At 41.6% G+C, this 60948-nt stretch overlaps 3 protein-coding genes across 8 annotated transcripts in view; 1 reads left to right on the top strand and 2 right to left on the bottom strand.

The window, feature by feature from the left end:
- Positions 1-1275: 1275 nt before the first annotated feature.
- Positions 1276-12378, bottom strand: ctns (cystinosin, lysosomal cystine transporter). The gene is made up of 12 exons (XM_023843568.2): positions 11017-12378; positions 10378-10500; positions 9937-10048; positions 9710-9788; positions 8017-8104; positions 7535-7629; positions 5829-5966; positions 5601-5700; positions 5076-5195; positions 4762-4932; positions 4061-4178; positions 1276-2653 (listed from the first exon to the last, which is right to left on the bottom strand). Exons 3-12 carry the CDS (start codon positions 9995-9997, stop codon positions 2523-2525), a joined length of 1101 nt encoding a protein of 366 aa, XP_023699336.2. The 5' UTR covers positions 9998-10048; positions 10378-10500; positions 11017-12378; the 3' UTR covers positions 1276-2522.
- A 143-nt stretch (positions 12379-12521) lies between these two features.
- LOC111860154 (ran-binding protein 3-like) lies at positions 12522-32768 on the top strand. Of its 5 annotated transcripts, XR_011982667.1 has the most exons (18): positions 12687-12762; positions 18863-18918; positions 19081-19117; positions 20660-20740; positions 20956-21027; positions 21430-21495; positions 22412-22504; positions 23105-23223; positions 24568-24674; positions 24754-24829; positions 24953-25052; positions 25214-25338; positions 25484-25604; positions 26169-26311; positions 26411-26597; positions 26973-27056; positions 29174-30259; positions 30480-32768. XR_011982667.1 is itself a non-coding variant. In XM_072699720.1 (17 exons), the coding sequence occupies exons 1-17, from the start codon at positions 12659-12661 to the stop codon at positions 29224-29226; spliced, it is 1542 nt and encodes a 513-aa protein (XP_072555821.1). In that variant the 5' UTR covers positions 12522-12658; the 3' UTR covers positions 29227-32768. The 5 variants fall into 5 exon arrangements, 4 of the variants coding, with proteins under 4 accessions (XP_072555821.1, XP_072555820.1, XP_072555819.1 ...); XM_072699720.1 differs by lacking the exon at positions 12687-12762 and adding an exon at positions 12522-12680 and having other exon boundaries at positions 29174-32768; XM_072699719.1 differs by having other exon boundaries at positions 23108-23223; positions 29174-32768.
- A 20063-nt stretch (positions 32769-52831) lies between these two features.
- LOC111860179 (neurturin-like) overlaps positions 52832-60948 on the bottom strand; it is a 15048-nt gene continuing 6931 nt past the window's right edge. For both annotated transcript variants that reach the window (XM_023843619.2, XM_023843620.2), the window contains exons 3-4: positions 57411-57672; positions 52832-54391 (exon numbers count right to left, since the gene is read on the bottom strand). In XM_023843619.2, coding sequence (XP_023699387.1) covers positions 53955-54391; positions 57411-57645 — 672 coding nt within the window. In that variant the 5' untranslated portion in view covers positions 57646-57672 and the 3' untranslated portion in view covers positions 52832-53954. The remainder of the gene's footprint in view (positions 54392-57410; positions 57673-60948) is intronic.

Below are 60948 nucleotides of genomic sequence, written 5' to 3'. Positions count from 1 at the left end.
AGGGCATCTCTTGTCAACTTTGTAAGAAAAGACTTCCGTCTTGCGAGCCGACCCCATAGTGCAGACATATAGAGAATGCAGGAGACTGCTGTCACATGTTGAACACACCAAGCACTTGCCAGAAATCCCTGCAGCTCCTGTGATGTTGCTGCAGGCCTCTCAGCAGCCTCCCTGAGCAGTTTTCATCAATTTTGGAGGGACGTCCAATTCTTGGTAACGTCACTGTTGTCCCATATTTTCTCCACTTCTTGATGACTGTCTCCAGTGTTCCATGGTGTATCTAATGCCGTGGAAAACTTGTATACTCTTCTCCTGACTGACACCTTTCTACAATGAGATTCACAATGCTTTGTAAGCTCTCCCACACAGAACCGTGCAGGTTAAAGGTCACATTGAAGGTAGGAAAAGTTTTGAAATGATTTATCTTAGTCACATTTTTTTTTTACTTCACAAGAACCTGGCATTTTTAGGGGGGTGGGGGTCCATACACTGTTTATATCCTCTGTACAGCCCGCATGGAACTGTGTGTGTATATATGACTGAGTTGCTGGTCATGTATATATTATATGTGTGTATATATTATATTGTAGGGACCAAATGTCCCTACAGTGTGATGTTGTGGCAATCACTTTTTCCCCACATTATAAAAATCAGTGACTGCAACCAAAAAAATAAAAATGCCAAAAATCTCGTATTTTGTTTGGTTACTTATGGTTAAGGTCAGTGCTGGGTAGGGATTAAGGTTGTTATTGTTGGGATTAGGATTTTCCCATAGAAATGAATGAATGGTCTACCTGAATGGTCTAGCAGACTTTGCTGGATGCCATGAGCCACATTCAGGCCAACCACAGCAATACCTTCTTCTACTTCAGGCTGATGGAAGAGTTGTAGGACCAGCAAGGCTGACACGCTCCCTGGCCTTGCAGCAAGCTCACCTTCAGGGCTAATGAAGGAGCACAGGCATCCCCAATGACTGTGATGAACACCACCTGCACAGCTTCCTCCCTGCATCTGTGCTTCCTAACCCCCAGCTATTAGCGTAGAAGCTGGAGGTAGTCTAAACACAATTTAACACTGACAGAAGATTAAACTTTGCAATAGGATTTGCATACATGCTGCTCGTGTTTTTATAACAGAAAATACACAATCTCATGTTAGGCCTACTTGTTCTCGTGTATTTCTTGGATAAACTTCAAAATCTGTCAGTTTGGATTTTTTTTTTGTCATCTTTAAGGGGTCAGGGATGCTGGCACAGTAATTTCCAAGACATTCTGGAAAAGGGAATGAAAATTTTTATTCAACAAAAAAAAATCTGCATATTTTGAAAACATCTGCAGTGTTCTTGAAAAAATAGGTAGAAAACACATAACATGGCAGCAGAAGCTTGGGGTTTCGATGTGCTTCCTGCGATCGCTTCAGGCTGTATCTGTGTTAATGCAAAAAGGCTGCAACATCAACAGACTGCGAATCAGGTAACTACAACCCCAGAGGTACAAGCCAAGGTCACAGCAATGGCTATTTCTAACGTATGTTTTTAACAGAAGTCAGTATTCATGTCATGTCACATTTACAGTAATTCCCCTGCTCCCCTCCCAACACCACAGCCGGTCCTTATACTCAGAAACCACTAGTTAGGGAAACAGCAGCCAGCTGTGTCTAAAAGCTTTCAGTCTGTGGGTCTCGAGCTGGGGAGGGTCAGACGCACTGGAACGCCCTCCAATCTGCCACAGTATCACACAACACCCTCAGCAGTGGAAACACATTAATACCCTTTTGAGCCGGCGCCAGGAAGAGTGGCACCCAGGAGCTGCATTTCATGCCAGCGGCTGCCATGTGAGCTGATCACCGCCCTCGTGCCACCAGACGGCCCGCGAGCAGAGGCCAGCTGGCGCCGCTTTGCCGAAATGACAGCGCTGGGGATGAACAGAGGCACACTTTGGTAGTATTTGTCATTTTTGTGCGTTTTGTAAAGTATCACAAAACACGACACTGCAAAATGTTCTTCCTTCTTACGTCTCGCCCAGCACTGCGTGCGTTACAGCTGCAGGTGCGCAGACCCGACACGCAGCCTCGCAGCTCTCGCTCCAGCTGCGCACTGCACTGCCGGGAACAGCCCTCACGTCACACAGAGTGCGGTTAACGAAGGTCCGGGAACGAGCCCAACCGAAAGCTGCTTGCCGTTAGCGTCCCTGGTAAATCGCTCTCGAGTTAAAACTCTTCTTTGAATATTGCTGAATTTTTTCTGACAACACTTCAGGAAAAAAGCTAAATAAACCATTCATAAAGAGAGTTTTCTAGTTCATTCAAGATTACTGGGAACAAACCTGTGTCACTAATGTAAAAAATTAAAGTGGTGTTTAGAAAACAATGCCCATCGTTTTACCAAAAAATATTCATTAAGCAACATTTCATTTGACGTGATTTGCTGATTGTAGTGCTTCATTCATATTCTGGTGACAATGAGAGTCCGTGCCCTGCTTCACGTTGATAGTTTGGTCCCAGTTCGCAGAGGCCCATGGAGATCAGTCTAATAACTGGTATTCTTGTTTCCGATAAAGACAGTAGTGTTGGACCATGAACACCACGTCAAAGAAGATGGAGAATACGCCCAAGCCAAACTTCGTCGGGTCCCCAAAAATCAGCCGCCATTCATCTGCAAATAAACACAAACCAAACATAGTATTTATTGAAGTATAGTTGGGGGAAAAAACAGATTTCTCAGGTTCATCTGCTTTATGTAAGACCCTGCAGTTGTTCTGTGCACTACCCTGTGATTATTCCATTATTCTCATGGAAAATGATCTCGGAAGACACATATAAGAGAGTGTCACCTTGACTGTGTCTGTATCTGAGTGTGCAACATCCCCCTGCGCCAGGCTGGCGTGCCCTGCTACCACGGGCTCCTCCCTCAGCCCAGACACACAGGCTGCACTCCCGCCTTACATCCTGTGCTGCTGGGATTGGCTACAGGACCACCTGTGACCCTGCTCTCGATAGGCTGCTGCAGGATGGACGGATGGATGGATGGATGGCAGAATACTATTACACTAAATAATATGATTTGGTTTGCCATTAGTTCCTCTCTTTACAGAATCATTTCAGGTTCTGATCAGAAGGGAGGCGGATGAAGGCCAGGCAGGAGCTGGGGTGCCAGATAGGCCGGGGTAGTATTACGGTGACACCCCATACGGTGTTCATTGGCCAAAAATATCCCCGCCACGCGCTCACCAGAATAGTGTCGCCTTTTAAAATACCGTATAATGTGGTCTGATGTCTGGATGGTATGACTGTATTAAAGATCAAATACCACCGAGCACAGTGCTGGTTGGGGTCTCGGTAACTTTACAGCCAGTGAATAGCATAATGACAGATTTCCAGGACATTATGCATCATTTGAGGGTGACAGGGAGGTGCCACCACACTGCAGGAGACTCACAGGGCATCAAGGAGAAGGTGGCAAGTCTGATTTCTTAGTTTCTCTCTCTGGTGATTACAGTATGTGTTTATAGTATTTCTGACATGACGTTTTAAGTCCTGTTTGTACAGCTCTTGCTTCCACAACTATCTTGTTTCTCTTCAGTTGCTGCCAGCTTCGTCGAACAGCACAGGCATCTAAGCCGACTCCCTGTTTAGTGTTACCAGCTTCACTTTAAATCACTTTGATGAAAATCATTTGCCAGATAAACAAATGTAGATGTCCCATGTTAGTTACAGTATGGTGCAGTGAGCTCAACCAATGGTATCCTTCACTGCATCGTACACTGCATCGTACACCATCCCTTCGCTACATTCACAGGGTAGCCAACACACATGCAAACGCATTTACACATATGTAACGGTTTTATTACCTAAATAGTCGGCAGGGTTTGCAAACTACCCCAAACACTTTTGATGTAGCTAATTTTAGGTTTATAATGGAATAACAGATTTGCTGTAAGATTTCTCAGGTATGTACATTATGAGACTCTGAACACGTGGGCGTCACGCCAAATGCATGAGACTTGGCAATCTTACACTGAGCCTTAGGACCTTACGTGCAGCGTTGGGTACTGAACCTCACCATTATTGTAGGACTGCAGAAACATCTGCAGGAGGCTGAAAGTGCCCCCAGTAAAGTCAAGCAGGACGTTTCCGATGCTCCACCCTTCAGTGCTTTTTCTCTGATAGTTCATGTAAGCCTTGGGGAACAGACAGACTACCATGAAGTGACAGTGAGAACTGAACAGACAAAGGAAGACTGGCAGCATGCAGAGCCAGGCAGGGCTATGATCCTTGGCATATTACGGGCGTTAAGTGGCATGAGGATCAGACCTTCTGCACAGCTGAGAAACAACGCCGTGAGCTCACAAAGGAGGTAAATCATTTAAGGTCATCGGCTAATAAAAATAACGTGAATTAAAATTCCCAGATATCGTACTTATTACTTACTTGGCATTAATTACAGGGTTGCCAACTTTGGTCAGCTGGATGGAGTGAGATTTTCAATTCGAGTCAAGTCTGCACACAAATTTTTCATGGATGTTACAGTTTATTACCTTGTAAATGGTCTGCAGGGTTTGCAAACTACCCCAGTGATTTTGATGTAGGTAATTTTAGGTTTATATTGGAATAACATAGATTTGCCCTAAGATTTCTGATGTGAGCGTGAGAGCCTGAAAGTGTGAGTGTCATGCCAGATGCGTGAGAGCTGGCAACCCTGTAATCACAATACGATTTAAACCTCCTACAAAATATAGAACAGCAAGCAACAGACAAGTATACCTGCGGTATGTATTTCACCAGAGTCACACCTAACTTAATGTAGGAGAAGTAATAGAGATATTCCAGCCATGTGATTGTGCCGGCCAGAGCCAGGAAGAGGGTAACCAGAGCAAACGACCAGCCGATCACCAGCAAAACAATGGCCACTTTGGAAACCTTCTGTCCACCTCTCTAAAAGGCAAAAACAAAAGAGTTTCATTTTGCCATTTTCTCCTCATTAGTGGGAGATGGAGGGGGTTCTTCAGGCAAACTGTCAGTCCCCATCACAGGAGAAGCGACATGCCTGCTTGCTCACATCGTAAAGCGCCGCTTACCTCGTAAATAACACACTGACAGATGTATACCAGTGTCAGCAGCACTGCATGCAGGCTGAAAAACACATCATTGGAATCTACTGGGTTCACACCATTTGGATTCTTTTTCAGGAACTCCTCCTGAGAAGATGAAATCCCAGCATTTATCAGCACACATAATATCCCCTGTATGGGCTGCAAACATGTGCCCCCACCCCGAAGAAGTGAGCCCCTGGAATTTGTGCCCTCAGAGAGACTCCCCGCATCTCCTCTCTCTCCCTCCTTGCAGTCCTACAGTAGATGCTTTTACATCCACTGAAACTTTGTTGAAAGGCCAGGACTGTATACGGCCATTGAAGTCAAAGCAGATCTCACCGAAATCTTATTGTGTTAATTAATAAAGTACAATGAAATATGCACAAAGCTTCTGTTACTTTGCAAACCTCACACTTCCCATGCCTAGGCTACAAAAACATCAGGATTTAAAAAAAGAAAACAATAAAACCTTGTTATTACCAATTAAAAGCTAACAAGTTAAAAACCTACCTTCATATAGGGGACCCAGAAAAGGCCCACATTGAAGACACTGTAAGCAATAAATCCAGTCAGATTGAGGGCTAGGAAGTCGAAGTTCAGGCCGACCACACTGCAGAAAAGGGGGGGGAAACAAATGTTACTGATCAATTCATGGCCAACTTGTATTCAGTTTGAAATGACAATAAAGGAAAACTACAGACAAACATCTTATACTGTAGTATATGTATAAAGAAAAACCTTTTTCTTTTCCAGTTCTCATATACTTGAGGGTAGAATGAAATCGACCAAGCTAGGAAGTAAATCCAGCCAATCACTTGGTTGATAATCTCAAGGATCCTGCTGCGTATGACCAGGAAACGGATCCGGGCTGTAAATCTGATACAAACAGGAGATATTTTTGGACAAGGAAACACAAGTTCCAAGTCTTAAAGTTTCTTTTTCCCTTTGCAAATCTGCCGAAATCTCTTTGCAGTACAAGACTAAAACAAAAAGTTTTGAATTAACTTTATGTATTTCACCAGAGTCACACCCTCATCTACTAGTGGGGTACCACAGGGTTCAATTTTAGGACCATTATTGTTCCTAATTTACATTAATGATATTGACACCAATACATACAGTAAACTGGTTAAATTTGCAGACGACACCAAGGAGGTTGGTGTAGCAGATACTCAATTAGTAGCACAGAGGCTACAACAGGATCTTGATTTAATTAGCGACTGGGCTGATACCTGGCAGATGAAATTGAACATAGATAAATGTAAGGTAATCCATGCAGGGAGCAGAAATATAAAAGTATATAAAGATACACAAGCAGTGCTGGACCAAAGCCAGGAAGATAATGAAAGACCCTTGTCATCCCAACAATGGACTATTCTCTCTGTTGAGGTCAGGGAAGTGTCTTCGCTCCCTCAAGACCAACACTGAGAGAATGAGGAGGAGCTTCTTCCCTCAGGCTGTTTGGGTTCTGAACCAGAACACCACCTAGGACTGGACTCAGATCACTGCTCCCCCCTTCCCCCCCCCCCCCCCCACACACACTGTACTTTACACAGATAATAATAATTGCACATTTTATTCTATTTGTACATGTTTTAATTTCAATTTCTATTTTTTATTCTTAACTCTATATTCTATATTTTATCTCTATTCTATTATTACATTTCATTCTTATCTTCTATTTTATTTTTTTGTATTCTATTTAATTCTTAATAGGTCGGGCACTGCAAATATATTTCACTGCATGTTGTACTATGTATGATTGTGTATGTGAAATCTGAATTAGAATTTAAAATTTGAATTTGATATTTTATGGGTTCTACTGAAATAAAGGTAGCTGATTATGAGAAAGATTTTGGTGTGTATGTTGATGCTTCCATGTCTCATTCTCGCCAGTGTGGGGAAGCAATAAAAAAGGCCAATAGAATGTTGGGTTACATCTCCAGGTGTGTGGAGTTTAAGTCAAGGGAGGTAATGCTAAGATTATACAATTCCTTGGTGAGACCTCACCTAGAATATTGTGTACAGGTTTGGTCACCATATCTTAAAAAGGACATAGCGGCCTTAGAAAAGGTGCAGCGTAGGGCCACAAGAATGATTCCTGGTCTTAAAGGAATGTCATAGGAGGAAAGGTTAGTTGAGCTAAATCTGTTCAGCCTCAAGCAAAGGAGACTGAGGGGGGACATGATCCAGGTCTATAAGATTCTAACAGGTTTGGATGCTATTCATCCAAATAGTTACTTCAGCATTAGTTCAAATACAAGAACTCGTAGTAGTTGGTTGATCTCAGCTACACCAAAACGTTTTAGCTCGTAAAATATATATTTACTTGTCACCTACTAGCTGGGGCGTTAAAATTGTCATTAATCTTTAAAGCTGATCCGTCAGCATGACTCCGGTTCCTCCGCATCCTACTCGCCCGCTGTCATGTTGTGGTGACTTACCCTCTTAGGTCACTGCAGAGGTAAGCAGTTACCTGACCCACTTTTTCAGCATGGACCTCAAAGCTGCTGGATTGGGCTCCTGCAGGCAGCAGAACCTGTCAAAAAGCATTCAATAATCAAACCAGTGTTAAGGAAGCCGTGATGGCCCTCAGAAGTCACACACATAAACATCACAAATTTCATGTGGACACTGAGCACACCACTCATATGGAAATATAATAAAAGGCAAGAAAAAAATTAATGCCCCTCCATCCATCCATTCATCCATCCATCCATCCTTGTGCAGTACAAGATTGTACTGAACCTGAGACTCACTGCAGGAAACACACAGCACAAGGCAGCAGCTGCTGCAAACACACAATTTAAATACGTTTATTCACCTGCCGATATGTTTTTCGAATAAGGGAGGAAATTAAAGTGCCAGTATTCAGCAAAAATAAGGACAGAAATGCCAGAGAACCCGTCAGCACAAAGCATCTTACCTCTTCAGGGAGCAGAATAATGCTGGTGACATTTCGGGAAGAATAAGTAACATTGAAGTGCAAGACAACAGTGTAGTTCACTGCAGAACTAGAAAAACAAGCAATAACAAACATATGAGTCACTGTTCTGCTAAATAATCAGCTCCAATAGCAAAATATACTAAATATCTAAACACAGCTCTGCCTGAAATGATATACAACGCAAAAAGAAATTTATACTTCAAAGAGTCAAACAAAAGCTGTACCATCTTTATGCAATCATGCAACACTTTCTTCTGAAAATGACTAATAATACAAATGTCTCAGCTACAAAGCCAGCTCACAGTAGGAAACCCTTTAATAATCTTGGTAACCCTAGCTGACTCTCCTATGGACATTCCGCATCAATGTACCACAAATCATAGCATACAATATGATGTTTGCCATTTATAACACGACACATTTCACAGTATTTCACTTCAAGTGAATTTACAGCAGGTTAGACAGCAGATCCCATTTCTGATTTCTGTATGTATAATGCTACAGTAAAATTTTTCAGAAAACAGTTTTGCAGCTTCCAACAGAAACTGCACAGTAATTTCATGTTTTTTGCTGGGGTCACTAATCATAACTGTTCACATGTTGCGCACGCTCTGCCACACACCCTCCTGAAGCGTTAACTCTTCAGTCTTTTTCAGGAACCCATAGCAGACAAGAAACCAGCCAGCACTGCTGCTTTGGGACGGCATCACTTACAGTCATAATCAGTCCTGATTTCTATTCCACTGACCACAGCAACCTATACACACATGAGCCATTTACAGTTCATATATGTTTTACCTAGAGCAATGTGTTCAAATGTGTGACATAAGAGTAAATGACCTGAATCATTAAAACACAATAATAAAAAAATCACCTTAAATATATTCATCACTGAATTTCTTTCCCATGTGGTTGTGGATCATTTGTAAACCTTTTCATATTGTCACCCATCAAACATGCTGCACCCCAGCAGTATCTGACTGAAATATCCACAACACTCTTCCCAAAAACATATGGTCGACATTACAACCCATTGTCTTGAATTCTAAGAACTCCAACAATAGTCTTAAAGCTGCCCCTTTGTGATAATCTGATCCAGAATGGTTCTGACACATTGGGCCATGATAAGTTTAGATCACAAGATGGATCTGCTTCGACTCTGAAAAGGGAAATTGTTTCTTTCTGAGGCTGATCCCACTGAAGTCTGACTTTCACAGCCATTATCTCATTCAGGTTGATAGGCTGAGATCCCTCTTTATAGAGGTTAAACAATTCATTTGTATTACCATACAAAGGGTATAAGGGAAAAACGACAAATGTATATGAATTATATGAATCTGTGCTGAGCAACTGAAGACAATTAAGCAGTCAAAATATATGTAACATGATATAATAGAAAAACTTAATACTATAATATTGTGGCCTCCAGTAGATGCATAACAAGCTGGATAGTATATTTTTAACAAGAACATTTAACTGGTATGCAAATAAAGCTTTGTATACAGTATCATGTTCATATATTGACTTCTTAAAAATGACAGGTTCCTGTCAGACTTTTGTAATTACAGTACATTTAAAAAATAAACATTCTAATTTATTTATCATACAGGTGTAATCACGTATAACGATGGATTGTTATAAATGTGTTTCTCAATATAAACTCTAGAATTACCTTGCCTCAAAGCTGATGTTTTGCGAAGTATTCTCCACTAAACTTACAGCTGCTGGAGCAGACAGGGTCACATTTGCGTCTATAGTGAGAAGAAACCAAACCAGCATTACACTGAAGATAATTGTATACCCATCATTGGTAATGCTGTCCAAATTTCACCATAAAGCGTGTGTTAAAATCCACGATCAGCAAGCGATCGCGTACCGTACCGTACTTTAGAAACTCACCACATGTCATAAGAACTGTTAATGCCAGAGCCAGAGTAGGGAGAACTCTGTATGCTGACATCCTCAGTGTTAAAAATGGCACCTGTCTGCTTCTGCTAGAAAAATCCCTTTCCTGGTATGAAAAAAAAGTAAATCAACCAACATTACTCATTTTTCACACCGTAACAGAAAAACATTAAACAATGAATTTAACTTCATCATGTCACATCTTTACGTAATATATATCATAACTGTACATGCAAATACAGTACAGTACATGAAAATAAGCTAATACTTCCCCTTTCGTGTATGGTACGAAGTGAGTTAAACACAAATAACTAGCAAAATAAAAGCGGCCTTGTTGGCGACTGAACAGTAGCACCCTATATTTTAATCACATATTCATGCCGTTCCATGTGCAACACTCACATATTTTTACAACCAGACAATTTACAAACTCACCACTCCGCAGACTGTCCGGCTTCACGTTGTCTCTTCCGCGTCCGTCATGCAGGTCACATGACAAAAGTCAGCTGATTTGTGCCCGGGGCGGGTGACGTATAGTTTTTTTCACCTTTCGAGATGCTGTTTGTTCAGAAAAGCTCGTACATTTAGGTTATTCCTTCTGTGTGAACTCGCTTCCTCAGCTATTATCGCCATATGCTAAACATAATTTACCACAACCATCTGTGATGTAGTTTTCATAAATATTTGTAAAAACTGTAGACATAACAATTATGCTCTATCGGTTACTGAGTTGACAGGGTAAAAACAGAATAAAACAAATGAATAAATAAAAACACGCGCATTTACATCGACTATCACTGCACCATTTATCCTTTAAACTTTCGGTATGGCTTCTTGAAAAGAAAACAGTATCCTGACTTGTACACTTGCCAATGAACACCGTAATCTTATCCAACGTTCTTCCTACATCACACTGACATCATGTTTCCCCAGGCACAGATGACGATAAACTACGTTCAAACCAAGATAATTTAACAAACCATCGACTGCAAACCCTGTAGATGCCCCTCTCCCTCTCTGTGAATACCCTACATATTCATCATATTTCATCTCCTGATTAAAATATGTACGTACTTGAAAATAACCATGTTGTCAACCGGTCAAATAGATCAAATACCTAAAATTACCGGATTTATGATTTATGACTGTAAGGTATACGGGTGATGTTTTCCGAACACACAACAGGAATAAATTAACACCTGGATAAAGGCAAGTTCCTTTTTCTATGGACTTTTTAAAAAAAAAAAACAAAAACAAGGTCTATACCGCCACCTACTGTGTAGGAGTGCAAGCAAGTGTATCACACACTAACCTGACCAAAAAGTTTTGCTGATCAGTTCAAAATCCAGCCCAACAAATCTTTGTTTAAGAAACTAATCAGATATTTTATCACATATAAGAACAAGCATATTTCCTATAAGCCATACTACACGAATAGCTGTTATGAAAAGCCTGATGCAGCAGTAGAATGGCCGGGAACACGTGACTAACATTTCATATCACAGAAAGCAAAACCACCAGTCAACTAAACGCAGCACTAGTCCTGTGTGCCACCGGGTGGGATCAGTATCACAGCCGTCTCTAGCCTCCACATAAATGGATCTCTCACATGTTGCTGATCCCACGTGCCTTGTAAAAATGTTTTTTTTTTATTATTGTAAAACCAGCTGACACTTGTTTTTTTCTGAGTTTCACAAAGTTGTGTTTTTTTGGCCTGAATTGTCTGTTTAATATTATTGTGTATAAACAGGGGTAATCCGCTGCCTGTTCCCAGCATAAAACCTGCATTTCAGCTTGTAATACTTGATTACTGCCAAAATGTGTTTACATGTTGTTTATTAGGAAACATCTGAAGGAGTTTTGAATCTCTGCAGGTTGCACGGAGACACATGACCAATATACTATATCTCCTGCCACTAAAACATGCCATTGTGTTGCAGTGCAAGTGTAAAACAAAATGCAAGAAATTGCAGCACAAATAAGATTTTCAAATGTAATATCAAATTGCTATTAAAACAAGTAAGAGGCATTTAAGAGCATTAGGTAATGGACTTGGTTGGTGGTTTAAGTTAAAAAATAAGGCAAGCTATAATATGCTTGGTTAGTGACCTTATAATCAACCCATGTTCCTCCAACAATGTAACCAGCTATATCCAGCCGAACTGCATCATCAGCTTAACGAAGTGTACTCATATTTTATAACCTCTGTGTTTGCATTGCATTTTTATTAATCCCAAAGAATTATTCGTTTGTAGTTGCAAAAGTAAATGCCATATTATCGCATATTACCCATAACTTACTAATGAAGCAGAACAGCGGCGCAAAACAGGGGTACTTCACTTACTGCCTGGACGTCAAGAAAGTATATTTTGCAACACGGATTGTAATGTGCATCCTTTTCACGCTTACTTTTTTAGGACAGTGAGACAGGGGTATTAGTTAGGCCTAAGTATTTATATATAGCCGATGAATCATGTAGTGTACACGCAAAAAAGGAAAGAAAAATAATACACGATGTCCACGCAATTAAACATCTTAACGCCACTGAGCAACAATAGGTGTTGCGCTGGATGTACAGTTCGCAGACGGCATGTCCGCAAAGCAGCCCCCAGCTCCGCGAGGACGCAGCGGCGCGTGAACATGCCCGCCCCGCCGTCGGGTAGAAATAGCGCGCATGTCCAGCGCGGGGCATCGTCGCTATAAGTAAGGAAGTAAAATGGCGGACCTGGCAAACGAAGGTAAGGGGTGGCGGAGCGGAGGGAAAAGCAAAACAAACACTAATGTGTGCGCGTCGGAGTTTGAAAAAGGCTTCCCGGGCCGGTGAGACCGTGTGAGGCGGGCTGGCGGCACCGAGACGCCCGGGACTAGACGCGGTTCCGACGGGACGGCGATAACGTTACATGTCTGGCAGTCGGCGGCGGACGGCGCGTTAAATTCCTGGCCTGTGGGATAATCCCACACGGGGCGAGATTAGGGACAGCAAGGCCAAAGCGGGGGGCTTTCGGGTCGGGACGCACCCCCATCGCGCCCCTTTAGCGGAGGGCATCGCCCTGGTCTTAGTGCGAACCGGAAAAAAAGCGAGCCGTCGGTCCTGTCGGTGGCCGTGAGCATCGGCGCGTCTGGCTGCTTTTGGACGGCATCGGCTTATTAATAGCCGTCTGGCCCCGTAGTAGGTAAAGTGTCAAATGAAATAACATGGTCAATGGACAGTTTTCCTAGCGCATTCTTACAGATATCCTTTAAACTGTTGCTTTATTTTTTGGTAAATGATCTATTACTAGACATTCAGCTTTTCTTTAAGATCTTTTTTTCTTTTATGGAACAGCAAACCCAATAACGTAACCGGGCAGCTCCCGATTTCTCAAATGAATAAAATCAGTCTGTCTCGCTGGCATGTTTTAAGGTGCAAAATGTTCACTTTATGTCACCGTCGCCATGGTGTTTTTGTTCTTGAAGGGCCAGCTGTCGCCCAGCTCAGCCTAATGACAGCAGCGCTTTAGCAGGTACGTTAGGAAATATAGGCGATAGCACGTTTCATTTTTAACAAACTGTATATAGGTGTGTCCTATGCCAAACGGCTGAATGATCAATGGGGTAGAATTATGTCTATTTTTTAAATATCAGTCGCAACTGGCCATGAAGGGCAGCTGCTGCTCGCGATGTCATTCTTGTTGGAGGCTCGGGGCTGAGATGGATCCGGCCAGGTGTTTTATTTGAGCTGCCTGTCTGGCCCGACTGAGCCTTTTCATCTCTGCTGCGGAGTTTTTGTCCGAGCTGTCCACTTATCTGTGCTTCCCCTCCCCGTCCGCCTGGCTTATTTCTTCACCCACTGCAACTGTAGTTGGTTTGCGTGTTTTGCTGATCCACGTGAAGTTGCATCTGTTTTTATTGCCACACGAAATGTTGCCCCTCCTCTCACGGACTTGCCTTGTGCCATGAAGGACGCGCCCTTGACGATTTCAGTGCTGTTTATGGCTCAGTAGCGCTCATCACGTGTGGCTATCCTTTATTTAACCTGAATGCCACTGTAGTAGAATCTCATCTCAAACTCTGTCCAGAATAGCTCATGATGAACAATAATGATTTATTTACTGTAAGCCCAAAATGTGAAATGTTACTTTGTGTCCATCTTCTGTCTTCTCTTCCTGCTCAGGGTTGTCGGGCCTGTTGAATCTTCTCTAATGTACAATAAAAATTGGCTTTGGAGCTGCAAATTTTTTTTAGCTGAAGTATGGAAAAACCCTGCAAGGTGTCCACAAGTTTATGCATATTGTATTGTGGATTGGTGATAGGGGAGATCCTCATAGATTGATGCTAAAACTCATGTGATCTTTCAGCATAATAGATCAATTTTTCCTGGTGTTGGGATGCACTCTGGTAAAGTGAGACTAATGTATGTGCATTGCATCGCTAGTGGTGAATTCTGATGCCTCTTGCTGCACCTGGAAGTACTTGGATCTGGGATATTCTTAGACCTTTTATTTGAGCAGTCCATAATCTGCTAAGATTAGTGCCAGTGTTTGGTGCTGTATTTGTATTGAATTTTTATGGATATTATCTTTAAATTGGTCTGCTGGAACAGGATGTGAGGCTGTCATCGCTTTTGCAGCTGTGAGTATTTTTGTGGAGTGAACATAAGTTGTCATAAGATATTGGGAGAAACATAGACAGTTTAGTCTTGTGACTTGCAGCTCACTGAACTCTTTCCAGTGACTCTTAAATTGCTGGTTTTTGTGCAGAAACCCAGCAATACCTATAATTTTCGACTGTCGACACAAAAAATTCCCAGCGTCAGGTTTTTCATTAATTGTCATTTTTTGAGGGAAACCTTCCCCTGCGTGACTGTTTTCACGAAACCAAGTCTTAAGCTAAATATCATAATTATAACCAAAGTTTATTTTTGACCAGCCATTTTACGGATGTGCTTTTCAGGAAGGAAACGCGATTAGAAATTTCTGTTCTGAAAAGAAAGGAACTGTAAGATGGTATTTTAATCTATCATTATATAGGTGACTAAATTTGCTAACATGCAGTATGTAAGACAGCATGCAGTTGGTTTAATTTCCATAGCGGTTATTAATTTTAGTTGTTTTAATACTTGTTTGTTGGTACGCCACAACTGCTTGTAGGTAATTAATTAAAAAGCAGTTTTGTCAAAATCAGAAGGTAGATGCATAGTTGAGCTGTGTTATCCATGGTTTGGTCTTTTTGGAATAAATGCAGGAAGTCTCAAAATTCTTTAATATGCAAGATGTCACAGCAGTGATTGGCCAGCTTCTACCCATGTGGTGAGTGAGTGAGATGCTTTCCTTTAAGATGGTGTGGCCTGTGTTTTGTTGAATATATGAAATACCTGAGACTTTTTGTTATGGATGGCATGGTGGCTTAATGGTTAACACTATCACTGTAACATTCATGGAGCTAGGATTGACTGTGTGTGTGCAGAGTTAGCCTGTTATCTTCGTATGGGTTTCCATTAGGTACTGCAGTGTTCTCCTAGAGTTGAAGGTATTTGTGCATCTGTGGTGAGTGCGGGCCTAGTATCCCATCCAGGGTGTCCCATGCCTTGTGCCTCATGCATCCAGAGACATGCGCCAAAGATCTTCCAGTTATGAAACATGAACGATCTTAAGTCAATAAGTGACCATGAATAATCTGAATGATCGCTACTTGCAGAATGACCTGGTAGAGCACGTGTTTGCCTAAATATGGAGAAGAGGGATCAGCTAATTTTCCTGCTGCTGAACAGTGGAGAGGTTTTGGAGGAAGTGGTGATCTGAGATTCTAGAGCCAACCAGCAAGGCTGGGGAAGTTGTTGACAGGAAGAACATGAGTGTTTTGTGGCAGACAGGAGGCTTTAGTGTTAAAGATGTGCTGTGTGGGTGTTTGTGCTTACAGCCGTTTTAATATACTTCAGAAACATGGATGCTGCTGCAAACCTCAGACCACAGTTGACTTTCTGAATGCTTGTCTCAGCCTGCAACCGTTAGCATTTTGCCAGCTTGGTGATGAGAAGTTGTTGGTTATAGTATTGCACTAGTGACCACCCTGAAGTTATCATACATACTTTTTAGAGGCTGTGAAAAATAGTTTTGATTAATTTGTGTAAAGTTCCTCACTATAACTCAGTCTACCTTTTTGCTTTTAGTGGCTCTGTTTGTAGCACTGCTTCCTCAGTCCACTGGGGGCTCTGTTTGTAGCACTGCTTCCTCAGTCCACTGGGGGCTCTGTTTGTAGCACTGCTTCCTCAGTCCACTGAATTAGAATTAAGAATTAAGTGATCAGTGGTCATTGTCAACACACCACAGCACACAGTGCGCAACAACGAAATGTGTCCTCTGCATTTGACCCATATGTGACTTTCGTGACATAGCAGGGGGCAGCTAATTCAGCGCTGGGGCTCTGTTTGTAGCACTGCATCGTCAGTCCACTGGGGGCTCGGTTTGTAGCACTGCATCCTCAGTCCACTGGGGGCTCGGTTTGTAGCACTGCTTCCTCAGTCCACTGGGGGCTCGGTTTGTAGCACTGCTTCCTCAGTCCACTGGGGGCTCGGTTTGTAGCACTGCTTCCTCAGTCCACTGGGGCTGTGCATCCTGCCCCCACTATGCCTTTCTGGAGTTTGCATTTTATTGCTCTGTTGCCTTGGTTTCATTCAGGTCCTTCAGATTCCTCCCTCAGTCTCTGAGAAGCATGTGGTTAGGCTTATTGGCCATTCAATGAAGTGGCATCTCTCTGTGCTTCCTGGGATAGGCTCACCATGATCCTCTGCTGGGTGAGTGCTTGGAAGATAGATGGAATAGTATTTTTGGTATATTTCTGGTCTTGTCACGGATTGCCGTTGGACCAAGTCCTCCGGTAACTTCATCTTCTAACAGTACAGGCTAGTGTGAAGAATGCAGTAGTTGCAGGGAGTTCATGACAATGGAGACAGGATACCGCCTATCCAGTTAAGTAGACCCAGATAAGAAATGGACATACGAAAATGGCTTCATGTTGCTTTCACCAAGCATCCCATCCATCTACTGCTGGTACTAAGCTTTGGAATTTCACAGCCACGATGGTGATGTAGCTGTTAGTGAAACAAACTTTAGCACTTCTTTGGCTCAGGCAACAGTTAACCCAAAATCTGTGGCACTCACTTCAGCAATAGCTGCTGACAAGACAAACCAAAAATAACCACCCAAAGGAACGGTTGACTAACCCCCCCCCCCCCATCCCTATTCCTAAAGGTTGCCACCTGTCTCATATAATACTGTGCATCCACTCCCCCCCCCTCAGCAAACTGTGTTGTTGGGGAACCCCTTCGCTGCTCCATGCTTGGCTGTGCTTATTTATTTAAATTGAAAGTTCCAGCCCTAACCCTAAGGTCTGCAGCTCAAACGGGGGGGTGATGTCATAGTCCAGCCATGTCCACCATTATGGCTGATGAGACTGAACCTTTAATTTTCCTTCTGTTCCCCACATGCTCCCGTTTTTTGTTTGTTATTTGTTTGTTTCCGGGAACTTCAGAAACATGCTGGTCCCTTTAGTTTGCTTTGTGACTGGATGGTCCCAGTGGTTACCATGCTAAGAGTGGCACCGTGCCCTAGATGTTCCCTAAGGTGCAGGCGTTTCGAGGTCTGCTCTGCATGTGTTGATATCTGGGAGCAGAGAGTGCTGTACTCCTGCTCTTGGGTAAAGCATGCTGGTAATGAAATCGCCTCGTACAACAGGCCATTAACATGGGGAGTTCGGTAGCAGCTATTGTGGCATATTACAAGCAAGTGTTACTCCTGCCATGACAGTTTTATTTGGGGGGGGTTGTGGATTTAGAAAAACTGGTTCAAGTGGGTTATTAGTGTGTGATTAACCAGCTGTGTGGTCTTGTAAAACATTGCTGGGTGGGGGGGGGAGGCACACGTCTAGCTCTGCTTTTAAAATGGAGACGGCTATGAGTGGTGAATTGTTACATTTTATATTACACTGATTTTGTTTGTTTCATATCAGTCCATGGATATTAATTATGATGTGATTTGGGTCGTTATTTCTTTCCTTCAGGGCTTCATGTTTAACTCCCCCAGAATTCCCCCCACATTGAGAAACTGAATAAAGATGACAAACTGAATGGACATAAAATTGAAATCTAATTTTAATAAATCATACAAAAATCAGCTTTTTCTTGTTGGGCATAATATTAGGAAACTTGACAGTATGGTCGCAGGTTTGATGGATTGCCCCCCGTCCTCGATTTCTATGGGATTGTCCCGTATTGGAAAAATAAAGTGCTCCGTTCGGACCCGATGCGGTGCGTGATGTCTCATATTTCGTAACTGAAGGTAGAGACCCTAACTGCTGGTGTCTGTGACTGCAAGCGCTTGCAGTCAGTATGTTCTGTTGGATGTTGAGGCTTCAGGTGCAGTATGTCCAGTTTTTGGCAGCTTGCGGTACACGGCACCAGCCTGTTCCGTGTCACTTATAAATTGCCAGTGTATTGCCACACTACTGACCCCTTTTGATTATTCTCCTTTTTTAAAAGATGACCTCAAATAATCACATGTATTGGTGCCTCTACAGTGTCTGTGCAGCAGTGTTGAGCTGTCGCTTTCTGCACTGACACTGGTAGCTCTCTCTGAGGGAGCCTTATCTCTTCAGAACCTTAACAACAGCTCATGGCAGGCTCCACTGTCTCGACCAATATTGCCATGCCTTCTTAAGACTCCCATCTGATTGGCTGGAATCGCATTTGTTTCTGTGATTTAAGCTCATGTGTGCTATCAGGCGATGATCTTTGACAGTGAATCGACATTTCCCGTTCTCTTACCATTTACATTTTTATAAGTCGCCATATACTTTATATTACATAGCCGTAGTTGTTTGCCTAAATTCTGTAATAGAAAGCATGTTTGTCTGCTGGTTTGAGCATTTTCTTTCCCTTCCACAGAAAAACCTGCCATAGCTCCTCCAGTCTTTGTGTTTCAGAAAGAGAGGGCCCAGAAGGTGAGCTGTCACTTCCTGCTGCTCTGCTGGGGAATGTCATTCTGGAAATGAATGTTCCTGTTGCAATAGGTCTTCCCTTCCTAAGGTTATTATGTGGGTGAAGCTGCTGTGGCAGATGATGATGATTGACCAATGGCTTTTGCATGTTGGCTGCTCTTTCAGAGATCAGCTGATGGATCCAGTGCAGAAGATGGTGATGGTGAGTCTGGTTTTGTAAGGCAGCAGCTGGGCAAAAATACATTAAAATGTATTTTGACGCACTTACAAATAGGATATTTTGTATCAAAATAAAACTATAAAATAATCACCAAGCGAAGTATCAAAATAAACTGAAATAAACTTTTAATAAATTCAAAAATACATTTCATGTATTTCTGTGCTGTATGAGCCTGTTCCTTCACACTGACTCATGGCCAAGCATAAGAGCAACGTTTTTTGACTACTTGACTTCATTTGTATTGTGTCTTAAGTAAAAGAACGAATATTCTGAAGTGTCTACACACATGAACACTGATATTGGTAACGCAATAGAATAAAAAAGTAACAGCAACTTCATTCAAATTTCAACACCTCTCAGTAATATCTGCATCTTAAAAGACGAATAGACCTGAATGTAGTTTGTAAATCTTTTGGTTCGACACAAGTGATCAGCTTTTGGCTCTTATTGCCATTCATTAAAATATTTGGAAAAAACTAAACTTCCTCCTTTTGTATGTGTAAACGTTTAGCACACGTGACTTCATCGCTGCTGCGTTATGGGGACAGTATTTCTTGTACTTTAATGTGCATTTTTGTGTTTTGATACAAATTACATACTAATTTTTATGAAGTAAGTGAAATACAAAATTGTATTTTGTACTTTGTATTTAATTTATATTTTAAATAGTCAATCCTGTTTCAACATGACTAATACTTTCCTGAAATACCTCGGTCACTGAAATACACATGCTCAATGGCAGAATGAGCTTGGAGAATTGCAATTGCAAAATTTAGTAACTTACACCAAACAAAATGAATTGCATTATGAAAATGATACTGGTGGCCAAAAATGTAATTACATGCATTTTAAATAAGAAATAATACATTAAGAAATTACATCATAAACATCTCCTGTGGGTCTTATGAGTCTCACGCGAATCGCCTAGTAACCACTTCAACCAAACGTGCCGTACACAGCACAAATGCAGCCAATTATGGTATTCGGAGGGGCACTGAAGGCAACTTGGCTACAGGCAGTCTACAAAAGTGAATTTAAAAAGGTGGCTGTGTATTTATATGATAAATCGTCATATTTTTAGAGTCTGCCTCTTTGACCTGTGCAGTGCATGGATGCACAAAAAGTTTAATTCTTTTAGATCTGAAAACCTGTTTGACTGGTTCACTGCAAAGAACCGGTTCAAAAGAATAATTCGTTCACCAATCAAACATCACTATCGTTTCCTTGGATAGCTGTTTTTGCTTGCAAGTAGTGTTTCTCGTTAAGACCGTATCACATTGTAGTGTACATAGTGCTTTTCACTATGACTGAAAATCACGCAAATACAAATGCGATTCCATGTTGTATTGCACTTGTTTACTAATATATCAATCGTGTTAGAACAGATTTACAGTGTGATATCGTGTTGTACCAGGACTGTGCATGTATCATAAAAACTGCCCATCCCTGTTTGTAGAAACATTATATCAGTACTGGGGCATCTTCCTGCTTTTCTTTTGTCATTAGGGCTTTATTACTTTGCAGATTCAGACAAAGAAGATGGTGGTCCACCAGTGAAGAGAGAGAGAACATCCTCCTTAACGCAGTTCCCACCGTCACATTCTGGTAGCTCTCTACACTTTGTGTCCATTAATTTTTCTTATGTTTTAGTCTTTTATTTCTATCTTTTTGATTAATTGTAGGAAAATCGTAGTTTATAAGCAGTTCTTTGCATACTTTTCTTACCGACTTTTTTTGCAGCGATAATTTCATTAATTTTATTTTGTTTATAAACAATCTGGAAGTCTAAGTATTGTTACATATTGGTGTTTTTATTACAGTTTCCAAGAACAATGTTTTCATGCCATCAAGTTTATGTCAGTCGCCATCTGGAAATTCTGACTCTGAACCTGGTGAGACCTTTGATCTTTGTTAGTCATCTTGAGTTTATGTAATTTAAAGGAAATGACATTTTTGTACTGTACTACTTGTTGCTGTTGAGTTCCTACATATTTTGAAAGAGTCTTCAATGTGCGATGTCCCATGCTGTCGGCGGTTAGGCAGGAGTCCATTGTGTCATCAAGGCAGCCTGCATTAAGCTCTTTAAGCTGTCACTTTGCTGTCTCGCTTGTAGCTATTCTGTTAACTGAAAATTCCGGTGTTTGATCGTGGGAACGTGTGTGAAACGCATTTTAGCCTCCCTCTTTCTGCATCCTTTCTTCATGCTTTGGCCACTTGAGCTAATTTAACAGTATGCAAGTTACAATAATGAAAGTCCATTGATCCGCCCTTTTGGGCCTTGGGCCTCCTTGCAGAAGAGAAGTCTTTTGGGTTCCGTCTGAAGCCCCCGAGGCTGATCCACGGGCAGGCCCCCAGTGCAGGTGGGCCCTCGCTCCCGCGGTTCCCTCCCCCCATCCTCATGACTCACTGTAGGCTGGCTTCCTGTCCATCTAAGCACTTAATTACATTTGATTGATCTCTTTGGATGAATTGCTTAAACTTAATTAGCATGATATGAATATTAAATGGTGCTTTAGCTGCAGACAATTGTTAGGAATGATTGTTAAAGTGAAACTGCCATGATTGTTTTTCTTAACACTTCTGGTTTGCCTCTCTAACTCGAGTGTGTAGTCCTCGATTTTAAATAATGGGTAAGCCAAGTATCTTTCTAGTTTCAAAAATCGTCCCCCTATTTATCCATCACCCAGCTGCTTATCCAGCACAAACTATTTTAGGCAGCTTGGGGTACCAGGCATACCCACTGTGGGCTGCGGAGAGATGCCAGTCTGCCTAACCTGTGTGAAAAAGCCAGAGTATGTCAAAGAAGCACCCACAGCGCTGGCAGGACATGCACGCTGCACATGAAGAGCAGGCTGCCATTCACACCCCCAGCCCTGGAGGTCTGAGGCGGCGCTGTGGCCTGCAGAGCCGCTGTGCCGCCCTCTTAACAGGTTTATGTTAAACGCAGCTGAACTCAGAATGCCAAATCATACACACCTGGGCTGGGAATATGGCATTCTGTAGGTCTTTTGGTGAAGGATACTGGGAGCAGCTCGAGGTCAAGGGACGTGCATTATGTCAGGAAATCGTCCAAGGAAATGACACTTCTAGTATTAACAGTCCGCCCCTAAGGCATGAGAGCGACCACTACTGAATATAGTAAATGACACACTGGCTGAAACGGGAAGCCCAGTGTCATCAAAGACTCATTGTCAGATAGGCTTGAAATGCAAAAGTATTAGGGGCAGTGAAGGCTGTGATGCTTTAAGCCCAAATCAAAGGGCTGTTTTCTTTCAGGGGTCCCAAGCCAAAAGCCCAAGGAGCAGCAGCGCAGTGTGTTACGCCCCGCCGTCCTGCAGGCTCCGCAGCCCAAGTCCTTCATCCTGTCCAGTGAGTCCACGTCTGTTAACCTTCTCTGTTCATCCAGTGACATTATACAGTGAATGTCTACTGACAGCTCTGTTTATCCAGTGACATTATACAGTGAATGTCTACTGACCAGCTCTGTTTATCCAGTGACATTATACAGTGAATGTCTACTGACCAGCTCTGTTTATCCAGTGACATTATACAGTGAATGCCTACCGACCACCTCTGTTTATCCCGTGACATTATACAGTGAATGTCTTCCGACCACCTCTGTTTATCCAGTGACATTATACAGGAGATGTAAATCTGTGTCTTTTAAGAGCAGAACATGTTTGCCAGTATAGTAGTGCATAAACTGTACTGTTGGTGTAGTGCATGCACATTCATTGTTTCTTGCTGATAGAACTTCTCGAAAGGTAAAGCTTAAATTTCTTAAGGAAGTAAATGGCAGTAGAAGCTGGAATGTTTAATAAACGTACAAACATAACGTGTTGTTTAGGAAATCCTTCAGAAACATACCTATCCAGATGTAATGCCAAGGAAGTCAGCTTGCTCAAGTGACCCGTCAGCTATATCGAGATGTATTTGCAGCTCATTTTGTAACTGCAGCTTGTTTTGTAGCAGTTCCAGACTCTAACAGCGGGACAAACGGAGTGAGTAAGTCCTCCGAGGGGCAGCTGACCTCGCGGAGCACCGCGGAGAGCTTGGATGGCGTTTCAGAGGAGACGGCCAAATCACAGGTGAGACACCCTGGCCACCCATTCTGACGCCGTGCTATCGGTGCATTCCGAATGCTTGGTACGGGGCGTGCTTCTGCGTGGAGCAGTATTGTCCGAGTGAGTCTAATGCTCATTTAATGTCTCGGAAGCGGGAAAATGGGAGAACTGAGTGAAAACAAGTGGCTCTTGATAGATCAAAGATATTCTGCTTAACTAGGTTTAGATTTAGTGAACTTGATATTGCAGGTTGGGGATGTGATTTATTGAAATATTGTATCTATAGTCATTTAAGAATAAAATGAGGTGCTTAACAGTGAGCCGGCATTTCTAGGCATCGTGGCCTTCAGTCCCACAGACTTTACGGCAGATTAGTCAGTGTTTCCCCACCCAGTCCCTGGAGACCCTCAGCCGGTCCGGGTTTTAGGGAGCTGCCCGAACCAGTGATCCCTGTGGCTCAAAAAGGCTGAATTTGCTCATCACTGGACATCGTGTGTGCGTGCATGCGTGTACTTGCTGTTTGTATGTTTGTGCACATGCCTGCTCTCTCTGAGAGGTTTGCCATGACTTCAGCTTCGTAGGACTGCCCGCCTTACCGCCTTGCTTAATTAACCATGCAAATGCATGGATACCATGTGGGACAATGTTTACTTGAGCCCTTCTTTAGCATACAGTAATTAGTTGCTGCATTTGAGCCTGCTATGGTCCCATTGTGTCCTAGGAAGATTGGATACTTTTATGTCAGATTTTATAACAAGCATACTAGGCAAATTGTCTCTGGCCTCTTTAACTTCCTCCATGTGTGTTTGCTTTTTTGAAATATCCTTAAATTTATTGGAGTGACATTCACTGTTTTCAGAGCTAGTATTGTACCATAGCAGCCAGGCTTGTCATAAGGACATCACATCTTTACTCTATATTTAGTTACAGTGCCTGGCTTTAAAATGGTAAGCTTTTAAAATACCCGTCTGCTTTCCATAAATGCTTGTCCAGTGCAGGGTCATGTTGAGCCTGGAGCTGGTCCAGGGTGGGCGACACCCTAGACGACATGCCAGTGTGTCGCACTGGCACACAGGCACTGTAGAGACCCCAATCCATGTCATGGTTTGTGGATGATGACAGGAAAATGAGTGGGTTCCCCCAGGGGATGTTTGTGCTGAGGACGGGGACAGGGACCGGGGACGGGGATGCCACGGCCCACACTTCTGCTGCCACAGTGCTGTTCACTGGGCCGCAGTGCTCCTTGTCACAGTTGAAAAATAAAGCAGTTAAGCAGTTGTGAATTGTGCTTGCAGTCCTCATGTTTACAGTAAACCATGATGGTGAATCCATGGACGGACTGTAGTTACAACATTCTTGTTCCTTCAGGTGGAACAGAATAGTGAACATCTGGAAATCAAAGAGAGCTGTTCTGTAGCAAGCGAATCACAGTCGGGGGAGACTAACTACTTCTTACAGTACATCAGCCCTCCCAGGTAACGCTTAGGGGAATTAACAGCCTCCCCCCCACAGCCCCTGCATGGTTTATTCCAAATTTCGTTATTTGTTTTTCAGCTCAAAGAAGGTCTCTGACAATGCCGATTCAGGATCAAAGTTTGTTTTTGGACAGAATATGTCTGATCGTGTTCTGGTGAGTCCTCGGGAAGGATGGAAAAATACAGCAAAATACTTTTTATAGGTTGAAATGAGCATGAACGGCGACAGGTTCATGCTTTCAGAACAGAAGTAAGTTTGCTTATTGTCTCCATTTAAGAGTCCCCCGAAGTGCAGTGAGTCGTCAGCAGAGGGCAGCAAAGAGCCCCAGGCTGCTCCGGGATGCGAGACCACCTCAAAGGATGCCACGCCTGAAAAAGGCAAGATAAACAGGCTTAACAAATGCGTCTCAGGTCCTTTATTAACCATTATACTCATTATGGTGGCCTGTGTGTGCTTTTACACCAATCTTGGCACAACATGTATTGTAACGAAGTACCTTTCCCTGTGTCATTGACTGCTTTGCTGCTTGCCGTTACAGCGAATAGCGTCGCTGAGTCCTTGGAGGAGTCTGCGGCAGCCTACACCAAAGCCACCGCCAAGAAATGCTTGTTGGAAAAGGTGGAAGTCATCACTGGAGAGGAGTCTGAGAGCAACGTCCTGCAAGTACGCCTGAGCTTCCCCTGCAGCCTCAACGCCCCCCCACACCCCCCCCACGCCACCAGCGACGACACCGTCTGATCCGCAAGTGCATTGGCCTGCCGGCTTGTGCGAGTAGAAGTGTGTTAATCTCGGTGTCTCGTCTCCCTAGATTCAGTGCAAGTTATTTGTGTTCGACAAGACTTCCCAGTCGTGGGTGGAAAGGGGCCGGGGTCTGCTCCGGCTCAATGACATGGCGTCCACCGACGTCGGGACCCTGCAGTCGAGATTAGGTAACGGGGGCTGCTTTGCATTATGTCATTAGCCTGCCAACCCTGATGGACTTTCTGTGCATGCAAAGTCTGGTGCTGTACGTGGTCTCATTACCTTAGCAGTGAAGGATCCCAGTGATTTTAAATTGCCCATAGCCTTTTTAAGCATTTTTATATATCGTGATACCTAATAGTAATCACTCTAACTCGCTAACGGGTGAAGCGAAAGTCAAACCTGTTACCCAAACTAGTTAATCACTCTTACTCCGGTGTGCTCCAAAACACATTGCCCCATAAATGTAGTAATATTGCGCTGTTTGTACCGGAGTCATTTTTACAGTGGGGTATATTCTCCTAGCAGTGATTCGGAATTGATGGCCTGCTAGCTGTCGTTACCTACCTGACCTCATCCTGGCAACACTGCTCAGTTTTATATGTGATTTCAGTTGCTGCCAGTGACATTGCATTGCGAGAGTGTCAGTGCTGTTTATGAGTGTTAATGTGATCTGCCGGGCTGCTTCAGTGCACCCAGCTGTGGGGGATCTGTTACAGTCAGCTGATTATACACATGTGCCTGTGCTTCAGTAATGCGGACCCAGGGAAGCCTGCGTCTGATCCTCAACACGAAGCTGTGGGCCCAGATGCAGATCGATAAAGCCAGTGAGAAAAGCATCCGCATCACTGCCATGGACACTGAAGACCAGGGGGTCAAAGTCTTCCTCATATCGGTACGTGTCGTGACGTTAATGCAGTGCGCGCACGCACACCCTCACAGCCTCAGTCCCATGCAAAGCTCTGTCCCGGCAAACGTCTCTGTCCTTCCCCAGGCGAGTTCAAAGGACACTGGGCAGCTGTACGCAGCCCTCCACCACCGCATCCTGGCCCTGCGGAGCCGCGCCGAGCAGGAAGCCGAGACAAAGCCGCCCCCCCTGGAGACAGAGGTGCCCCCATCCAACGAGGACGACAGTGACGAAGATGACATCGCCCCCGCGACCGGCTCCACCCCAGCCAGTGGTAAGTAGCTGCCTGGCTGCGGGGGGGGGGGGGTGTTTAGTGCAGCGTGGAGGACGTGAGCAGCATCTGTCTGGATTTAGACAGTCTCCTCCTCTGGTGTGAGGCTGCACTTATATTAGCCTGTGCTATCAGTAAAAGCAGCAAACCTCTTCTAATCTGGCATGAGACACCGCAAGTACCTATTCCTTGAGTAATTTGTGTTACTCGTTAAATCAGTGTGCAGATAATTTAAACGTTCCTTAGGAAAAGATGCTGTCAGTCTGGGCAATAAGCACTTTTCTCTTCCTGCCCCAAATTTAATCTGACTTATTACCTCAGTGTTTCTTAGCTTGATTGCAAACCCTGAAGTGCCTTAGGGACATGTGCTTACTCCAGGGTCTCCAACTCCGGTCCTGGAGAGCTACCGTCCAGTAGGTTTTCTATCCTACCCAGCTTCTGATGAGCCGCAGCTGTTCTCAGGTAAATACCAGACAGAGAACCTCCTGGATAGTAGCTCTCTAGGACCGGAGTTGGAGACCCCTGGCTTACTCTAATGCCGTGTTTCCCAGTCCGCTCCTCGGGGACCCCCAGCCGGTCCACGTCTTTGCTCCCTTCCGGTGGGAATTTCCGGATTGGGAAACACTGCTGTAATGACTTTAATTCATGATTAAGTCTCAGCATGCGGCCGCAAGGCTAGTTTGAGCCACACCCTGATGAAAAGTACCTCTAGTGTGTGATTGAGTCCCGTGTGCTGGCACCCAGTCTGCCCCCCCCCCCCCACAGTGAAATGGAGCAGGCTTCACGCTGTCCCCCCCCCCATTTGTGGTGCTGTATGGCAGAATGCTGGTGGACCTTCATGGCCGGCCCCATGCTCTGGGTAGCCACTTGTGCTTAGATCTCCTAGCATAACCTTGTTTGTTCTCCACCCGTCAGGGGGGCTGTTCCACAAGGCAGGTTTTCTTCATTAGCCAGATAATTTAAGCCAAATGTATGGATTGTCCAATAGGAACGTTACTTACCCCTCTTCCTAATGGACAGTTTTCACATTTGGCTGAAGTTCTCCAGATACCTGGGAATTGCTGCTTCGTGGCACACGCCCCCTGGTGGTGGACACTGGCGACTCGGAGCTGCTCCAATGCAGATTTAAGCTTCCTGCTGTTTCTGTGGTATTAAATGCACTGACATCTTGTGTCTTGGAGCTCTCTGTAGAGGACCTGAGCAGACAGGAAGCCTGTGCTGACCTGCATGCCGCCTTTCACTTTCTCCCTTTTTAAGGGGTTTTTTGGTGATGAAGTTTGCTTCACCTCAAACTCCTCCTCAGATATTAATTTCCTGTATTCGTCACACTTGTACTGTGACCTGTTTTCGTGTTAATCTACCTTCCTACAATCAGTCTAATCTTGTCTGTGTTCAGTTTTCTGTCCTGATAGTGAAAGACCTAGAATTATTTTACCATTTTTATATTACTTTGCCAGCACTTTGTGCCCAAACATGGGGGCATCTTCCTTTTTTGGAGCTGGCATCAAAAGCTTCTAACATAGACATGTTTACGTGTCCTAGACACATTTAAAATTCCCCGACTTGTGTGTGGTAAGGTAGTGTAGAATTAGTCGCCCATATCTTTCTAGAATGTTTGGTCTTTGTCTCTGACAAGTTTAAGTCCAGTGAGTTGGTGTCTGCAGTATTTACTGCCTTCCTGACTTTTTATGACCGTGGTGTTTATTTCATTGTTATAACACGCATAACTGGAATTAGATGGATTTAAATCTATCCAGTGAAATTTCCTACCTGCTTCTAGCTGGGCTTACTGTTTAGCTATCTCGCAGGCTTATGGTTGTAAAACATAACCATATGTAGGAGTTGACTTGGGAACCTCCAAATGAGTCGGAACATTTTGAGCTTTAAGGCATTTTCTACATATTACTTGTATAACAAATAACAGTGGATCTTTAAGTACACTTTGTTGCTGTGTACTTAGACTTGCCTCACTGTTCCTCCTCACTGTTCCTCCACCCCACAGCTGAACTTAAAAGCTGTAATGGGGAGCTTGAAATATTATTTACAGTTGGAAATAATTTTAATAAGGTTTAAACCTTGGACAGCTGAGATTTGGTAGTCCTGTGAGCTTCCAGGGCAGAAAGGGAAATGCTCTGGGTAGCATTTTGATGTTATGAAAGCAGTCTTCCTCTGTCTGACCCAAGCCTGTGTTTCTGTTCAGCACTGTCCCGCTGGTGGACACTGCGATTTTAAGGCTTACCTCCTCATTCCTGAGCCTGCAGTTATCCCTCTGTGTCTGTGTGTCTGTGCAGTGCTGTCCCGCTGGTGGACACTGCGATTTTAAGGCTTACCTCCTCATTCCTGAGCCTGCAGTTATCCCTCTGTGTCTGTGCATCGCTGTCCCGCTGGTGGACACTGCGATTTTAAGGCTTACATCCTCATTCCTGAGCACTTCCTTATCCCTCTTCCTCGCGTAATGTACTCGTGGCCAAACATGAATTTGCGCTACTTGGTAAGAGGTTTCCGTGCAGAGTAGCGCTTGTTTATGGTGACGTTGGGCTTGCGTGTAAATTCAATGCTGGGATTGTTTCTTTCTGCAGGCCCCCCGGAGGCTGGCGAGAGCTCAGAAGCCCCCACAGCCGGCAGCACATAGCACCCCCTGTCTGCCTGCCAGGACACTGCGGCTGGCACGTTGCAGGCTCGGGCACCCAAGGGACTCCTCTCTCCAGTCCAGTCTTTTGGTGGTAGCCTCGAAGAGACGGTCCACGCCGGATGTTTGACGGCTGAGCAGTTTATTCTCTCTGCGTTCATAGTAAACCAGGGTGATTATTTTTATTTTTGTTTACTGAAATCTCAGACCCCCTCCCCCTTCCCAGCATTGGTTGAGGACTTTGCATACTCATCATATTGATGAGCTAGAGGGTGCCCTGTAGATGGATTTGGGTCCCCCCACCCCTGCCCTGTGTGAGGTTATGCACATTTTAAGACTTGTTCCTGTTTATGATATCAGATCGCATTATTTGGCAGGAGAACAGAGACGTGGGACTTGCAGCATGACTCAAAATCATCACCTGCCACAATTTTGTTGTAAACTTACTTTGTAATTTGCATATTATCATTCATTGAATGACCTCTGTTACATGGTTACATGGTTATTTCTAACATTGCGTATTCCCTAGCTATACTGCTTAGTCACTTTTTGGCAACTGGTTTAATTTCACCCTGTTAAAAAAATTAGGACAAATAAAACTTGTTTAACACGTTTTTTCCAGTTGGTCTATGCACAAAGGGTCAAAACACCAATTTCATTATGAAAATGTTACACTGTGTCCAGTATGTGGCGTGCTGACGCTCGTCATCTGAGTTGGTGTCTGCTTGCGTATTGTGTGCTCTTTGAAATTTGTACATTTGATCACCAGTTTGGAATTGGTGTCAATTTTTTGTGAATATTTGCCCAATTCTTTAGGACATTTTCAATCTTTTGCAACATTAAATGTTCTGTGTTTAGTACATTTCATTTAGTATTCAATTTTTATTTTTTTTATTATACAATGGTCATCTATCACTTCCACAGGTGATGTCTGATACACGTGTTGCTGCTTGTGTTTTAAAGCTTTTTTTGAAAATCCACTTGCAGGGGTGTGAGGTTCTCTGCTCAAAATGGGGTTGGACGTCACATTCAGCAGGTAATACAGTACCTACCCTCTCACTAAAGCGTAAACTGCATTCAGAGGCTTCGCTGCTGCTGCCTCTCATTGATTTGTGCATCGCGTAATGATCCACTGTGGTGGCGAGATTCAAGCTGATTGGAGAAAGTGCTCTGTGATTCCTGAGTAAACTGTTCGAACAACTTAATGGACCTCGTAATAACTTCCGCTTATGTAACTCTAGCTTTTGTCTGATTAGGCAGCATTTCTGGAGCGTCCCTTAACATTTTTGCTGTTGATGCTGTGAGCGCCGCGGTGACGGATGTTGTCAGCAGGGGGCGCAATGGGCCAGAACAAACCCAGGACACGCACATAGGTCTGGAGTTGCACACGTATATGCTGAGACATGCTATTAAAGCACTCCTTAAGGAGGTGACACTTGTCTGCACCAGGTTTTGGACTGGGAGAGATCCTCTTGGAATACTAAATTATTCAGATTATGGCATCGCACAACAAGTGAGCAGCCTGCAGGTCACAGTCATTGCAATAATTGTTTTGCTCTTCGCCACCTTCATGTCGGGCAAATGCATTTCTAAATAAGGTTTAGGACTGGGTTCTATTTTCAGATTAGATTATGCATTTTTCTTTTTATAATTCAAAGAGTTTGTTTTGCGTGTGTTTCCAAAGAATTTGACTACTGGCGCACCTTATTTCAAAGCTTGCTTTGGGTTCGGCCAATAATCCCTTTTTCGCCTATGTTACATATTGAACACCAGGTGGCGCTGTACATACATGAGGGCAAGATAAGTCACCAGTCCGTTCATGGCAAAAATACCCCTATTGTAAGATAAATGGTAAATCATGTAAATGCCCTTGTTTTGAACATTTTTTTTCAAGTTTAAAATTGGTTGATATCAAAATGTTTATGTGCTCCTTTTCTTGTGTGGTAGCAGGCGTTTTGATGTGAAAATATGTATTTTAACTTAAAGGGACAATACAAAGTAGAAGTACCGATGGAGATGTGTAAAAATTCCTTGTGTATATTCTTGAACAGGCAGCCTTATAGTGTAAAGGGGTAATTCCTTCTCATTTTGTACTGTTCACTGCAGTTCGTAGGTGTCACCGGTTTTCGTGCTTAACTCTTGTTTTATATTATGCTTATGTAGCAAGATACAAAGGATGACTCCTCTGCACACAGGGCTCACAAATGAATGTGTCGTGTTTGTACAGTTTAAGGCATTGTTTCCCAGTACTGTGGAATTTTAAAATATAAATGCAATGGAATTGGCTTTAACAGCTTTTTTTTTTTAAAGTCCTTTTTTTCCTGTCCTGTTTACATTTGACTTGGGCTGTTTACTGCAAATGGGAATAAGCAGTGTGAAAGTTTATTCCAACACGTCGGAAAGGTTCTTTTTCTGCTATAATACTAGTGAAATACAAAACGCTGCTGGTTTTTTGTAGGAATCCCTCTGGTTTTGCGTTTGCACACAGATCCTCCCTGTTACTATTTAACACTTAATCATTTTAGATAAAAATCATTGGCCCATTTTGTGGTGTTAATTGTAGAATTTTCATGAGATTTTTAAAAACTTTATTTCTCCTTCCTCCATTGAACCTTCATTACATTTTAATGGTATCCGTCTAAACTTATTCGTCATTTTGACCTTAAGAGCATAAACCAGTGTGTTATACGCACAGCTTGTTATAGTTGCTGTGTTATTCAACATAGTTTCTTTGCCTTTCTTAATATAATTTTAAATAGCAGATTTCCACACCCTGACACATTTCAGCGTTCCGGACCCCCTGCCTCCGAGTCTCAGGCATGTGAGGGTGAATCCCAGGCCGTGTAGGTTTGAGTGTCGAGGTGCTTTTACGTTCGTTTGAGCAGCTTGTGTTCAGACTCTCTCCAGCTTACATATGAATATTTTAATCTTCTCCCTGCTGGATTCATTTCAGTGCAAAGTTGGGTTATAACAAGCAATGCAGAAGTATGAGTCTGTTTTCAACATACTGTAGGTAAAATGTTGACGGTATTGAATTTGGGCATTAAACTGGAATTACGAGATGTAAACATGCAAAGCTACACAACTAACTGAATTGTGTGTGTCTGTGTATATAAAATATATATCACACACACATTTTACGGTTGTATCATTGCTCTTATGAGCTTATATCTTATTAAAGGTAAATCTTTCCTCTGACATCCAAAAGACAGACCTGCAAATGGTAATTTGTGACCTTTTACTCAAACTTTAAACCGTGATGATTTATTAGTACTTTTCCTGCCTAAAGTTACTCAGAGCAGTAAGGTTTTTGGTTTTTCTTCTGGAGGTGTAAAGTAATTTTGAGTGAGGAATGGGAATTTGACTGGCCACAAAATCAGAATTCATTTTTGAGCCCTGTTATCAACTGTCCAGACTAACTTCACATGCTTTCAGCTTCAGTAAAAACAAATTTCTAATCTGAGACTATCACTTGTGTTTTAAAATGGTTTATGTGAAACTGTCCTATCAAAATGTATTTGATTACATTAAAACTTTTAACAAAATGTTGGTTTCCTGGTTGTCAATGTATGATAATTTATCAAGACATGTAATATTAAGCCTAGAAATTTTGACCGCATAGCTTTTGTGTGAGCGTAACTGCTTTTTAAATATGAAGATGCTAACATTTCACCTTTCTCCCGGGTTAATAGGGAGTATTATTTATTTATAATCTTCTTGGCCCTGTGTGTGTGCCCTGCTGTAATCGCCGAGAATATGAACTGGGCTTCAACACATTTTTGCATCTATGAGAGTGAGACTTTTAAAGAATGAAAGAAGATGTTTAAGCACTTGATGGTATTGCAATCTTAAATTATTGGACAGTGGAACTGCAACAGTAGATGTTCAATAGTGCGATGCCATTGCCATTAAAAGAATCGTCATTCTCTGTCCATCCTTCAGAACAGCCAGTGGATCCTTCTTTCCCTGCAAATATATGCAAAGACATCCTTCAGTAAAGTACTAAGTCACCAGCTGCTGCAGTATGCATAACCCTAAAGTTCAGGGCGGAAAAACACTCCTGGTGACGGGGGGTGGGGGTGATTCTGCGTCTAACTTGTGTCCCTTTTATCCTGTTTATCACCCCCAGTGGTTTTAAACTAAATAAATTCACTCTTGCCGAAAGTGTCATTCACTGCCTCCAAATAAGCCAATGCACAGCCTGGATCCGGTACGTGTGAAAATCGCTGTGGGTAAACTGGCGATCAAATGTCTGCCACATCAGTTCTGAAGAAAAACGCACTGCTTAGCTTTTCAGAACGGGGTCAGGCATACAGTTTCCATGAATTTTTAATTATTACAAAATCTGCCTTGGCTTGTGTTCAGCTAATACTTAATAAAAGTATCTCTGTTTGCCTCCTGCATATCTAAGGACATTAGTTGTCTATTTTAATCCTTAATTAAAACTTCATAAGTTCTTGGATCCTTTATTTCCAACCTGTTATAAAGGTGCCATAAATAAATTAGAACTTCCTCTGAATGGTAACTGTCTCCATCCACGGCTGAAGGCTTTTAGTGTAGGCCAGTGTATGGCTACTGCTTGCCAATCCAGAATCCCGTGAAATGGTGCTGCATCAGAATTAAAATTGAATTAAATGCTTATCCATAATGTTTCATATAAATTACGTAAAAATGTATGTATGTCAGATTGCCTCTCCACCACCATTCAACCTAGCGTAGACGTTAGTCGCAAACAGGTACATATAAAAAATACTCAGTGCACTAGCTTGCATTTAATGTTCTTCAGATGCTTTGCGTAAAGCGCTATCCATAAATAATGGTTGTGATTTTTTTATATGCATAAAATTTTATGTAAGTAGAGGTTTGTATGCTGTCCAAACGCTTCAGAAATCCTTGCCATAATTTTTACAAGCAATCCCAAATCACCAACTAACCTCCACAGGATATTTAGATTGTATAAGTGAGTTGTCACAATGTTGATAGCTGTTTGCTTACTACACGAGTAGGCTGCCATGCACAGTCCTGTCAAGGGAGTCAATGAGATTAAAGAGTTAATCCATTTTTGCCAGTTGTACACTAAAATGTCACCTGTAAATACGGTCCATGACAATGTAATGCTTATGTCTGTCTTATAAATGCAAACTGCACCTGGTATTTTACACTAAATAACTAAAAAAATTTAAGTTTCCATTTTTTTGCAACTGATATTTAATGTGGTATATAAGGCAATTTCATCCCCTCTGGTGGGACTTTTGTGGAAGTTCTCATTTATACAAACCTATTTCCAAAAAAGTTGGGATGCCGTGTAAAATGTAAAAAAAAAACAGAACACAATGATTTACAAATCATATAAACCCATATTTAATTGAAAATAGAACAAAGACATATCAAATGCTGAAACTGAGACATTTTATTGTTTTGTGGCAGATTTATGCTCAATTTGAATTTGATGCCAGCAACACATTTCAAAAAAGTTGGGACAGGGCAACAAAAGACTGGAAAAGTTGTGTGACGTTAAAACACCTCGTTGCATGTCTCACATCTAATTGTTATTTATTAATAAATAATAATGTTCCTCAGTGTTTTCAGTAATCTTCCTGAGCCCATGCATTGACTCCCACTATAGAATCATGTCTGTTGTTAATGCAGTGTCACCCTGAAGATCATAGTTATCCAAATTGGTTTTTGTCGTTGCGGATGCTCAAATTTTTTTAATGATATTATGTACTGTAGACGGTCAAATTCCCAACACAGCATCCCAACTTCATTGGAAACAGAACAGTAGATTGTCCTCACTGTTCAGATTATGAATGACTTGATGAATTGAATTGAATATAGTCATTGTCCAATTTCAGTTCATTGCAGTTTTTCTCTATCAAGCACATTTTCTTGAAACACAAACAAAACTTTGAAAATTTTCAAAAGCTTTAAGCGCATTCACTATATCAATTTATAAGGTGCAGCTAATCGCTAGATGTCTTTTGCTAAAGGCCGTAATTTTCTCAAAATTCACATAAAAACTCCATAATTGATTGTAGACGGTCAAATTCCCAACACAGCATCCCAACTTCATTGGAAACAGAACAGTAGATTGTCCTCACTGTTCAGATTATGAATGACTTGATGAATTGAATTGAATATAGTCATTGTCCAATTTCAGTTCATTGCAGTTTTTCTCTATCAAGCACATTTTCTTGAAACACAAACAAAACTTTGAAAAATTTCAAAAGCTTTAAGCGCATTCACTATATCAATTTATATGGTGCAGCTAATCGCTAGATGTCTTTTGCTAAAGGCCGTAATTTTCTCAAAATTCACATAAAAACTCCATAATTGAATGCAGTGTCACCAAAATAAAGTTCCCCGTTGTTATCACTTATATCACGGCAATCAAAATGCTAAAATGTTAGCATGATATATTTCTTTTTTCTCTTATCATTGAGATTCATAAAAATAAGGTCAAAAGTAAACTGAATGACGTGTGTCAACTCAACTTATGTATTGTTTCCATGTATGATTTGGAATACCATGAAGATGTATTGTTCCTTTACAGTAATACAAAATAAATTCAAAACTTGTTTCACATTCTACAGTAAAGAAAATGCCTATACATTGAAATGTATTAGGAAATGTATTAGCAATAGTGAATACAGTAAGTCAATGCATTGAATTTTTAAACATGAAATTAGTAAGGTTACTGGAATACCATGAAGATATATTGTATGATTACACAGCTGTCTTCCCTCCTGAAGGGCTGGGTTGCTGACAGCACAGTTCAGGCCGCTATCCCAGATGAGCCTGTCATGCTTAGGCTATGGCTGCGTACATCGTAGAGGATTGTGGGCCACATTTTGTTTACAGTGGCTGTGTCTGTAGCTCCTTCGTCCCTGTACTCTGCCCCTCTCTACCTCTCCTGCGTGGACCCTGGCTTGGGCCCCTTGAGCCCTGGGCCTTTAGTAGAGGCCTGAGTGATGACTCCCCTCCCCCCCGGGAATCAGTCCGGTATTATCATTAGCCGCATGGCTGTCTAAGATGCGACACCCAGCCCTGTTGCCTGTTTGTAAAGGCAGTTTTTTAATGAAATGTTCCAGCATCTAAGGCAGTGCTCGATGTTTTAAGAAGGGCAGTTGCTGTGGTAGGTAGTACACAATTTAGCAGAAACTATGGGTTTTGTGGTTCCAAAGCTCCTTCAGGTACCACAGAGAAGCTAGAGCGCATGGTCGTAAAATTGGTCTTAATTCCATGTCATTCATGGCAATAGAATCTGACTTACTATAAGCCTTGGATTTCAATGATATCGCAATGATATTTCAATGATATCACTGAGGGCCAGGAAATCCAGGCAAAAGCCAGTTTTATAATACAGTGTATCCTCACACCTTGTAACAGATTTGACGCTTGTGAATCACCCCATTAAGGTGCATTTTCTCAGTTTGATGTTGATTTTCATGTCTTGTGTTGGCTAATATTATTGAGTTGTTTAGCTGCATTGCTGTGTTTTCAACATTAAACCAAAGGCCTGTCATTGTGAGCTCAGCTGCTATGGTATGTTATTTTCTTGTAATTTTGCCTTACTCTGCACAGCCCGGGGGGGACAGGCGGTGTGAGACATACAGGGAGGGGGGGCTTGGAAAATCTGTTCCCAGGGCCTGTGATCTCTCCATCCGCCCGATAGCTCTTACAAAACCACCCCGCATTTTACCTCTTGTCCTCTTGCAAGAACAGCCTGTTCACACTGTCAGATACCTGGATGTTCCATATTCTTCAAGAACTGTAATTCTTTGGTTTCAGAACTGGCAGTTTAAGCTGAAACATAAAATTCATGCATAAATGGTTGCTGTTTAATGGAGGGCGATTTACTTACAAGTAAATCACAAGATGCACCTGTTTCAATTTTTTTTTTGACACGGCAACAGTGCCAGATGACTGTAATTCATGTAATACGTATGTCTGGCTCTTTATGACTGTTGACTGGAGATTTGCATCATGAGCTTGTTAATTGTTATACGTGGATGTAATGAAATGCAGAAATGCTTAAAATGCTGTGAATAAATGCAGCGTCGATGCGGAGGATTAAACAAAGAGTCACAGAGGCTTGTGCTTAAGCCATCGAGGAAAAACTGTATTGGTTTTACATCCTTGCATCTCAAATATTCATTCTGATTTTGAGTACTTGGGCTTCTGAAAATCCTTCACTGCCTGCTCACTCTGAAAAGATGGGCGTTTGGTAGAATGCATATCTACTATGTTGAAGCTTTTCAAATCCCCCTCCCCCCCATGTGACTTGAAATGCTCATCGTTGGCTCATCATTCATGACACACTATCTCCCCTGTGCATAAAGCCACAACTGCAAATGGAAAGAATTATCAGCATTTACTTTGCTGCAAATCTGTGCAGCTTCTCACTTAATGAATCATAGCTTGCACTGAGAAACTCTGCTGCATATATGGCTTCTTTACTTACATTAATTACTCTCAATAAATCCTGCAAAATGTGCTTAGGTTTTTTTTTATCTTTTGGAAAGTAACAAGAAATGGAATTCTTAAATTGTAATTATTTTTGAGAATTGGATGGGACAGGAAACAGTGGATGCTTGTAATTTACTGTCAGTGCTCATGTTGCCCAGTTTACTGACCAGGTTGCAGACGTACATATGAGAAAGTTTATTTAATAATTCTGACAGTGCAGTCAGTGGTATTTAGTGGTATTCAGTTAATAAAGGTCATTTTCCTGCCTTGTTTTATTCATGGCCTAAGACTGTAGTAACATCTTATGGTGAATGTAATAAGTTTCCTGTTTATCAGTTCTCATTACTGAATGTGAAGCAATACCCTAAATTAAATTCTCAATTATATATACCACTTTACACATTGACGTGTTAGTACCACGTTAGCTATGGACATGTGAATATTGATTTTATTGAATAAAACTTGCTTGTCAGTAATCCACCTGTTGGCAATAGGTGCAAGATTTTAAAAACTGAGTATTGTTTGCTATGACAGATTGATCTAGGTGTTCTCCTGGTCTCCTGTGTCCCATCTAGGTGTTCTCCTGGTGTCCTGTGTCCCCTCTAGGTGTTCTCCTGGTCTCCTGTGTCCCATCTAGGTGTTCTCCTGGTCTCCTGTGTCCCCTCTAGGTGTTCTTCTGGTCTCCTGTGTCCCATCTAGGTGTTCTCCTGGTCTCCTGTGTCCCCTCTAGGTGTGGATTGGATTATTATATGCGGGATTATTTTTCTTTATTTGCATCTTCCTCATAAATGTGAACAATATAATTTGCAGATCAAACAGATATGCTCTACTAGGAAAAAAAAACGATTTTAAATGGGAACAAAACATAGGCTCCAGTCAGCTGTGTATTTTTGTTCTGTTAACACACCAGTTTATCTTGTCATATTTCCAAGGAGAGCTACAAATTAGTTCCATTGATTTGTGAAAACCACAGTTTGTACTTTTTGCTAATTGTTTACTAATAATAATTGTGAAAAAAATTCTCATTCAAATTCTTCACTCAATGTTGGGATTAATTTGCTAAGAGCTTTATTGATTACACTGATAAATGACAGTTTGTTTTATAATGTAGGTCATTCTTAGTTGGCCTTACGAAATGTAAATAACATGTTTGGGCTCAAAGGCCATTAAATGGGAACTTTTCTGAGGATGATCAGCCAGTTATAATTAATAATATATTTAATTATAATTAAGATGCCCATTTTAGACTTTTTTTTGTATTTTTAATTGTCAAGTGCTACCAATTCAGGTAGATTTAAAAGCACCAGGTGGTCTAACCCTGAAAAGCAGACCTTTAGTGGGGCTCCAGACCTACCCGCCCCTCTGCACCTTCTCCACATCTCCCCCACATTTCTGCCTTTTTCTGCCTGCACTGCTTCCTGCTCCTATCTGACCTGCCCTGCATGGAGACAGAGCGCAATGAAGAGCAGGTGCTGGAATAATGTTGATGCCAGAGGTGTTCTGCTTAAGAGCTAAAGTGACGTGATTTATGTCTCTTCTGCTGGACTGAGAGTTTGGGTAAAAGAGCATGGAGCGGACATCACTGCATCAATAAGATCATGCCAACTGCAGCAGTCGATGTGAGATTCAGAGAAGAAACAAGATCTTTCCTGACAGACTTATGGCTGTTTGCACTCTGCTCTTCTGCATCAAGTCTGAAAAGCAGCCCTAAGATTCATCATAAGCCCTTAGTGCCACAGCTGAGGCTATTGCTCAGAATAAGAGTGATGTCCGCTATTATATTAAAATGTGATGGGACAGTTGAATGTTGCTGTAATTTGTCATTGAAATAAATCATCCATGATTTTGCAATCAACCCATCTGTCCAAGCGAATGGTTATGAACATCCATAAAGGGTATAACCACCACAATATACAGATTATCTGGCAGATCTTCTCTGCTTTGACTGCCCTGCTCTACCAGAGATTCCCATTCCTGTGCCATAATACAAAGTCATACACTGTAGTATGGTGTCTGAATGGAACATGGAAGCGTTATAGAGATTTGATTTGTTTTGATCTGAGGAATCTTTAATTTAGCAATTTTCCATATAATTAATTGATCATTTTTTTATGTAGCCTTCTGACTGCATTATTCTGGTTTTGCAGGTTTTCCATGTGGTCACCCCTGTCACATGATCTACCTGAGGATGGGCTGTCACATGACCCAGCTGAGGATGGGCTGTCACATGTTCATTCTCATATGCATCATATCAGTGATGCTACAAATTGTTCCACTGCACTATTAAGACAGAGGAGCAGCGTAACCTGGCTAATTTATCTAAGAATGCGTCTGCTTCTGTTACCGTGAATCCTAATAATTTAATGTTATGTAGACTTCTTCAAGTCGCCTGTCCTGGATGATTCTACAGATGGAAACACCTTAGATTCACTACCATTGAGGTTAAATGTGAATTGGGAGCAAGGGCATCAAACACGCCACAAGCCATGGAACCATAAAACTCATTTGTGTACGTTGGATGGCCATGACTTTGAGATAAACACAGAGGCGAATGACACAGTGAGGCCTCCTTAAAGGGCTTTACCCTTCAGAAGCAGGTTGGGTTTGCATTCTGAGAACTTCTCAGCGTATCAATGTGATGATTCTGTCATGAGTATTTCAAAATTCTGGCATCAATGTCAACACTTGTGCAACAATAATGACAGTTTTCATTGCTAAGGGAGCAAATACAACTAAATAATATTATGCCAAGATGAATTTTGCTTATTATCCTAACATCAAATTACCTAATTTCCAAATAAGGTGGAAGCACTAAAAATCACAACGAAGAAAATATATAGAAACTCATGTATATGACCCACATCTGTATTTCATTTTTCCTGCACCTGTCTCTGATTACGGACGGCTGGTTCCTTTACTCCATGACTTGTAACAGGCCAATTCATCCCTTTGGAGCCTGATGTTTTCTCTTGCACAAAATGTCTTTGTAATCATTTTAATGCAAATGTTCTGCTTGTTCCAAGGCTTCTCCCTACACAGTAGATTTTAAAGTTTTTTTTTTATTCTCTGTGTCAGGAAGTATTGAAATAAAAATGGTTTTAAGCCTTAATTTAAAAAATAGCATGTAATATCAGTTGGGTGGGATATCTATAAACAAACGGACAAGTCTAGTCTCAACTGCACTTTTATGTTATGTTATTATGGTGTTTTTTTCCCCAAAACAAATGTGTTATTAGTGAACGCGTACATAATTAACATGCTCACCTGAGTGAAAAGGCGTGGTGATGTGTTTGGCTCATGCTGATGATGGTGCAGAACCGAGCCTTTGTCTCTCAGATCTGACCTGAGCTTGTCCCTCAGCATGTCCTCTCAATTCCGCAGATACTTTAATCCAAAGCAACATACAATCTTATTTATTTTATTTTGAAAAAGCAGAGTCAGACAGCCCTAAGAGCAGCTGGGGGTTTGGGGCCCAGTGGTGCAATCAGGCTGTTCACCGTGGGATTCGAAGCAATGACCTTCTGATCATGTGCATCATGTGAACTGCAGAGCCACCCACCATCCCACTATGATGTTACTCTTCGGCACAGAAAACCAGTCTGCAATCCATCCTTCCATTTATGCATCCATCTTCGACCCGCATATCTAGAAGAGTCTGTTGTATACTTATTATGGTCTGCTCATGACCCATTGTTCATAGATTGTTTTTTTTTGTTTTGTTTTTTTTGGAAAAAAATATTTTTTTTCTTAAATTACTCTCACCCTTTACACTCTGTCCCCTACATGTTGGCTTCACAAGAATAAAGACGACTGGTGTGATCAGAATTATGTATTTCAGCTATTGCAGTCATCCACATGCTAGCAGTAAAGTATGCTCTATACACAAATATTTCGTGGTTTCAAAGGTTATAAATATCTTCACTGCACAAATATGTGCAAGTCGTAAAAAGGCACTCTGCACAGGTATGTCAGCTCCAGATGTTCTACAAGTGTAGCTGAAAGCCTTTTTTTAAACAATGTCAAGATCATTCAATCTTACATATTTAAGAATGGCTCTCAGAAGTATACATCCATTTTGTTCTTACTCTCTAGTGCCCTCTGATAAGAATCTAAGCGTTGTACAACCATTCTGGCTTTCAGCTTTCATTGTTTTGGTTATTTCAGCAATATTAAATCTATAAACATATTTGTTTCAATATGTAGCTATATAGTTTTTTTTTATTTCCAAACAGCTTCTATCCTTTTCAGCTGTATGTGTGTTCAGCAGGAATTCCAATGTTCCTGGTTCCATTAAAGATTCATGGAAAGTAATATTAATCTTTCTATCCATCCATCCATCCATCCATCCATACTCCTCCCATAACTGCTCACCCAGCACTGATGAGTCACAGTAAGCCCAAAACCCATCTAAAAAATTTAAAAAGCATGAAACGGGACAGTGGAGACTCTGTGCAGGATGACCGTCACTCCATGGCACACATTTATACACAATTACAACTTAAGGACAGTTCAGAAACACCACTTCACTTAAGTGCATGTCTCTGTACAGCCTGGAACATGAATATTAATGCTGCATCCTATCAGTACTCTATGTCTGTATCTGTCTGTCTGTCTGTCTGTCTAATCTGGGCGGCACCAGTTTTATGTATTCTTGTTACCATTATCTTCCCAGACTAAAACAAAAAACATTGTGATTAAATTTCATATAAAAGTAAAAGAGAAGACGAAATAAATGATTCTGTGTAGGTTATAAAGGTGCATTATCTACAGTATATAAACGTTTTTGGTTACTATGTTCTGAAATGGATCAGAATGAAGAACATCAATCATATTTTGTGTGCAAGCTTCTCTGTTAATCAACATCAAGTCAGGGTCATTACCAGTATTAATCTATGCTGATTTTAATGGTAGTGAAGTGAGTTTAATCAATGACCGTAGAAGTGCTTACAGAATGGAACTGTCAGGAAGAGTTATTTCTGTGAGCAGAGACTCACTTTTTCCATACTGGCTTAGATTGTTAAGTGTTTATTTGATAATATTTTACATTAACTGCACCTTCATAATGCCTTTATAATGCATTCATAGAACATTCATAAGCAACATGTAAGTTTACCTTAACATCCTAACATCCCTTAACTGCATTAATAACAAACATTATAAAGTTACATGATTATAATGTTTTTTATTATCATATAATGTTTGTTATTAATGTATATTAAGGCTGTTAAGGTATGTTACGACGCTATGGGATACTGTCACGCCACTTTGAATGTTCCACGGAGGCATAACAAAGGCATTATGAAGGTGCAGTTAATGTAAAGCGTTACAGTTTGTTTTCATATTTCATATGCTTAAAAAGGGCATAGATTTGCTATTCTTACTCTAATACCACACATGGTGGGAATACTGCTTTCTTAGGAAATAACCACAAGCCAGATTATTTGTTTTCACTTTCCTTCTTGAAATCTTTTTTCTAAATCTTGGAATACGATGTATGCATAAGAAACTCTGTATTGTCATATCTCTCTTCCAGGTAAATGATATTACATGAATTTCCAGGTAACCTTCAAAAACATGCAATTGCATGTTTCCAAATCTATGAGAAAAAAAACTAAATATTACACATGAAAACTGTTAATTCCCGTGTAGAGTTGATTTTTTTTGTGAAGAAGTAGTTATTGTTTTATAGGTGTCTAAAATGTTTAATAATTCTGTCTAGAATTCCTGCATGCTTGCATACTACTTGCATTTAATATGCCAGTCATTTTATTGTTGAATTTCTAGTGATGACAAATATTCACACCTGTGATGTAATGAGGGTACTGTGCACATAATTATTGGCTTAATTACAGTATACAGTTATTTTTATAGCTTGTTTTTATGTATTTCCTTTTTTTAATTTTGTTTTCAAGTTGCTAATTATTTGTCAGTCAGTAAAAATAAATATACCAGACCAATCAGAATGGACTGGCATCCTGTCCAGAATGTTACTGTACCTGTCTAAGGCCCTATGCCAACTGGGATAGATGTCAGGCTTTCTGAACGGCTGTACTGGAAAAGTGGTTGTCAGATATATGGATGGTGGATGGCTGGATGGTGCTACAACTATGTTGGCTAAAATGGGTCGTATAAATTCAGGGGCAGGGGGCTTGAGATGGGAGGAAACACCATTAACAGGAGAATCTATTTACAGAAACAAGACAATTACCTCAAAACTTCAAAATTCCTTCTCCCTCCATATTTTCCCCATTTCATCATGCAGACGCACAGGTGATCGCGAGTGGCAGCATGTCATGGTTATTCAGATGTATTGAGTTCGCGTGCTAGTAATCTCTCCCTTAGTGGCCTTTGCTGCTGGGGGACAAAGTCACAGACTGTAACCAGCCTGAAGATCAACAAGGACACTAACAAATAAACACACACACACACACACATATTGTTTATGTTTGCGATGTGTTGTTTCTTCATCATGGGGATTGTCAGACTATGCAAATCTGTTCATGGCAACATTGTTACCGAATCTGACAATTATGGTTCTTGTTATTTTGTGTGATATTTTCTGATGAGAGCGATCGATTAATGTTGATTTGATATTATGATTTGGTTTTATGCCACCTTTTCCAAAGCACCCCACCTGGCTTTTAAAACTTAGTGTAGATCCAATGCTTTGTGATGAGATTCTGTCTTAAACTGCTTAAGCTTAAGGAACCTTCATCATTCGAATCCGAAAGAACCTGAGGTTTCACTGAAGAAATCTATCAGCATGAAGCTGCGATTCCTTTTGATTGCAATAACTATCCAGGCTGCTACATTTAACTGCGTGGAATGAACGTAAAACCAAAGCAAAATAAATGCCATAAACTTGTAGAAAGGTCAGATGAGTCTAAGAAGTAGAAGACAAGCAAACATAAACATTAGATTTTAAAATGCCTGACATATGACTCACTTTGCACATACCGCAAAAACTGAAAGTATGCCCATCAAAACTGAAATCTCTCTTGTGAGTTTCCCTCTTTTCTTTTCAGACTGCATGACGGGAAGCTGCTGATTGGTTATCTGCTTCCATCACCAGGACATGTGCAGCTGGAGTGATATCAGTCGTCACAGATGACATGCATCCCTACCGCATACAAAAAAGTGACATCAAAGTCACACACTGTTACCTGTGAAGCGCTATAAGCTGCCTCCACGTTTTGTCCTTTATTTCAGTCCTTAGTTCCTCCTGTACTTTACAAATTTAGTGTCCCTAAAACATACCTGACTTGCCTTGGCAGTAATGCTTCTGACGGTGGGAATCGAGTTCTGTGATGGTGGGAATCGAGTTCTCTGACGCAGGGATGTCCTGTACTGGTCACTGGATCCCCGCTCTCCAGTGGAGCTCACTGGGCTGTTGAGGGCTTGCACCATCTTTATTGCCAGTGCTCGATTTTACTTGTTTAAATAAGACGTCTCCATCCTTTCTCCTTTTATCTGCTTTTTTTCCCCCCTTCACATGCAAAAGTCATTTTGAATTATAAATCTTTTTTTGGATATACTTTCTGCTTCACTTGAGGAAATCTACACTGCCAGGCAGTTTACATTTACACTGAACATATTTAACAGATGAAAGCAACATGCAGGTGAGCTGTTATAGGAAGTTACTTTAAACGGCAGCTTTTCAAGCTACAAGCCGCTTATGATTAAAAGTAGCTAAGCTGCAGGCAATCTACTGCTTTAAAATAGTAGTCAGCTACAGTACGAGCTACAGAGAAAAAGTAGCTACATCAAAGCTATACTTAATATTCATGCTGTAGGATGCTGTAGGATACTCTTAAAGTAAATTAATTAAAAACATGTGCAACCTTATGTTAAATGTAATATGAAAATCTATATTTTTTAACAATGTAATGTCAAATCACAAAAATTTCTTTATTCAAAAAATTATGATGATGACCAAGAGTACATCACAAGTGCTGTGTTAAAATTAGTAGGGTTACAACAAAAAAGATAGATTTTGATAACCTGTATTTTAATGAAAGTGTCCAAAATATTGTTTGCCGTGAAGTATTTTTCAGCCCTGTAACATCCCCCCTCAGAGTATACCAGCAAAAAACACAAATCAGAAACATCTGCTGGTTGAAAAGACCCATTTTTGTAAAGCGAGAAAAATAATACAGATCGTCCTCGGATTTACAACCGCGATCAGTTCTGACCAATCAGCTTCGATTTGGTCGTTAAGTCAGCCCTTTATTTTCTATGCAAAAATATATACAGTATTTAAGTGTTTTTAACCTTTTTGTCACCATTTTCTTACTTCATTATTGATTGACTACCTTAAATCCGACAAGTTGTCGGCTTAAGCAAGAAACCCTGCTTAACAAACCAGGCCCGTCATTTAATTGTTAGCAATTGTTAGCAATATCAGTGGATAACAACATATTATGCAGTTTTTTGCACATAAAAACACTGTTGCAATACATACACAGATAGCGGTTGGACAGTATGTGTGTATATGACTTATTTAATGAGGCACAAATAAGACATAAGTGCTAATAAACAGTTTAAAACTACAGATTTAACTTCTGTTAATAAAGGGTGCAGCCATCTTGAATTCTGAGCTCTGGGTTGTGTCGACTCGTTCAGGGGGCATTCCAGTTGAAATTTCCAACTAGGAACTCGAAATTTACCAGTTATGAGTTCCAATGGAACGCGGCAATAGATCTTGAGGAACTTTTCAATGGAAATGGGTGCCTGACTTACGTAGTTAATGACTACGTAAGCCAGCACCTTGAACATGATCATCAATAGGGAGCCAGTGAAGAAGACCCCTCTGACTCTCTAATGCTGTGTCAGAAGACCCCTCTGACTCTCTAATGCTGTGTCAGAAGACCCCTCTGACTCTCTAATGCTGTGTCAGAAGACCCCTCTGACTCTCTAATACTGTGTCAGAAGACCCCTCCTACTCTCTAATGCTATGTCAGAAGACCCCTCTGACTCTCTAATGCTGTGTCGAAAGACCACTCTGACTGTCCAATGCTATCAGAAGACCCCTCTGACTGTCTAATGCTGTGTCAGAAGACCCCTCTGACTCTCTAATGCTGTGTCGGAAGACCCCTCTGACTCTCTAATGCTGTCAGAAGACCCCTCTGACTCTGTAATGCTGTGTCGGAAGACCCTTCTGACTCTCTAATGCTGTGTCGGAAGACCCCTCTGACTCTCTAATGCTGTGTCGGAAGACCCTTCTGACTCTCTAATGCTGTGTCGGAAGACCCCTCTGACTCTCTAATGCTGTGTCGGAAGACCCCTCTGACTCTCTAATGCTGTGTCGGAAGACCCCTCCGACTCTCTAATGCTGTCAGAAGACCCCTCTGACTCTCTAATGCTGTGTCAGAAGACCTCTCTGACTCTCTAATGCTGTCAGAAGACCCCTCTCACTCTGTAATGCTGTGTCGGAAGACCCCTCTGACTCTCTAATGCTGTGTCGGAAGACCCTTCTGACTCTCTAATGCTGTGTCGGAAGACCCCTCTGACTCTCTAATGCTGTGTCGGAAGACCCCTCTGACTCTCTAATGCTGTGTCGGAAGACCCCTCCGACTCTCTAATGCTGTCAGAAGACCCCTCTGACTCTCTAATGCTGTGTCAGAAGACCTCTCTGACTCTCTAATGCTGTCAGAAGACCCCTCTCACTCTGTAATGCTGTGTCGGAAGACCCCTCTGACTCTCTAATGCTGTGTCGGAAGACCCTTCTGACTCTCTAATGCTGTGTCGGAAGACCCCTCTGACTCTCTAATGCTGTGTCGGAAGACCCCTCTGACTCTCTAATGCTGTGTCGGAAGACCCCTCCGACTCTCTAATGCTGTCAGAAGACCCCTCTGACTCTCTAATGCTGTGTCAGAAGACCTCTCTGACTCTCTAATGCTGTCAGAAGACCCCTCTCACTCTGTAATGCTGTGTCGGAAGACCCCTCCGACTTTCTAATGCTGTGTCGGAAGACCCTTCTGACTCTCTAATGCTGTGTCGGAAGACCTCTCCAACTCTTTAATGCTGTCAAAAGACCCCTCTGACTCTCTAATGCTGTGTCAGAAGACCTCTCCGACTCTCTAATGCTGTCAGAAGACCCCTCTGACTCTGTAATGCTGTGTCGGAAGACCCCTCTGACTCTCTAATGCTGTCAGAAGACCCCTCTGACTCTGTAATGCTGTGTCGGAAGACCCCTCTGACTCTGTAATGCTGTGTCGGAAGACCCCTCCGACTCTCTAATGCTGTGTCGGAAGACCCCTCTGACTCTCTAATGCTGTCAGAAGACCCCTCTGACTCTGTAATGCTGTGTCGGAAGACCCCTCTGACTCTCTAATGCTGTGTCGGAAGACCCCTCCGAAACTCTCTAATGCTGTGTCAGAAGACCCCTCTGACTCTCTAATGCTGTGTCAGGCCCAAATTGGATGGGAGACACCATGAGTGAAGCTCAATGTGTATGTGCCTATACATCACACAGCGTGTCCTGCTTCCACACAAGAAGCCGATCCTGCACCATTTGCTGATCTCACATGCTTCTATTAGACCAGACATCTTGCCATTTGTTCTAGATGCTTCTAAGTTCTAAGACTCCTTTTTTGCACTATACAGCTCACATGACTCAAGTTTCTTCTAGTTAGCATATTGCTATATCTGGCTTAGGTTACAATCTGCTGACTCTCTATTCTGCTCAGTGACTGATGCAAAGGAGCAAAGCAAAGGGATCAGCAAAAGCTACGAAAGATCAATGTTACAGACCATCCTTCAACTTCAGTCGCTGAAATGGATGCCTGATTTCGGGGGTGCAGGTTACAGAGCTGGAGGGGGGGCCACCTTCTGGCACATGCGGTGTGTCGATATATTCACCAGAGAGGGACGCACTCGGTCACCTTCTGGCACATGCGGTGTGTCGATATATTCACCAGGGAGGGACGCACTCGGTCACCTTCTGGCACATGCGGTGTGTCGATATATTCACCAGGGAGGGACGCACTCGGTCACCTTCTGGCACATGCGGTGTGTCGATATATTCACCAGGGAGGGACGCACTCGGTCACCTTCTGGCACATGCAGTGTGTCGATATATTCACCAGGGAGGGACGCACTCGGTCACCTTCTGGCGCATGCAGTGTATCGATATATTCACCAGAGAGGGACGCACTCGGTCACCTTCTGGCGCATGCAATGTATCGATATATTCACCAGGGAGGGACGCACTCGGTCACCTTCTGACTCATGCAGTGTGTCGATATATTCACCAGAGGGACGCACTCGGTCACCTTCTGGCACATGCAGTGTGTCGATATATTCACCAGAGAGGGACGCACTCGGTCACCTTCTGACTCATGCAGTGTGTCGATATATTCACCAGAGAGGGACGCACTCGGTCACCTTCTGGCACATGCAGTGTGTCGATATATTCACCAGGGAGGGACGCACTCGGTCACCTTCTGGCACATGCAGTGTGTCGATATATTCACCAGAGAGAGACGCACTCGGTCACCTTCTGGCGCATGCAATGTATCGATATATTCACCAGGGAGGGACGCACTCGGTCACCTTCTGACTCATGCAGTGTGTCGATATATTCACCAGAGGGACGCACTCGGTCACCTTCTGGCACATGCAGTGTGTCGATATATTCACCAGAGAGGGACGCACTCGGTCACCTTCTGACTCATGCAGTGTGTCGATATATTCACCAGAGAGGGACGCACTCGGTCACCTTCTGGCACATGCAGTGTGTCGATATATTCACCAGAGAGGGACGCACTCGGTCACCTTCTGGCGCATGCAATGTATCGATATATTCACCAGGGAGGGACGCACTCGGTCACCTTCTGACTCATGCAGTGTGTCGATATATTCACCAGAGGGACGCACTCGGTCACCTTCTGGCACATGCAGTGTGTCGATATATTCACCAGAGAGGGACGCACTCGGTCACCTTCTGACTCATGCAGTGTGTCGATATATTCACCAGAGAGGGACGCACTCGGTCACCTTCTGGCACATGCAGTGTGCTGATATATTCACCAGAGAGGGACGCACTCGGTCACCTTCTGGTGCATGCAGTGTGTCGATATATTCACCAGAGAGGGACGCATTCGGTCACCTTCTGGCGCATGCAGTGTGTCGATATATTCACCAGGGAGGGACGCACTCGGTCAACTTCAGGCACATGCAGTGTGTCGATATATTCACCAGAGAGGGACGCACTCGGTCACCTTCTGGCACATGCAGTGTGTCGATATATTCACCAGGGAGGGACACACTCGGTCACCTTCTGGCACATGCAGTGTGTCGATATATTCACCAGGGAGGGACACACTCGGTCACTTTCTGGCACATGCAGTGTGTCGATATATTCACCAGGGAGGGACGCACTTGGTCACCTTCTGGCGCATGCAGTGTGTCGATATATTCACCAGGGAGGGACGCACTCGGTCACCTTCTGGCGCATGCAGCGTTGTCCTAAACACAGCAGACAGACCAGATTGATCTTTCATTTGATCTTTGGGCAGTGGCAGGTAGGATTACAGACGCCTCAGTCACTTTCAACAGGCTAGTCAAGGCTTTTTCATATTTATAAGTACCAGCATTCATCTTGTCATAGGAAACACAAAGCCATAGACCCTTATATCTACTTCAGACTGGTGTATCTCACTGGCTGCAGCATGCCAGGATTCTCCAAGCGATTGCACTTCTGCATAGATGTCAGGGGGAACCTGAATGTGGGACTCCTCCCCTAACCCCCCCCCCCCCCCCCCCCCCCAGACATCATACGCAGCTAGACCAGTGTTTCCCTGGAAAATATACAGTGAAACAAATATAGACTTGTGACAGAATCCAATCTGCAAGTTCTCTCCAAGATTGCATCCCATTTCTCCTGAAAATGATCGGCCACAACAGCATTTGTGTGCACTCTCTCTCTCTGTCTCTCTCTCTCTCACACACACACAAATACAAGGGCAATTTAGAAATGCATATTTACCTATTTGTACCTGAAGCAAGCCAGGGCTGTGACTCGAACCCAGGGCTGAGGTGGCAGTGCTGTTCCACCACGTCGTCCTACATTTCTGTAAAGTTTATTGTTATTTCGTTACATTTTAAACAAGCTATTTCTGCGAAGGTCCAGTGGAGAAATGAGTGTGTACGTATTTTTAGCTGCTTTTAAGTGCCAAAGTCAGAAAAATGCTCATTTTTTCTTTATTAAAAGGGAAAAAGTTGTCAAAAAGACAAATGAACATAAATGCAAAATATTTCAAAATTAAACATCTGCTTCATGTTATGTGAAAAGTAAAACTTTTTACTGGTCGGTGTGTATAACCAAATAGCATCCTTCCATGTAAGCCTTTCATTACATGTCAGCCCTGTAAACGTGAAGATTTAATTACGCATTGTTTAACATTTCAGTAAAACAGACCAAAACTCTTCGGCTGTGTTACCTGAATTTTGTATATCAATTGTCTCCCCAGCCGGATAAGCATGTCTTTGTTATCCATGTTGTTGTTGCAAAAACACATCACAACACTCAGTTTTATGAATGCTATATATGTAACAATACTCTGCCTCACTTGAATAGATTTTTGGCTATTGGCTTTCTTGCTGAGATATATATAAAGCAGAATCAGGGAAATATATTTCAGAATGTTTTTTAAAGAATGCATGCACTTTAATGGCAATCAAATACACACCAGTGAGTCATAAGAAAAATACTTCATGCTGCAGGAATTCTTTTTAGTGGCAGAACAAAGTACAAGGTAGGTCTGACTTTTCTCACAATTCTTTGTTTATTAATAGAGATGAAAAGCAATCAGCAAGATTAGATTCTGAGCAAAATCCTTTAATTTACTTATAATTAATTATAATTAACATAATTAATGTGATTGTGCTTGACAGATGGAACAGAGCCTCATTGCATTGCAGAACATTCTCAAAGCCCCTCACACTAATCTTTATAGAATCAGTTATGCAGCATAAATAGTTTGTCTAATTACTTTTCAATTATGGAAAATTCACAGCCTGAGTAAATGTACTATCTACAGCTAAAGTACATATTTACGTTTGTCTTTTAAGAAAAAAAAGGAAAGTTATGACTTTTCCCACAATCCGTGTTTCTCAGTTGTCAATTTCACAATAATATTAACAATCAAAAAATAAGGATATAAAATTTTGTAGTGTGTATATGAACTGTGGCAGGGAAGGAAATTGCAATTGTGACAAAGTTATTTGAGTTTATTCAATAGTGAGTTCTGAATGTAACTGAGCATAATACATGTGAAGTTCACTTTGGCATCAATAGTTCAATAAATAAAACGTTTTGCTCTTTGAAGATACTATGAAAATAAATAAAACATAACTTACTTTCCAATAAATACAGATTATATATATAATACAGATAGATGCATTGCATCAACTTTACAGCAGTTGGTGAACGACATAGTCCAACAATGTTGTCTGTGGTTTGCTGTTTATCAAAAGAAGCTGACCGGGATCAGAAGGAGAAGCAGAAAATAGTCTGACTGAGGTATTAGTCTGTATATTCAAAAATAAAATTTGACATCCTAAATCAATTAAATCAATAATGCAAATTTTCTAAATCGCTGATTAAAAAAAAAAAACTCAAAAGAATGTGATATATATTGAGACAAATATCTTTGTGGTGATGGAAATGTGACTTTAGACTGAATGACTATTAGCCATTACAGCTGCTCTTGCATTTCTTTGTTTCGCAATAAATTTTACAGCAAGAATTGTGGCATGGCACATGTAAATTATGGATAATGGAAAAATTAATTGCCATTTTGCATAATGATTGCTTTGTATCACTTATAGCTGAATGCTTGCACCTAAATGATAATTATACAGCCCCTAACACCTTACACTTAACAGAATAAAACCCTTTGGTGTCCCCGCGATCCCAGCATACCTTGGCTTTTGCTCTACCTTCATCTTTAGCTGTCTAATTGCTCTAACTTTTTGAGATGCCTTAACTTAAGGGGCCCCTCAAGGTCTCTGATTCAGTACATTCTCCTGCTCTAAGTATTTGTAAAGAACCCCTATTTATCAGCTATTGAAATTAGAGGACACATTATATTAGCTTTGTACATGTCATTTCACATAACATTAAGCAACAGTTCAAAACATTTAAAATATTATTTTATTTAATTTATAATGTGAAAACTCGTTTCCAGTGTTTTGTTGATAAAAATTATAAATAGTTTGGTTTGATAATTTTCTTAAGTATAACATCTTTCAATGAGACAGGTATGAAGTAGTGTATTACAGGATTAACACGAATGCTATGATTTACTGTTGCTAAATTGAAATACAAAGTGACTTCTTTGAAGTACATTCAGCAGTCACATTTACAATGTAATATCAATGCATTTAACCAATATCAGTCTAAATATTATCAAACAAGGTTGTGTCATCTTGTTTGTTTCATATTAGTACTTTGATTGAATACATTTTTCCACTGGATATCATGAAGGTGGTCTTCCTAGATCCCCAAAAAACACGAGGGACATTGCGTGATGGTCTAGCCTTGAAACTTATTTCATGAGCAAGCAAATAGTGCATCTCTATGTGATTCACAGGTTTATGAATTTTGCATGATTCATATTACTTCTGGTTGACACTCTTCTGCACAGTTTCTGTAGTAAGTGGAGGATGAAAACGCGGAGATGGAGTCGACTCTATGGACAGAAGACTCAGAAAAATTAGGTGCCAGGAACAGCTGATTTTGGAACTCTGGATTGCATTAGCTTGGAATATTATAATAACATGAATATTGCATGATAGCAATACGACTGTGACTTGGCAATACTTTCAGGATAAAACAAACAACAATTAAAACCTTATTATGAAAAATTAAATCTCTTTTCTCAATCATTCAAATAATATTTACAAGGATTTCAATGTTGCAAACAAAAAAGATGGATCATAGTGATGTAACAATTGTAATTTTACCCCATAACACCTTTATTCCTGTTTTGAGAAGCTATTGAAAGTGACAGGCAAGTTTTGATTATGAGCTTTCGGTGACATTGAGGTAGATTTCAAACTGACAAACCAAAGGCTGCAAATTAAGCATTCAGCCAAAATAAAAATACATATGAGTTCACGTCCAGTAAACTTCATTCTGCCAGCCAAATATTTTTATGTAAAAACAGTGTACAGTACTAGTAGGAAGGTATTCCATGAAAGGCAATACTTGTATACCAGGTTTTTACTTCTCGCATTTTTGACGTATATAAAAAATTCTACACGCAGCTGCACTGGCTGGCTGACACATTGTGAATAGTGTGGTATTTGTTATTGTTGTCCAGGAAAGAAATGTCATCGTCGTAATCCGTGGGCCGGCAGCAGGGTTTGTACCGGGCCTTGCCGCTGTTCGCTGCCTTGAGAAGACCTGCGTTCTTTATGTGCTTCAGCGTGATGTCGTAGTTGCGTCTGTGTGCGCTACACCCTCCGCTGCAGTACTTGAAGCGCAGGGTTTCGTCGCTGACGTAGCCCAGACCCAGGTCGCTCACGGTGACGTCCACGTGCCTCAGCGAGCATCCTTTCACTCTGCCTTTAGCCCGTTTGCTCCTCCTGTTCTTGCCAGGTCCCAAAAGGTCTCTCCTGGCCCTCCTCTCCACGAAGGTCCCAATTATTTGTTTTAGCTCACCTTCCGTGAAGCTCTGTAACAGGTGGATGACTGAGAAAGTGAGAGGAAAGTACAAGCGCTTAGAGCAGTCGGTGCAAATCGACAAATCGGGTTTCTGCTGTTTTTGGTGCCAGAGCCGCTTCCCTAAGGGAATTTAAATTAATTGATGATACTAGTCAAACAGTTTCCCATGGCTTTGCACAAATTCACTTGCATTTCAGGGATGGTTTTATTTAATTTAAATATTGCTAGACATTTAAAATAACACTATGCCACTTCATGAATCTTTGCTACTATTTTTAGCAGCCACAAGATTTTGATTTATTTGCCATTAAGGAAATAAACTGTTCCCTTGGACAATCCTTATATGTCGACCAGACGTTCTGCTTGGGAAACTCACAGCTCTTGACCATTTCAATAGTCGGCACCTAATGCAAGACAATGCCAGGATATTTCTTGTAGCAACATAAAGATTTATAATGTCAGCAGGACTAAATTAACTTCAGGAAGTGGATGATGGGAAAAGGATCTTTAGTTACACTCTCTATGGAATGTGACTATTTCTGATGTTGGAACCTGCTAAGTTTACTTGATACACCATTAAAATTAGTATTGTATAACTTTACAATGCTAATAAAAAAAACAACAGCTGAAACTTATATTAATACGATGCCAACCAGCCTGTTTGACAAAGGCGTGTAACTGACACAATACATTTCGGTGAATATGGTGTAAACCTTGAGTAGTAGCTGAATGTGAGCGAGCAGGTCCTATAAAGGAAATGAAAGGGAGAGTTTTTAAGGCTGAGAAATAATCTGTTTGTTGTGCTTTCTGAAAGTTTGTTGTTTCTGACACTTAAACATGTATCTCTGAAATCCTTTAATATGATATAGGTGAGGAAGTCGACATTGTTGAAAATCACCAAAGGCAAACATTCTTTAGTGTTCAAATGTCATTTTGAAGCAGTGTAATGCATATCTATTCAACCGTTTTAATAAGAGATGGCTTCTAAAAATCACACAGAAAGATCTGGTTTGATTTCAGGTGTGACTTGTTTGCCTGACAGTGCTACTCAGAGAGTCCTGATACTAGATCAAACAGGTTTTTCTCCAAAGCTCACTTCACTGTCTACTAGTAGTCTGGAAGATTGCCTGACTGAAGATCAGCTAATCTAGGCCCTGACCTGGTTTACTAAATGTCATCTTGGTTTAACCCTGACAGGTGTCATGTGACAAAATACAAAGAAAGGATCTTGCAACCTGTTTCATTAATTAAGATATTTATTTTCCTGAGCTGTGCTTTGTGTATTTATGAACATTATGTTGAGCAATCGATGCATCTTGTCCTTCTCAGGGAAGGTCAGCTTTATGAGGCCTTTGAGAGTAACTTTTGTAAAACACATGGCAACAGGTAGGATACATGTTATGCTGCATTTTTAAAATTGATTTAATAATGTACCAAACAAGTCAGACTAGACAGGCCATTCCGAGTGACATGTAGTTGAGTCCTTGTCAGTATACCAGCTTTGTTTTACACACTACAGTCTGTGTAAACGGTCTGATCCTTTTCAGTAGCCCTGAGGAAAAGGGCGGTTCTATGGCTCTCACTCATTTCACAAAATCATTTCACTCAAAAAACGCAGGAACGCATAATGGCTTTACTGTGAACAAACAAGTAGGTGTTTTTCTCAGTGTTGGCCTTACACTGTCTCTGAAAACACGAAATTGAAACACTGCCATCTGAAATTAAGTTTCTGCCTTCAAAGAACATTGAAGATGTTCTTGTCTGGCTGGACTAGGAATGGACTATTAATAGTTGCATTAAAGTGATAAATGGACATTCTTTTTCTTGAATTTCAGGCATGATGCCTAAAATTGCATGATTTTGTAATCCTTTCAGTGTGTGTGGATCTGCTGGTGATTAGTCACAAGGAAATTAAATGGTAACGAGTCTCAAAATGCTCAAAATGTGCACGGAATGACCCTGCATATGCTGTGTCAGGCCTTTACTCCCTGGGTATATAAAACTGTGCAGTAAATGTAATATAGAGGAATAGGAATAAAACAATCCAAAGCTGAAACAAAACCATCCATCTGTCCAGCTTTTATAACTACTAAGTACAGGGTGTGTGTTTATACAAAACACAAACACGTAACCAATGGACTCAAACGAGGAGATAATGAACTTGCTTCCCTCCAAAGCTGTCACCTGACTACAGAGGCTCACTGAAGAGCCAATCAGATCACAACCTGTCGGCCCACATCCGCACAGCACAACAGCAGTTTAAGCTCTGCACACTGCTAGCGAATACGACATTATTTCATCATTTTCGTTCAGGAAGAAGCAGCAACTAGTGATTCGTCTTTGATCTGGGAATTTTCCAGGATAATAACATTTCCAAGACACTCTATGTAACATTTTTTTGTTTTTCAATTTCCATGATACTTCCATGGATGTGTGACTTTCTGAGATGAAGGCCGATTCACATATGGGATTGCTATAGAGGGCAGCCAGCCCCACATAGGAATCCACCCCTTAGCCTGCCTTTTGCTAAATAAGATGATTCTCATATGTATGAAATATTTAAGATGTGTTGGTTGAACCCCAGTAAATTTGCTTGAGTGACACCTGAGTACAGTGGGTTCTGGGGGTGGGGCCAGGTCAGAATGGTCAGCTGGTCAGAGCTGATAAATCACTTATTATAGCGCTGAATGTGACTGTGATTACGACATTCAACTATCAGTTTCTGGCTGACCTGCCTGTCTGGTTTCACTGCTTATTGTCGTAATTATCAGCAGCATTCTTGTGCACGTGTTCCTTATTGAGTTACATTTTTATGGAGTGCTCTTGGAGTTTTTCAGACTCAGTTGCAGACAAATATCCTTCAGTTGGTTTTTCCCAGTAAATCTCAAAAGTACTGAAGTAAATGTAATAGTGCGGGTAAAACAGAACCTCGTACATATTGTGAGCCATCCATCCATCCTTAATCCAATGGCTTATCTTACATCAAAAGGGTCATAAGTACCATGAGAGTTAAGGTGTAAAGATACATGACTATATTTTCTCTTACATTCCTTGAGGAGTGAACTGAAGGTGTCTGTACTTCTCCTCGTGCGACTATGTTTGTCCATCATGGGGGGCGAGGAACCCGAGGATGAAGATGACGATGACTGTGGTGACGACGGGCCCAAAGTGACAGACCGTGGAGGCCGCAGCTCGAGATGGAGCCAGGCTCTAGTGAGGAAGAGGAAGAGTGCTGCGGCACAGAAGATCAAAGTGGCGGTGGCACACGTCCATAACTTCATCTTAAACTGAGAAGGAGCATTGAAACTCTGCAAAAAAGATGAAGTTTTAAACAGTTAGACACACATGTAATCAAACCATCAGTTATGAGTTATTGCAAAAGTATTAGTCATCTGCTTGGCAAGACATACTTCATGATAAACTGGTGTTTAATCCCATATATATTACCATAAGTATTCTCACCCATGCTATTTCTTTGCATTACTGGAAGACATTCCAAAGCTGGTCTGCAAACTACAAAGACTTGAACTGTTACACGTGTTGTTTTGCTTGTCCCATGCAATTTCATACTTGGTTATTTTGACATGTGCTTTTGTTTTGTTTTGTTTTGTTTTGTTTTTTGTTCCAGGGAGTGCATGAAACCAGTGAAAGCCAAAATGATACTATGAGAAGTACTCTTTTGGCATTCAGCCAACACACAGATGAAAAATATATCAGTAGTATTGTCTTCACTTGATCCCTCATTCCAGGGGAAGATTTATTTCAACCAGTTTATCCTCTCCCTGAGGTTTCAGTGCGAGGTCTGACCACGTTTTTGGTGCAGATGTTAAACATCCACTTCAGCTTCATAAAAAAGTGAAATGTGTCATTTCTATTCAGATTCCGAAGTGGGTTACCTTCAGGAAAAATGTAGGCAAAATCATCATTAAACATGTCACTTGTTTGATACATAAAATTGCATTAATTCTTTGAAGATGTGTGGTAACTTTAAAGATGTATTGTTGCTGTTATGCTCACTATCCCATTGTACACAATCTTCATGCAATTGGACTAAATGTCTAAAGGAGCACAGTTAAGTTCAAGACCTACATAACAGACACAGTCCTTCTGTGCACTGGTATGTCTCCAAAAGATGCTTTTAAATTTTCAGGTACAAATTCTACCCAGGCATTAAACACTGCAAATTTTATATCTGGCAACCAAGACTCAACCTGTCTCATTAGCATCTCAAAAACATGCATCAAACAGTCAGTGGTGAGCTTCTCTGGCATTTAAATTTAAATTTCAATAAATCCATGTTGTTTCATGGGATGGTGTCAAACATCTCCAAGCAAAGAGGGAATCGGCTGATTTACTGTTCCTGTTCCACTTTCAACCTCAAGGAGCAACACTGATCCTTTAAGTTTGAAATATTTTTAGGTTCCACATTCCATAACATCTTCTAAAAAGATTCTCTGGTGAGTATTTAGAGAGTATTTAAAGCATGTGTCTGGACCCACCAGCAATAAAAAAAATACTTGTTTCGCCATGACACATGTTTCAGATTATATTGTTCCGGAATTTCAAAGACAACTGATCTTAATGCAGACAGTTTGATTACTTGAAACGTTCTGAAAAGCTGACCAATGTGGATGTTGTTTATGGACGAGAGTGGCCTGTCCATCATCATAAAGACTGATATTTGATTTTTGATATCCATTAAGAAGTTCAGAAATATGAAGAAAAGGGTTGGTGAAAGAAATGTAGATGACAGGTAAAGTGATCAGCATATATTTCACTGTTCAACAATCTCTGTGCTGAGCCGTTAGCTCAATATTGTATGGCAAACAAAATGTAATGAAAGGTACATGCCTGTCAAAATTCTTGCCAAATCACTGTTTTTTTTGGAGGACAACCACAGTTATTATTCTGTTTAACCGCTTCAGTCACAAAATACCGAACAAAGAGATTATTATGTTTAGTAACATGAAGAGCTTGTTTAACTAAAGTGATTAGTTTATACGATTGTTCTCAAAAATGCATTCATATTAATTTAACTGATTCACCTCAAATGAAATGTTCCCTTCTTTTGCAAATAATGAAAATGTAAAGTTTATGACAATAATAACAGGCATGCAGTAATATTAAGCAAAAATATATGCAATAAGCATGCAGACAGTAATCAAACCAATACAGGAATACCTTCAGAATACAGGAATACCTTCAGAATACAGGAATACCTTCAGAATACAGGAATACCTTCAGCCATTTAAGGCACAATGGCTGAGTGGCATTGTGATACAGGACGGCAAACACATTTGGCATATTCTCTGCTGGGCTAATGCCTAACGATGAATGAGGAAAGGGAAACACTAGTGAGGCAATGGGAAAATGCCTCCTAAGATTGGGGGGGGGGGGTTCTGCTAATACCTCCCTGTTTATATCTGTCACATGGTCACATGGGGGGGGGTTTGCAGTGACTGAGCATAAGCTCTTTGCTAAAGGCTAAAAGCTAACCAACAATCATTGTCAGCTGGACTGAAGATTCTCTTTCCTGGGTTTTGGACGTTTATTTCCTGCGTGACTGAATGCAAAGGCGACCCAGACTGTCAGGCAGGGAACAAGCACACAGACTCCAAAGCAGCACAGCAGACAATGCAGCCACACAACAGCCATTTCGGATGTGCTAGAAAGAGCAGAGTTACCTGAGGCCTGGATGCTTTGTTCTGTTTCAAATAGTAATTAGTAATTAATAATTAGTAATTAGTAATTAGTAATTAGGGTTGTGATATGGGTACTGGTTTGTTAACCCTAACAGGCAGCAATAATGTTTTCCATTAAGAAAACTTGTTCTTTTTCATAGCACCTTTAATTAAAACCTGAATAAAGTGGTAAAGTAAACTGGTAAATTGCAAGGAAATGATTCATTGTGCATCCATCCATCCATCCATCCATCCATCCATCCTCTATAGCTGCTTGTCCTGCACAGGCTGCCGATGATGATTCCGGCTGCCCTTCTTTGACTGCAGACACTTTCAGTTCCTTTTTCTCTTTCTTGACTCTGACAGCTTGTTGCTTTTATGTTTATTTGTTTAACATTCTTGGGTGTTTTTTTTTTTTACCACCCTGACGTCAGACGACCATGAAACAAACAGCTCTGTCACTTTCTGGTGTTAGTGAGTGAGAGTTAATCTCTTACTTAATGACAGCTGGCAGGTCTGAGCCGCAGAGCTGCCTGAGGGCTGGGATCACCTTTCTGGATGTCATTAACATTTCAGGTCTGGGTAAATACCAGGAATATTCCCAGGAGGGTTATTCCTGAGGTGAAAGGTCACCTGCGCCCTGTACAGCCTTCACTGCTGTGGCAGACACCAGTCCTTTAGAGTCTCCCACAGCAAGGATCTCACTGGACAAGAGTGAAACTGCCTGCCTCACAGAACTGTTTCAGATACCTAATCAGTGCTGATTTCTATGGCTGTCAGGGGAATTACTGTAATAGTGTTACCGGTACTTAAAGAAAAATCTCATATTTGTGCCAATTTGTGTTTTGTACTACTTCAGTAATTTTTGGCTGCATACGTAAAGTTGCCATTGTCAAGAATCCC

Source organism: Paramormyrops kingsleyae, chromosome 15 (assembly GCF_048594095.1).
Source record: "Paramormyrops kingsleyae isolate MSU_618 chromosome 15, PKINGS_0.4, whole genome shotgun sequence".
In the NCBI taxonomy this organism is placed as follows: domain Eukaryota; kingdom Metazoa; phylum Chordata; class Actinopteri; order Osteoglossiformes; family Mormyridae; genus Paramormyrops; species Paramormyrops kingsleyae.
This window is presented reverse-complemented; position numbering and strand designations above follow the sequence as displayed.

Bases quoted from the DNA above. Each gene is read 5' to 3' on its own strand.
- ctns (XM_023843568.2), bottom strand. From the start codon at position 9,997: ATGTCAGCATACAGAGTTCTCCCTACTCTGGCTCTGGCATTAACAGTT. The intron at 4,933-5,075 runs GTAAGCGGCGCT...TTTGCCTTTTAG, and splicing joins GTCAGTGTGTTATTTACGAG to AGAGGTGGACAGAAGGTTTC. The intron at 4,179-4,761 runs GTATACTTGTCT...CTGTTCCCCAAG, and splicing joins TGGTGAAATACATACCGCAG to GCTTACATGAACTATCAGAG.
- LOC111860154 (XM_072699718.1), top strand. From the start codon at position 12,723: ATGTGTGCGCGTCGGAGTTTGAAAAAGGCTTCCCGGGCCG. The intron at 21,496-22,411 runs GTGGGCCCTCGC...GTTTTCTTTCAG, and splicing joins CGGGCAGGCCCCCAGTGCAG to GGGTCCCAAGCCAAAAGCCC. The intron at 24,830-24,952 runs GTGAGTCCTCGG...TCTCCATTTAAG, and splicing joins ATATGTCTGATCGTGTTCTG to AGTCCCCCGAAGTGCAGTGA.